Source organism: Homarus americanus, unplaced genomic scaffold (assembly GCF_018991925.1).
Source record: "Homarus americanus isolate GMGI-L3 unplaced genomic scaffold, GMGI_Hamer_2.0 scaffold54679, whole genome shotgun sequence".
Taxonomy (NCBI): Eukaryota; Metazoa; Arthropoda; class Malacostraca; order Decapoda; family Nephropidae; genus Homarus; species Homarus americanus.
In genome coordinates, this window is record NW_024722701.1 from 1,917,014 (window position 1) to 1,989,102 (window position 72,089).

The 72,089-nt window shown below is 46.1% G+C and overlaps 3 protein-coding genes across 3 annotated transcripts in view; 2 read left to right on the plus strand and 1 right to left on the minus strand.

The window, feature by feature from the left end:
* The first annotated feature begins 19,703 nt into the window (after positions 1–19,703).
* Positions 19,704–35,867, plus strand: LOC121863116 (laccase-like). Its single transcript, XM_042361617.1, is given in 14 exon segments — positions 19,704–19,833; positions 19,974–20,188; positions 24,683–24,890; positions 25,006–25,229; positions 25,983–26,184; positions 26,642–26,723; positions 28,162–28,264; positions 28,479–28,659; positions 29,942–30,011; positions 30,013–30,058; positions 30,253–30,344; positions 30,346–30,423; positions 35,193–35,332; positions 35,448–35,867. Coding segments are annotated over 14 exon segments (1,830 nt in total). The 5' UTR covers positions 19,704–19,784; the 3' UTR covers positions 35,588–35,867.
* A 5,251-nt stretch (positions 35,868–41,118) lies between these two features.
* Positions 41,119–46,831, plus strand: LOC121863058 (laccase-like). The gene is given in 14 exon segments (XM_042361534.1): positions 41,119–41,369; positions 41,538–41,752; positions 42,084–42,099; positions 42,263–42,460; positions 42,585–42,660; positions 42,662–42,800; positions 43,251–43,446; positions 43,768–43,849; positions 44,034–44,136; positions 44,430–44,610; positions 45,190–45,308; positions 45,507–45,676; positions 46,003–46,142; positions 46,313–46,831. Coding segments are annotated over 14 exon segments (1,827 nt in total). The 5' UTR covers positions 41,119–41,317; the 3' UTR covers positions 46,453–46,831.
* Positions 46,832–52,467: 5,636 nt separating this feature from the next.
* Positions 52,468–72,089, minus strand: part of LOC121863102 (paired box protein Pax-6-like) — a 47,520-nt gene continuing 27,898 nt past the window's right edge. The window contains 7 exon segments of the mRNA XM_042361601.1: positions 52,468–53,586; positions 53,940–53,972; positions 53,975–54,027; positions 54,029–54,238; positions 54,336–54,514; positions 54,662–54,744; positions 55,355–55,501. Coding sequence (XP_042217535.1) covers positions 53,498–53,586; positions 53,940–53,972; positions 53,975–54,027; positions 54,029–54,238; positions 54,336–54,514; positions 54,662–54,744; positions 55,355–55,501 — 794 coding nt within the window. The 3' untranslated portion in view covers positions 52,468–53,497.

The following is a 72,089-nucleotide window of genomic DNA, read 5'->3' on the forward strand; positions in this document are numbered from 1 at the left end:
TAAATAAAATACTGTACTGAATTGTATACAGTTAGTACATTACCGTACATGAGGCAGGTCTCTCCCAGTCTTGCAAGGGCCTTCCATTCATGGCAAGTTATTACTGTATATCAAGTTTGTTTATTATTATCACAGGCTTATGCTGTCTCTTTGGTAATGGTGGGAGAAGCTTAAGAATTAGCTTGGACGCTATTACATACACACGGATAAAGTGAGAGCACAGTACTTCAACCTAACACCAAGCGAGTGGCAGCCACAGGACAAGGTGGTCTGAGGGGTGGATGACACATAATTAATTTTTTACTGACCTTGATAATAAGAAATAGGTGTAGGAACAGAATTTTCTGGAGAAGCAAATTTTAGTATAGCGACTATTTATATAGCGAGGATAATTTGTAACAGAGTATAATCTAACTGTCCACATTAGAAACTTAGTATTACTCAATGTATCTTAACACAATAAATGATGCAAGTAAGGGGTTGCAATATATTTAAAGGAAAAATTATAATTACAAAATAAATACTTATCTAATAACCTAATATTTAAAAAAATTAATAGAAAAATGGTTGATTTTTCATAGAAATTATATTCACTAAAATTATCTGGTTCTTGTGCACTCTTCAAGTAGCTTCCTGTGTGTGAGGTTCAACTACAGTCTAGACTCACAAGACAAGTAACTCCAGTTTCCACCTCTGTACTAACACTGGGTAATGAAGGTCATAACCAACTAACAGAACAGACAGCCCAATTCCTCAATGGCTAGTAAGCTGTAGGAGGACAATACTACCCCATCCTCCTCATGTTAATTTCAAGTTGGAGACCAGAGAGAATACTGTACTAGAAGGCAATATATCCGGAGGCCTCCAGCAACAAGGGAACAGGAGCCTAAGGGAGGACTCCACCCACCGACTCCATGCTAAATTAAAAATATATATATAATGTTGCTCAGTTATTACACTTGAATGTTTATTGTAACTATTATAATAAACTTAAAATGAAGCCACCAGATGCTTCTGCCTACACTGGATTCATGAGGTTTAGTGTTGTATAATCCAATTCAAATACTGACCAACAGATATACAAAGTGTTTACTATAAAATGAGACAGGAAAAATTACTGAAATGAAAATCTTAAAGAGGTTTGGAATTTGAAGGCAGTTATGATATCCCTGACAAACTCCATCCACTTCATGGTTACCTTCATAATTCTATTCTGTTTCAGCTGCTGTGTCGCCTTTGTGAGTTTTCAGCCTGTTAATGTATATACAGGGGTATAGATCATAAATAAACCTAATAAACTGTTTAAACTAAAGAAACATTGAAATTTGTAAATATATGGCAGCTTATGTTTTTTAAATCACTGTTATGCAGGCAATCGTCATCAATCCCAAATCCCAACTCAGTTATAATACATTCAGTCGAGTATAATCATCAGTAGAGAGCTGTAATGAAGGTTAGGAGCTACAGGTATAAAGTGTAAATGGCAGCTGAAGTTCAGCCATAAATCTATCCTGGACAGAATATTTGGTATCAGGAAAACAGTAATGAAAAAATGTGTGAATCAATTAAATAAAACATATTTTCTAAGTAGAAAATTATACAAGACTTTTGTGAAATATTCAATTAACTGAGAAGCATAATTTCTGATGAGGGAAAATAATTTGTGAAATAATGGGGGAGTTTGACTTTATAAGTGTGTGACATTAATGTAAATAATCACAAGACGAGAATATCCCCCAAAGGAGCACTCTGTTGTTGTAATACGGAGTCCATGCTGAAATAATGCTACAATACATCTCAACACTGAAAAACAACGTTCAGTCCTCATCATTGGGCTTTTTGGTTGTAGTGACCACAAGGGAGACGAGTGAAGCTCCTGACGTAACAACAGCTTATCAACAGACTGAAGCTTGGTATAAGTGCATCAGTTTTATATCAGCCAAGTGTACCTTTAGGCCACCGAGGCTTTCCAAACGTCAACCATGCGAATCTTGTTAACGTCAACCTTTGATGTTACATTTGACCAGAATAATTTAGCCTATTACAGTGCTCTGTCATCCCTCTCAAGGCTATAACAGGTTAAAACAGAGTACAGTACTTAAATCACTAGTATGTAGCGCAACACATACCAGCACACTCCTTCCTTCAATTTATTAAAAGGAGAAGGAAAATACTACATTACAGAGCTGGTAATGCAGCATATCAAACCATACAAGTTTCTACCTACCATTTTTTTTACTAAATTTCTCAAGGTGATTATACAGTACAGTACATACATATCCCGGCTCATCACAGCATAATATTAAAAAGGTGGCATTAGTATTGATGGCGTATGTCAACAAGGTAATATAATCAGTCAGGCCGACACCTAATAAGCCAAAAATGATGGACGATGGCAGGTAAATAAGACATGGAAATAATCATATTAATCTATCACCAAAAAATCAGTACAAATGCTATATATTTTTTTTTTAATGATTTTGTGGATTTTCAAAGTTAAATAGACAAAAAAATACTACTAAGGTGATAGGAAATCAACACAAGGGAATGAAAATCATGTATCGAGGAACCCTACAGTACTTTTAACCTCGCCGGTGGTGGTGGTGGTGCCCGGTATTATGGTGTTATCGTACCGGCTGATTTTGCTGTAACGTAAACACAAAACATATATCAAAAATATTTCAAAAATATATCTACTGTAAAAAACTCACAACAAGTGCTTTCCTCCAGCACGTATGTCTCTTGAGGATAACGTGTAATCTAGTGAGTCAAAACACTATAGGGACTAAAACTGACTAATATAATACTGTAATTCTCGGCATAATTAAAGGGCTTTCACTGTACAAATCACATTAAGGATCTGATTTAAACGGTTTTACTATATATAATTGTGTTAAATAATATGTGCACAAGCTTATGTTTAAAGATAGTGTGAGGAAAAGTCTACTAGAGAAAAAGAATCATATATTAAGCAAAAAAATTATGACTACAAGAGGTAAAAGTTATTAGTTGGGAATTGTATCACTGAAGGACGTATGTAAATAAATTATCTACTAAGCGAATATGTTACTAAATGAGCTCAACCATCAGAGAATGGTTACATCCAAACACCAAATACGCTAAATAATAACGTGTGTGAAAATGACTTCCCGTGCAAGGATAATTTGAAACACCAAAAACACTCAAAAGCGTAATACCCAACATTATCTCTATAATCTATGTAATGACAACGGTAAAATATGTAGCCATTTCTGAAACACTTAGGTCTACAACACTAAAGCAGGGCAACACACCTTTTCAACATGACAGTACCTGCTAAGCACAAGTTGATGGCTCTTGGTGGATGAGTTGTGGGGATCATCTAGAGGAGGAGACTACCAAAAACAAGATTCATCGACAGGTCTGCTAAAAGTTCCCAAGTAGATAAAAAGTCTGATGTATTTATCCTAGTGGCGACGGGTCAAATAGGGCCCCCATAATAGGCTCCGGTCTAATGAACCTCGACGCGATCATTAGCATTGAGGTCTAGTTCTACGGGCCTTGATTCTAATGACCTTGTTAGGTAGCATTGGGTTAACTTGATGATTTCTCTAGGTTAGACCATTTGACCTGTACTATCCCATAACACCAACTTGGGTGACCAAACTCCCAAGGTATTAACTACTAGTGTAACTGTCTCATTCTTTACCTTAACTGACATTATTTTATGGATAACAGAAATGAACACAAGTTTAATTTCTAGTTAAAGTTTCTCTTATGGACATCAACAGTTTATCAGTCAGATACTTTTTATATATATCAAACACTTGGACCGTCTATGATTTAGTTTACAAGTTTTGATTGTTCATCTTTTAAAATGAATGCAAGTTGTGTTGAACTAGAAATGGATTTAAGAGAATCTGTGCCAACTAAACACAGAGGTCTACTACCCAGAGCAGTAGATTCAGTCACTCAACCACATAGTCTATCTTGTTTGGATGCATTATATTACTATCAACTTAAAATGGTAATACACTTGGAAGTAATTAACCATATACTGTATTTACTAAATAACTGTAATATTATAAACTCCAGTATTATAAAAATCATCACAAAGATGTCTTGGTACTGCACAGTATGGGTGACAATTCCCCAAATGCCTACAAAAGTTTCCTTAACCTAAATAACTTGGCAACTAACAGTCTTTTCAATCTTTTGTTTAACATGTTTGTATGTAAATCAGTCATTGGACAAAAATTAATAGCATAAAAGTTTTTCAAACTTCAAATTGACATGTTTTACATCTTACCTTAAAGTAACACTAGTGATCTTACTCAGTCCTATGCAATGGTGAGCAATACTGGGTACACCTGCAGGAGTGTTCTACACCCTGAGACCACAGCAGGTAAACAACAAACTTTTTATAAATCCTCAACACAATGCTTCCCGTCAGATAAATCTTAGTGATACTCACAACACCTCACGTCAAACTTCTAAGAAGGAGCCTCCGTCAACGTGCGGGGCTAAATACACACAATACCTTCCCACTTTAAACTTGCAGTGTAGTAAGTCAAACTTTGACATAAGCAAGATATATACATATAAAAGGCAAGACATACAGTATAGCTATAAATAAGTATTAAAACAAATTATGCTTCACTAGAAGACCTTCAATGCAGTGCTACTTTCTCCTGACCTCCCAGCCTGTACAGTACAGCTCCGAGGACACAAGGGTGAATAGATCACTTGCAGGTTAACAACTGCATATATGATGTGTTCCTTGGAAATTCTAACAGCTGACCATTGACAAAAAGATCATTAATATTTGCTGCAAAAAATTATAACTTATGTCACAGCATAACATATGTGTTTCAAGTGTGGCTCAAATTTAATAAGCTGTAACCGATATCATAATGAATTTCATTAATTTCAAAATTTCAATAACAAATTTCCACCTTTATCACAAGTATTCAGCCTGAAAAGTGTTATTAACTAATATCGAGCTTTATGAAAAGTCACTCATTAAAAATTATTGAGCAATTACTGCTGAACCATATAGTAATAATAAACCCCATCAGACATCTTCATTCATAAAAATTTGTACACCACAGCAAACAATTCCCCAAAATCGGTTCTTAGCAACAAACTTGTAGGACAAAATAAAGCTGTTATCATTATTATTACAATATATCACCACATGTGGTGTGAAGGGCTCTGAGGACTGTGTGTGTGGTGTGAAGGCCTGAGGACTGTGTGTGTGGTGTGAAGGGCCTGGAGGACTGTGTGTGTGTGGTGAAGGGCTCTGGAGGACTGTGTGTGTGTGGTGTGAAGGGCTCTGGAGGACTGTGTGTGTGGGTGTAGGCCCTGGAGGACTGTGTGGTGTGAAGGGCTCTGGAGGACTGTGTGTGTGTGGTGAAGGGCCTGAGGACTGTGTGTGGTGTGAAGGGCTTGGAGGACTGTGTGTGTGGTGGGTGTGTGGGAAGGCCTGGAGGACTGTGTGTGTGGTGTGAAGGGCTCTGGAGGACTGTGTGTGGTGTGAAGGGCTCTGGAGGACTGTGTGGTGAAGGGCTCTGGAGGACTGTGTGTGTGGGTGTGAAGGGCTCTGGAGGACTGTGTGTGTGTGGTGAAGGGCTCTGAGGACTGTGTGTGTGGTGTGGGGCTCTGGAGGACTGTGTGTGGTGTGAAGGCCTGGAGGACTGTGTGTGTGGTGTGAAGGGCTCTGGAGGACTGTGTGTGGTGTGAAGGGCTCTGGAGGACTGTGTGTGTGGTGTGAAGGGCTCTGGAGGACTGTGTGTGTGTGGTGAAGGGCCTTGGAGGACTGTGTGTGTGTGGTGAAGGCCCTGGAGGACTGTGTGTGTGGTGAAGGGCTCTGGAGGACTGTGTGTGGGTGAAGGGCTCTGGAGGACTGTGTGTGTGGTGTGAAGGGCTCTGGAGGACTCTGTGTGGTGTGAAGGGCTCTGGAGGACTGTGTGTGTGGTGTGAAGGGCTCTGGAGGACTGTGTGTGTGGTGTGAAGGGCCCTGGAGGACTGTGTGTGTGTGTGTGAAGGGCTTGGAGGACTGTGTGTGGGTGTGAAGGGCCTGGAGGACTGTGTGTGTGGTGTGAAGGGCTCTGGAGGACTGTGTGTGGTGTGAAGGGCTCTGGAGGACTGTGTGTGTGGCGTGAAGGGCTCTGGAGGACTCTGTGTGGTGTGAAGTCTGGAGGACTGTGTGGTGTGAAGGCTCTGGAGGACTGTGTGGTGTGAAGGGCTCTGAGACTGTAGACAGTTATCTTAGAGTAAATTTATTATACTCTGTTCACGCTAACCTGGTCTGCAGGCCACGCCCTCTGACATACTATTAGCTGCTTGGTTCACAGAAAATTCAAATTAAATTTGTTCACATTTGGAAACAGATCTTTATCTAAAATGATAAATATATGGATTATCAAAATGCAAATCATTTAAAGGCATTCGCTCTTCAGTGAGGATGTTAGAAATTATAAATATTTACTTTAAAAGGTCAATATAAATATGCGCTTGTACTGTATATGATCCGGGAGGTAAAATGCTCAGGGAACCAATTGACTATTTGTACCTATTAGACGAGGGGCGTGGCTTACGGGCCAGCTAGTGTGGAAATACTGTAGAAGTATAGGTAAATAAACCTACTTGTGGGTGGACTTCAACTAACTTAACCTAGATTAAACGTAACTAACCTAGACTGAACCACATCAATAAGTTGATTCATTATACTGTAAATATATTATATAAAAGCTTATTGAAGAACGTCAATTTAATGCATTTCATTAGCCACTTTCGTTAACTGATCCTGAATTCAAGTAAATTTTGAAGTTAGATAAAATTAAGACTTTAGTAAATTATTAACTTGAGTACAGTTGGAGACGGTTTACGTACATGTGGTCTATTGGTAGATGGAAATTATACCTTTAACTTCTCATTCAACATAAATAACTCGAAATATATTGCAGGTGACAGGTGATGTACTTGAAGGCCAACTTAGAGGAAGCAACAGAACCAACCTTGAGCAAGATGTAACACACCACATGTTAATTCAGCCTCCGAGTTAAGTTACCTGTGTCTCTTCGTGTGGTTATCCTAAAACCCACTGGATGTAAAACTGAAGACGAGTGACTTGCTTTGTGAAGGGTTGGGAAGAAGGAACGTTGGGCAGTGGAGGGGGCGCTCGTACGTTGGGCAGTGGAGGCGCTCGTACGTTGGGCAGTGGAGGGCGCTCGTACGTTGGGCAGTGGAGGGCTCGTACATGGGTGGTGGTGGGGGCGCTCGTACGTTGGGCAGTGGTGGGGCGCTCGTACGTTGGGAAGTGGAGGGGCGCTCGTACGTTGGGCAGTGGAGGGGGCGCTCGTACGTTGGGCAGTGGAGGGGGAGCTCGTACGCAGTGGAGGGGGCGCTCGTACGTTGGGCAGTGGAGGGGGCGCTCGTACGTTGGGCAGTGGAGGGCGCTCGGTTGGTGGAGGGGGCGCTCGTGTTGGGCAGTCATACAATGGTTCATGGACTGAATGTTATAAGTATCAGTAAAATAACGTTCTATGAAGGAATGTTGGGGATGATGCCTGTGAGAAGACTGCTGCAGCCATATGAGCAGTAAGGCTGGTGCTCACGTGTAAGGTGCTACAGGAGGGTGCTAGAGAGTGTGGATATATGCGAGGATGCAAGTATGGAATGCAAGAAATTATCGGGGTAAATGTTGTGTATTGGTAGAGATACATTAATGTTAATTGTCTAATCTAAAATTCAAAATCTTACTGCAGGTGGTTGGTGTACAAGAAGTGAAACCAAGACGGCCAGATGACCACAGCGAGTGTTCCCACAACTGTACTGTTCCAGCCCACACCTTCAAGACTACCGCCTTAAGCACAAACTTTTTTCTACAATTAAGAATTGAGAATTTTTAAAGTACATTAAAGTAATATATTTAAGAACGTCTAAGTAAACCTCCAGTCAAGCCACAGATAAAGAAAAGGTTAGATATATTATGTAATGGTTGGCACTTGTATTGAGATTATGATGAGTTGGCTCTCATTATACAACATCTGTACATAATGAAATAAACAATGAATAAATTTGACCTTTTATACTCCAATTTTGGAAAAGTAGAATAATAATAATCTTGTAAACTGAACTTGAAACATGACGGTAACATGGACTGTATATGGATCCTGTGATGTCTTGGGAATTGATATTCAAGTGCCAACCAAAGTAGAACTGTTACAAGCTAATGTCCATGTGATGACCTAGTGGGTATGCATATTCAAAACTAATGTCAATCACAGGACTGTACCTACAGATGGCATTGTAATACCTCAATTCACTGTAGCTATTACAAGATGTACATCAAAAATGCATCTTTATGATAGTGTTAGACAATGACACCTCGGGCGAAGGATTGACAACCTCACCGAGACGACAAATGTCAGTGTTTATTTTGAAATTCATCGGCCATGTCCGTAAAGAAAAGTTTTTGATTGTGTACATACTGTTATTTTGAACGTACTGTAATGTATACATTGTAAAGTACAGTAGGGATTTTACTTACTGAATGATGACAATCTGGACAAAACACCCAATGTTGGAAGTCAGTTTTGCCTGAAAATTTATAAAAAAAATCCTTGTTAATTATAGATCAAATTATAAATTAAATGTACAACAAAATGTAAAGCTTCAGACTTTGAAATCTAACGGTCATGTTTAAAATTGTAAGGTTTTGAAATGAAATAACTTGATATTTGACCTAAAGTATCGTGGGTGTTGGTGGTACAGTGGTAGGTTCTCTCTCAACCCTGTCCTGGGCCCTAACTCCAGCCTGGGACAGATGTGAGAAGGGTGTTGAACGGTGTAAACCTAGCAAATATAACACCCCCACCTACTTGCCCCCATTCATACTCCTGTATCAAATTTTTAGGCTGTTATTGCATACTGTAACGTGTATAATATAAAAAAAGAAAAAATACTTTGAATATACAACTCATTTTATTTTTTTAGATTCCTTGTATACAAATATAAACATGATCACATCAAGTGGTAGTGAGTAAATGAAAATCTCATTTCTTCAAAACTTTCTATAAAGCTAAAATAAAGCATTGATGTTCTTAGAGAAAATACAGTTCAGTAAACATGGTCTTGATAAAATATAAGTTACTGTACCTTGTATAATAAAATGGTCGAAGACTATGAAGTGGCGATCTTGATCACTGCAGTAGCCCTCCTCCTTTATCCGGGCTGGGGACCGGCATGTTCACTTGAACAAGGCGGAGTTACTACTGTGTATCTACTAACTACAATGCAGTAGCCCTCCTCCTTTATCCGGGCTGGGGACCGGCATGTTCACTTGAACAAGGCGGAGTTACTACTGTATCTACTAACTACACTGCAGTAGCCCTCCTCCTTTATCCGGGCTGGGGACCGGCATGTTCACTTGAACAAGGCGGAGTTACTACTGTGTATCTACTAACTACACTGCAGTAGCCCTCCTCCTTTATCCGGGCTGGGGACCGGCATGTTCACTTGAACAAGGCGGAGTTACTACTGTGTATCTACTAACTACACTGCAGTAGCCCTCTACTCCTTTATCAGCGGGCTGGGGACCGGCATGTTCACTGAACAAGGCGGAGTTACTACTGTGTATCTACTAACTACACTGCAGTAGCCCTCCTCCTTTATCGGGCTGAGGGACCGGCATGTTCATGAACAAGGCGGAGTTACCTGTGTATCTGCAACTACACTGCAGTAGCCCTCCTCCTTGTATCGGGCTGGGGACCGGCATGTTCACTTGAACAAGGGCGGAGTTACTACTGTGTATCTACTAACTACACTGCAGTAGCCCTCCTCCTTTATCCGGGCTGCAGGGACCGGCATGTTCACTGAACAAGGCGGAGTTACTACTGTGTATCTACTAACACACACTGCAGTAGCCCTCCTCCTTTATCCGGGCTGGGGACAGGCATGTTCAGTTGAACAAGGCGGAGTTACTACTGTGTATCTACTAACTACACTGCAGTAGCCCTCCTCCTTTATCCGGGCTGGGGACCGGCATGTTCAGTTGAACAAGGCGGAGTTACTACTGTGTATCTACTAACTACACTGCAGTAGCCCTCCTCCTTTATCCGGGCTGGGGACCGGCATGTTCAGTTGAACAAGGCGGAGTTACTACTGTGTATCTACTTACACTGCAGTAGCCTCCTCCTTTATCCGGGCTGGGGACCGGCATGTTCCTTGAACAGGCGGAGTTACTACTGTGTATCTACTAACTACACTGCAGTAGCCCTCCTCCTTTATCCGGGCTGGGGACAGGCATGTTCAGTTGAACAAGGCGGAGTTACTACTGTGTATCTACTAACTACACTGCAGTAGCCCTCCTCCTTTGTCCGGGCTGGGGACCGGCATGTTCAGTTGAACAAGGCGGAGTTACTACTGTGTATCTACTTCTAACTATGGTGCTGTTACTACTACAACTATTACACAAATAAGTCTTACCTGTACTACCTTCAGCACCTTGTTGTGGGTCCACAGTCAGCCACACACCTGGAATACAAAGAGTTTTAGACAATGTTCATAAGTACTCATAAGTACCTTACATAAAGACATTACATATTGTCATAAGTACTTTACCTGTTTGGTGGGGTTCTTGTCCTGCCAGAGGTTCGACTCAACCAGTCAACCATATACTTGAGCCAGCCAGCCGTCCACCTCAGACAGCCACACAATCTGAAAGATTTAAAAAGACCTTCAGGGTGTGTGAATGAGAGGAAGGGTGTGTGGATGGACAGGAGGGTGTGTGGACGGGAGGTAGGGTGTGTGGATGGGAGGTTGGGTGCGTGGATGGGAGGAAGGTGTGTGGATGGAAGGATGGTGTGTGGTTGGGAGGAAGGGTGTATGGATGGAAGGAAGGGAGTATGAATGGGAGGACCTCCCATCCACACACACACTCACTTCCATGCAGACACCTTCCTCCAACCCACCTAACCCTCCATCATACCCACCCAACTCTGTCACCCACTGGCCTCCCTCCCACCACCTCCCTCCCACCCCACCTCCACCCACCCCAGCCCCTCCAACCCACCCCACCCCACCCCTCCCACCCCACCCACCATCCCCCTCCCTCCCACCCACCCACCCTCCTCCCACCCATCCCCCCACCCCTCCCCTCCCCCCCCACCCACCCACCCCTTCCCTCACTCTCACCTCCAGGCAGCACCTCGTGGTGGGTCCACAGTCCGCCACACACCTGTAATACAAAAAGTTTTAGACAATGTTCATAAATACCTTACATATAGACAATACATAGTGTCAAGAACTTTACCTGTTTGGTGGGGTTCTTGTCCTGTCAGAGATTCACCTGAGCCAGCCAGCCGTCCACCTGAGCCAGCCAGCCAGCCGTCCACCTGAGCCAGCCAGCCGTCCACCTGATCCAGCCAGCCGTCCACCTGAGCCTGCAGCCGTCCACCTGAGCCAGCCAGTAGTCCACCTGAGCCAGCCAGCCAGCCGTCCACCTGAGCCAGCCAGCCGTCCACCTGAGCCAGCCAGCCGTCCACCTGAGCCAGCCAGACAGCCGTTCACCTCAGACAGCCACACAATCTGAAAGATTTAAAAAGACCCTCAGGGTGTGTGAATGAGAGGAAGGGTGTGTGAATGGACAGGAGGGTGTGTGAATGGAAGGAAGGGTGTGTGGATGGACAGGAGGGTGTATAGATGGAAGGAAGGTGTGTGGATGGGAGGACTTCCCATCCACACACACTCACTTCCATGCATACACCTTCCCTCCCACCCATACACCCTTCCTTCCACCTAACAGTGCATCCCACCCAGCCCTCCCTCCCACCAACCCACCCAACCCTCCCTCCCACCCACCCATCCACCGGCATAAGGGACCCTCGTTCAGCCTCTTCAGGGATACTACACTCTATACCTGAAATAAAAGGCCTAATGTACTGTACTTAAATATGTTCTTTTGTTTACTTATTTTGTGTTGATGCAAGTATGACCCTTCAGTATGATGCTGGCCACTAGAGTACAGCCCTGGGAGTATAATGATTTAATCCCTGAGTATGATAACTTTACATCTTGAGTATGATGATTTAACCCCTTGAGTATGATGATTTAACCCCTTGAGTATGATGATTTAAACCCTTGAGTATGATTTAAACCCTTGAATATGATGATTTAAACCCTTGAATATGATGATTTAAACCCTTGAATATGATGATTTAAACCCTTGAATATGATGATTTAAACCCTTGAATATGATGATTTAAACCCTTGAGCATGATGATTTAAACCCTTGAGTATGATGATTTAAACCCTTCAGTATGATAATTTAAACCCTTGAATATGATAATTTAAACCCTTCAGTATGCTAACTTATCCTCTTGAATATAATAATTTACTCCCTTCAGTAAATAAATGTCTTAACTCAGGGGCTAAGTCATTTTACTCCTGAGGTTAAGTCATTTTAATTAAAAGCTTAAGTCATTTCAATCAAAGGCTTTAGACTATTTCATCCCCTGAACCTACAGTGATAACACACATCTCTCTCACCCACTGTGTCCTGGGTTTGAGTCCTGACCTCTGACATACAGTACGTGGGAAGAGTGTTATCCAGTGTGACACTACCAAACATGGCAGGTTTTCTCCAGTACTAACACTGGACAATAAACATCATAACAGAGTACAGTACTAAAAAAGAACAGACCAACTGCCCGAATGGCTAGTAAAGTGATATCTCCGTTAGCCAGAACAAATGGTGCAGAGCCCTTCCGGGAATGAGAGATTTCCGGGTAATGAGATGACAATCAACCCCCCCAAAAAAAACTTCCCCATCCCCGGAATTTTCCAGGAACTGGGAAAATTTTCTTGGAATTTTCCAGAAAATGTGTCCTTGGAAAACCATTCCCAAAGTCAGAATTTTCAGATTCCGGGAAAAGGTAAAATATATATCACACAGCAGCACTACTCACCTTAAGACCCTCAGGTATAATGTATATCACACAGCAGAACTAGTAATATAAAAATTAACTTATCCAGTAAATATATGGTTGAGTTCACAGCCAACGGAATTTCATGTCACGTAAGTAAAAAACACGTGATAAATGTATATACTGTATAAATGTAAATATTTCTTTATAAAAGCAATAGTATTATTATGCTGATTATAGTCTTAAGTTCCAAGTAATATGGACGATTTAACAAAGTAAGTGCTTTTGAATGTAGCCTACCACCTGAATGACTAGTAAGAAAAGAAACTTATTTTTTGGCAGGATGTGAGAATTTTATCCCCGAAACTAAGATTTGTTTTGTTACCAAATTTCATAAGAAACTACTACATATTAAAATAAAAAGTTTACCAAATATGAATAATTATAATTTGTTGTTTAGGAGATAAACCATTTTAGGCCCAAGATATTTTGTGCCAATATTAGCCACGTGACAATGCCTAGAACGATGCTAGATTTGCCACATGATGCCTCAGACCAACACGAACTCTTGAAGAGAAGAGACCAACTTCTACACTCAAGGAGGAGAGGCCGACTTTAACATTGATAAGACAGGACATATTAGCGGCTTTCCTACCCATTTGATATTCAAGTACTGTACCTTCTATCAAGCAATGTTGCATCTATATAAGTTTATATCTTTTATATATTTAAAGACATTAGAAGAATGAGCACCAATCATGAAATCAGAAGTTATGATGACCTAATCAACCCCTGCCCAGCGGTCCAGAATGTTCTTTCGTCAGAAGCCAAGATCATAAATATTTTTTATTTTTATTTTCCGAGTAGGATTTTAGATTAACTACACTTGACTGAATATTGTCATCAGAGCTTATATATAGGTACTGCACAATTTGCTCTGTCTATATTTTTGGCCATCACATTTATGGGGTACAGTTATATCTTCGAGATATAACATATATTACTACGGTGGTATTCAACACCATCGGTTGTCCAGTAACAGTTAGTAACATGGTATAAATCTATTATAATCCTTTTATTCGCTTTTACCATGGTATGCCAATTGAATCAATGCATAGATTACTACCTTATAATTATTAGATAGCAATAGGAATTTTCAGAGTTTTGATAGAGTAGCAGTGGTGAGTTTATTACCTGCGTATAGGGCCTCGTCTTTCTACTTCGTGTATTACCACAGGGTTACCAATTCTTTTAACTAATAATTCAGAAGTGTAAACCACTATTCCAAAATTCTGACATGCAATATGAAGCCCCACATAGTTCTCTCCCCATTAAAATCATCAGGATGGTCTTGTCCACCATCTTAGATAATTTACAGGTAATTTACAGTAAGTCACATTCTTGAAAACGCGACGTTATATGAAACAACGTTATGCGAATCAATTTTCCCCATAAGAAATAGATAAAATACGGGAGTTACGTTCCTGAGCCTTTTGCCCCATGAAATACATTACATATACAGAATTATGTTTTATAGAAATGTTAAATATAAAAAATCATTTGTATTGTACTCTCTGATGGGGAGATGGTGGAGTGAGTGTGTGGTGGGTAGTGGGGTGGAGGAGGATGGAGGGAGAGGAGGGTGGGGAGTCACTGAGACTCGGAGGGTGCCGCCACCTCCCTCTCTGACTGGCTTTCCTGCTCCATTTTCGTAGCAAGGCTAATGGTTTTACATTGCTTCTTCACATCATTAGCATCAGTAGCACTTGAGGGGCGCTTGGAAGCCATTTCGAATGGTTAGAGTACAGTACAGTATTTATAGCAAAAACACTTAAGCACGCACGAATGATGTGGAAGCCTAACAGAGACTGGCTTGGCGTCGCTTGGGGACGCTGTGACGCTCCATGAGTTAGAGGTACTGTAGCGAGCCAAAAACGACGTTATATTGAGTCGTCGGGACGTTAAACGAATTTTGGGTATCTAAAGATTAGCGACGTAGTACAGAAACAACGTTAAACGGGCCAACATTATACGAGGACTTACTGTATTAGTGTAACTAAAAAAAATAAACAAAATACTTATAATTAAAATAAAAAGGGTGCGACTATAGCATGCAGTTTACAAGATATTTAGGCCAGGTCAGGTAGGTTTAGAGAAGATCGGTTTGGGTTGGGTTAAGTCGGGTTAGGTTAGATTAGGTTGGGTCGGGTAAGGTTGGGTTAGATTAGGTCAGGTTAGGTTATGTTGGGTTGGGTAGATCAGATTAGGTTAGGTCTGGTTGGGTTAGGTTAGACTAGTTATCTCTGTACACTGCACACTATAGTAGCACCAGAAATGTTCTTGTATGGTTTTATTACTTAACATCATCCAAAGATCTCCTATGGGAAAAAAAAAACGTAACCAAACAACTCCTCCTGGTGTTACCCGTCTGCTGCAGTATTACCAAAACTTTAAACGACAATGCACAGGTTTGAAAGTTAGGTTAGGTCAGGTTCTAAAAGGTTCTGTGCATTCTCACTTCCATTTTCGTGTTCGGTATCCTATAAATAGTATCTCCTGAAATTTTGGTTCTATTCCTTAAGTTATTTCTGGTACTAACTAAACCTAACAGCAGTAAACAGTAATTGGCATAAACTTTCACTCAGCTCACTATTAATGGTAAAAATTCGTTTTATCCCAATTTTCCCAATTGGTATAAGATATTTTTCTAATGCATTTTGGTTAGGGTAGTAGGTACTTAACCCCCCCTCGCGAATAAGGCTCATTTCCACAAGAAACAGCGTCTAGAATCGACAATAAAACACCAAAATTCACCAGAAAAATAATATATCATGCCAAAATAGGCTAACCTCCTATTACCATGTAACTACTACCCTAACCTAACCTAACCTAACAAAAATTATGCATTTTTCCAGGAAATGCCATAGAAGAAAATAAATTCCTAACTAAAAAATAATCCTACTGATAATGGTAAAAATCTGAAATATCTATTAGGACGAAAACGAATATTAACTCTATTAATTTTTGTCAGTTCACCAAATCGTCGACGGCAACGAATTATTTTCTTGCTACAAACTCCCATGGCGGTGGTTGACCAACTCTCTAACATCACATGCAACTTAATTATGATTAAAAATACCAACAATTTACTCACCACAGAGGACAGTAGCGACATAAGCTTGTGTTTAAATAACTTTATATAAAAATACTAACACGTTTATCACCACATAGGAGCCAGTCACAACACGTCCTTCCCTCACGGCGTCACTCATGCAAATGGCTTGCTGGTGACGTCACAATTGTGTGTTATACCAAGGAAGGAATATATACAGAAACTTGTACTACAATCAGTTAACGTTCAGCCCCTGACTGCCGCGCCATCTCCCGAGAAGCTTCTTTCCATAGAAAACGTACATGGTGCTGTATTCAGAGAACGGAATTATTTTTACCATAACTATTTTAACCAAGGAGGTTCAATATTAAACTTACATTAAACCTCCTTGATTTTAACTATTTAAGGTCATCATAGAAAACGTGCTGTTGTCTAGTGAACGAGCTTGTCTTTAGCGTAGACTCCTGTCATAAGACATTTACATTTTTATTCTTAGCAGCCATTGCATAAATATAGCCTACATGCATGTATTTTTGCCCAACTCGTACTGATGATTTACGGATTATGGTTTATATACAGACAAAAATAAGACCATTGTCTGCTTATATATTTATATATTTAATTATTCACCCACAATGATGATCCTTAAATAAAAAGAAGAGGCAATACCATGATGTACAGTAAATGAAATAACATAAATAAGGGACTTAAGTGGTAGAAAAATATAAGTTAAGAAAACATCAAAAGCAAGTGGGCAGGTAGACCTAATCTTCATGATATCCACAAAAAGTAGAAAACAGTATTATAAAGACTAAGTTTCAGCTTTCAGTCTTGAAAATATATATAATTCAGGGTGGATAAGGCCGAAATACATTACATGTTTGAATGTTCTGATAATAATCACACACACACAGCCTGCCCCTGGTTCAGCCACACTCCTACCATCCATCCAGCTTAACGGTACTACCCTCTCTAATATTACCCACTTTTGGTATCTCGGCTCCCACCTGCCCACCACCACGGACATCGATGAAATGACATGCCTGACGTTGTACACTCCTCCATACAAATGTTTGCCGATGACGCCAAGTTATTTCGGGAAATTAAGAACCAAGCGGACTGTGAAGAGCTGCAGAAGGACCTCTGTGGGCTCCAGGAATGGTCGAAGGAATGGCTGCTGAGATTCAATGTCACGAAGTGTAAGAGGATGCACCTGGGGCGTACCAACGGCAAGGAGGCGTATCGTATGTCCCAACGGGATGAAGAAACTGCACTAGTTGAGACTGTATGTGAAAAGGACCTAGGTGTGTATGTTGACAATGAGCTGAAGTTCTCGGGCCATTGCGAGAAGAAGGTAAATCAGGCAAATAAATTATTGGGTCTTATAAGAAGGTCGTTCAGATATCTAGACGGTCCGTCCTTCGTAACGATCTTCAGGAGTGAAGTGCTTCCCCATCTGGAGTACTGTCACCCCGTCTGGTCCCCGAGATATGCTTGGGAGTGTCAGTTGGTTGAAAATGTTCAGAGGGCCACCAGAACTGGTGCCTGCACTTCGGCACCTCAGCTACCCTGAGAGATTGGAGCGCCTGAACTTGCCTAGCTTATACTACAGACGGGCAAGGGAGGACCTAGTTGAGGTGTATAAGCATCTCAGGGGGCACTACTCAGTTGAGTGTCCTTACTTGGAGCTGGCGGACGCTCGCCCCACAAGGGGTCACAGCTCAAGATTGAAGGAGCCGTAAGTCCATAAAACTGCGAGGGCAAACTTTTTCGGAGTGAGGGTTGTAAACTCTTGGAACAATCTACCAGAGAGTGTTGTGACGGCACCGAGTGTGAGCTCTTTCAAGACAAGACTTGACCGGTACATGCCCGGTATTTGCCAACAGTGCGTGACAGAGACGTGACCGATCGCCCGGGCGGCTAGCGAGCCGATCTTTTTGTGAAGAAGATAAATGAAAAGGAAAAGTAATCAGAGACGTGACCGATCGCCCAAGCGAAGAGGATAAAAGTAAAAAGTAAAAAGTAAGATATTCAGCACCGGATCTAAATCCTTTGGCGGACTCCGAAACAGTGTCTTCAGTTGTAGGGAGCTGAAATTATCGACAAAGTTACACGTATATCGAGTAGTGGTCCTCCTCACCCTGCAATATGGCAACGAGACATGGGTCACATACAGGAGACACATCAATGCACTTGAAAACTTTCACCAACGTAGTCTACGTTCCATCCTCCGAGTTCGCTGGGAAGGCAAGAGAACACATGCCAGTATTTTTGCTGACACCAACTGTAGGAGCATTGAGGCAACTATTATCTATGAACAACTACGCTGCAATGGCCATGTTACCCGCATTAACGGCAGTAGACTGCCAAAGCAGCTACTTTACAGTCACCTAACGAATAGTAAACGTAACGCTGGCGGGAAACTGAAAAGGTATAAGGATAGTCTTAAGACAAACCTGAAAAAGTGCCAAATCGACCCCCTCACCGAAACGATTGCTCCACACGGTAACGCTTGAAGGATCACCACACAAGAAGGTGTCAATACTTTCGAGTTAGCCCGACTTCATAACGAGGCAGACGAGCGCCAACGCCGGAAGAATGTTGCCGCCACCCCTCCCTCACTAGATGTAGCCCTCCACATGTGCAACATCTGTGAACGACACTGCCGGTCAGGTGTCGGCCTCTTTAGTCACCTCACAACTCACCAACCTAGGTGAGATCCTTAATAACTCATATCATTGTATCACAGATTGAGAGCAAGGTAGCAGTAGTAGTGTGAGTGTGTGTTATGTGTAGATGTGTGTGTGTGTGTGTGTGTGTGCTGTCCTCCCCCAGCAGGAGACATGGCATTGGGCGTCACAATAGGCGGCCCCTCAGTGTGTCAGCAACAATAGGTGTTTACACTTTACATATATGGCTACCGGAAAACACACCCATTGTTAGATCTTGCGTCATTGTCGGTGTTCGTAAGTACGTCATTATTCGTACGAGTTGTTTGTGTGTGTTATGTTTGGAGAGTTCTCTGTGGCCGCGGTGATAACAGGTAGAACAGGTGAGCTCTACCGTACTGTACTAGATGTTATCACTGATCTAATATTAACCTTAAGCCCTGATCTTACCTCTTGTCAAACACCTCCCACACACCACTATCATGTTCAACACACTAAAGACCTTTTTATTGTACACAATGAGGCAGCTGTAGGTACGACACTCGACCGTCGTAACTTCCCTCAAATGTAAAGTTAGGTACCCATTAACAACTGGGTTAACTTGGGGGGGGGGGGGTGTCCGCCGCGGGAACCATGTAATATAACCATCAAAATTATCATCATAGTAATTGTCTTATGTTAACCAAAGAAGGAAAATAATGACTTTCCTTATTCATTTATGAAGTTGAAGCCTTAAGGTAGACCAGGAAATATACCGTGTTTACATAACGTGTACACAGTGCAAGGGTAAACAATATGGCGGCTCTATCTCGCTGGGAAGACGTCGTGATTTAACCTTCTGGCGCAAAGTAAACATTAAGGTTCCACTCGTATAGATCATTGCAACAGACAGAGGACCCTGGATGTGCGTAGTCATCTCCTCGTGTGATTTTTATAGGTTCAATGTTTGGATAACGCCGACGTCATCAGTACATATACACCTTGATGCTGGTGTTGTCATCAGTGGCCGCTGGCTTCAACATGCAGAAGGGTCTATCGCGCCTCGTCTCTTAAGCCCTCAGCCTGGATATAGTAATTGTAGGATTCTTCTCCATTATGATGTTCCTCGTTGGTATCGTCTGTTTATTGGCTCTTATCACAACAAGTTAGTTTATACTCCACTTTATCTTCTCTAAAGCGGGTGTCTGACGCTCTCTGAAAGTTAACTGAGATATATAGAGCCGTTAACAGGACAGTGGACACAAATATACAAGTTGTTATACGGCTCGTATTGTGTTCTTTCAGGTGTATGTCATGAATGCGAGCGTCCGTGTGCGTTGGGAGACCACCGCACGTGTATGTACAAGTTCCAGGTGCAGGAGTACCACACAGTGAGCCGCGCCTGCTACCAGTGTCCACATCACCCCCAAGACTGTGCCCGGGAGGAGTGTGCGGCCGCAGATGGTGTACGTAGGCCGCTCCTCACTGTGAACCGCCAGCTCCCAGGACCAGCTATTCATGTAAGTACGTCCACCATCTGTATATGAGTCCTATTAAGATGCCCCAGTTATCTAACATACTCTGTCATCGTTTCATTTAACATCTTTCTCCCTCACTCTGGGTCCCTCTACACCACGACTCCCTGTAACCTCACGAACCTGTTGTAACTATCCGAAAGTCTTTACCATTCGTTACTGTGCCTCCCTGTGTCACCATTGATTGACCTTGTGCCGCCCTCGTCCCTGTGCCACCCCCGTTCGTCCCTGTGCCACCCCCGTTCGTCTCTGTGCCACCTCCGTTCGTCCTGTGCCACCCCTTTCGTCCCTGTGCGCCCTTTGTCTCTTGTCTGTCTGTGCCACCTCCGTGTCCCTGTCTGTCCCTGTGCCACCCCGTTCGTCTCTGTGCCACCGTTCGTCCCTGTGCCGCCCCTGTCTGTCCTGTGTCCCACCCCCTTCGTCCTGTGCCGCCCCGTCCCTGTGCCACCCCCGTTCGTCTCTGTGCCACCTCCGTTCGTCCCTGTGCCGCCCCGTTCGTCTCTGTGCCACCCTCTTTCGTCCATGTGCCCGCCCTCGTCCCTGTGCCACCCCGTTCGTCTCTGTGCCACCTCGTTCGTCCCCGCCTCCGTTCGTCCCCGTGCCACCCCGTTCGTCCCTGTGCCGCCCTCGTCCTGTGCCACCTCTTTCGCCCTGTGCCGCCATTGTCCCTGTGCCACCCCGTTCGTCTCTGTGCCACCCCGTTCGTCCCTGTGCCACCCCGTTTCGTCCCGTGCCACCCCGTTCGTCTCTGTACCCTCCGTTCGTCTCTGTTCTACCCTCTTTCGTCCCTGTGCCGCCCTCGTCCCTGTGCCACCCCGTTCGTCTCTGTGCCACCTCCGTTCGTCCCTGTGCCGCCCTCGTCCTGTGCCGCCCTCGTCCTGTACCCCCGTTCGTCTCTGTACCCTCCGTTCGTCCCTGTGCCGCCCCCGTTCGTCTCTGTGCCACCTCCGTTCGTCTCTGTGCCACCGCCGTTCGTCTCTGCACCTCCGTTCGTCCCTGTGCCGCCCTCGTCTCTCTACCACCCCCGTTCGTCTCTGTGCCACCTCCGTTCGTCCCTGTGCCACCCCGTTCGTCTCTGTGCCACCTCCGTTCGTCCCTGTGCCGCCCTTGTCCCTGTGCACCCCGTTCGTCTCTGTGCCACCCTCTTTCGTTCCTGTGCCGCCCTTGTCCCTGCCACCCCGTTCGTCTCTGTGCCACCCTCTTTCATCCCTGTGCCGCCCTTGTCCTTGTGCCACCCCCGTTCGTCTCTGTGCTACCCCGTTCGTCTCTGTGCCACCCTCTTTCATCCCTGTGCCGCCCTTGTCCTGTGCCACCCCGTTCGTGTCTGTGCCACCCTCTTTCGTTCCTGTGCCGCCCTTGTCCCTGTGCCACCTCCGTTCGTCTCTGTGCCACCCTCTTTCGTCCCTGTGCTGCCCTCGTCCCTGTGCCACCCCCGTTCGTCTCTGTGCCACTTCGTTCGTCCCTGTGCCACCCCGTTCGTCTTTGTGCCACCTCCGTTCGTCCCTGTGCCGCCCTTGTCCCTGTGCCACCCCGTTCGTCTCTGTGCTACCCCGTTCGTCTCTGTGCCAACCTCTTTCATCCCTGTGCCGCCCTTGTCCCTGTGCCACCCCCGTTCGTCTCTGTGCCACCCTCTTTCGTTCCTGTGCCGCCCTTGTCCCTGTGCCACCTCCGTTCGTCTCTGTGCCACCCTCTTTCTTCCCTTGCGCCCTCGTCCCTGTGCCACCCCCGTTCGTCTCTGTGCCACTTCCGTTCGTCCTGTACCCCGTTCGTATCTGTGCCACCTCCGTTCGTCCCTGTGCCGCCCTCGTCCCTGTGCCACCCCGTTCGTCTCTGTGCCCTCGTTCGTCCCTGTGCCGCCCTCGTCCTGTACCCCGTTCGTCTCTGTGTCACTTCCGTTCGTCCTGTGCCGCCCTCGTCCCTGTGCTACCTCCGTTCGTCTCTGTACCACCCCCGTTCGTCCTGTGCTACCTCCGTTCGTCTGTGCCACCCGTTCGTCTCTGTGCCACCCCGTTCGTCTCTGTGCCACCTCCGTTCGTCCCTGTGCCGCCCTCGTCCTGTGCTACCTCCGTTCGTCTCTGTGCCTCCGTTCGTCTCGTACCACCCCCGTTCGTCTCTGTGCCACCTCCGTTCGTCCCTGTGCCGCCCTCGTCCTGTGCTACCTCCGTTCGTCTCTGTCGCCACTCCGTTCGTCTCTGTGCCACCTCCGTTCGTCCCTGTGCCACCCCGTTCGTCTCTGTGCCACCTCCGTTCGTCCCTGTACCACCCCCGTTCGTCTCTGTGCCACCTCCGTTCGTCTCTGTGCCACCTCCGTTCGTCCCTGTGCCGCCCTTGTCCCCGTACACTTTGCCATCAGCTGGGCCTCACCTGCACCCCGTGTGGGGACTGTGTCTTCCCTCCACTAAACACCGTCAACGACGTGTGGGTCAGCTCCTACTGTTTACTGTATTGGACAAAAGAGCCGAACCGGCCTGATCAATATTGAACCTTTGTAGATATACGAGAGAGAGAGAGAGGGGGGGGGGGGCAAACAGTTTTATAATGCATTTTACTAACACGTGACTCCCTCTACAGGTGTGTGAGGGGGACAGGGTGGTGGTGTGAGTCTTACTAACACGTGACTCCTCTACAGGTGTGGGAGGGACGGGGTGTGTGTGGAGTCTTACTAACACGTGACTCCCTCTACAGGTGTGTGGGGGGACAGGGTGGTGGTGTGGAGTCTTACTAACACGTGACTCCTCTACAGGTGTGTGGGGACAGGGTGGTGGTGTGAGCCTTACTAACACGTGACTCCTCTACAGGTGTGTGGGGGGGACAGGGTGGTGGTGTGGAGTCTTACTAACACGTGACTCCCTCTACAGGTGTGTGAGGGGACAGGGTGGTGGTGTGGAGTCTTACAACACGTGACTCCTACAGGTGTGTGGGGGGACAGGGTGGTGGTGTGGAGTCTTACTAACACGTGACTCCCTCTACAGGTGTGTGAGGGACAGGGTGGTGGTGTGGAGTCTTACTAACACGTGACTCCCTCTACAGGTGTGTGAGGGGGACAGGGTGGTGGTGTGGAGTCTTACTAACACGTGACTCCCTACAGGTGTGTGAGGGACAGGGTGGTGGTGTGGAGTCTTACTAACGTGACTCCCTCTACAGGTGTGTGAGGGGGCCGGGTGGTGGTGTGTATCTTACTAACACGTGACTCCCTCTACAGGTGTGTGGGGGGGACAGGGTGGTGGTGTGGAGTCTTACTAACACGTGACTCCCTCTACAGGTGTGTGAGGGGACAGGGTGGTGGTGTGGAGTCTTACTAACTCGTGACTCCCTCTACAGGTGTGTGAGGGACAGGGTGGTGGTGTGGAGTCTTACTAACGTGACTCCCTCTACAGGTGTGTAGGGGACAGGGTGGTGGTGTGGAGTCTTACTAACACGTGACTCCCTCTACAGGTGTGTGAGGGGGACAGGGTGGTGGTGTGGAGTCTTACTAACACGTGACTCCTCTACAGGTGTGTGAGGGACAGGGGTGGTGGTGTGGAGTCTTACTAACACGTGACTCCCTCTACAGGTGTGTGAGGGGGACGGGGTGGTGGTGTGGAGTCTTACTAACTCGTGACTCCCTACAGGTGTGTGAGGGGACAGGGTGGTGGTGTGGAGTCTTACTAACACGTGACTCCCTCTACAGGTGTGAGGGGGACAGTGGTGGTGTGGAGTCTTACTAACACGTGACTCCTCTACAGGTGTGTGAGGGACAGGGTGGTGGTGTGGAGTCTTACTAACACGTGACTCCCTCTACAGGTGTGTGAGGGGACAGGGTGGTGGTGTGAGTCTTACAACACGTGACTCCCTCTACAGGTGTGTGGGGACAGGGTGGTGGTGTGAGTCTTACTAACACGTGACTCCTCTACAGGTGTGTGAGGGGGACAGGGTGTGGTGTGGAGTCTTACTAACTCGTGACTCCCTCTACAGGTGTGTGAGGGGACAGGGTGTGGTGTGGAGTCTTACAACACGTGACTCCTCTACAGGTGTGTGGGGGACAGGGTGGTGGTGTGGGAGTCTTACAACACGTGACTCCCTCTACAGGTGTGTGAGGGGACAGGGTGGTGGTGTGGAGTCTTACTAACACGTGACTCCCTCTACAGGTGTGTGAGGGACAGGGTGGTGGTGTGGAGTCTTACTAACACGTGACTCCCTCTACAGGTGTGTGAGGGACAGGGTGGGGGTGTGGAGTCTTACTAACACGTGACTCCTCTACAGGTGTGTGAGGGGGACAGGGTGGTGGTGTGGAGTCTTACTAACTCGTGACTCCCTCTACAGGTGTGTGAGGGGGGACAGGGTGGTGGTGTGGAGTCTTACTAACACGTGACTCCCTCTACAGGTGTGTGAGGGGGACAGGGGTGGTGGTGTGGAGTCTTAACACGTGACTCCCTCTACAGGTGTGTGAGGGGACAGGGTGGTGGTGTGTGGAGTACTAACACGTGACTCCCTCTACAGGTGTGTGAGGGGGACAGGGTGGTGGTAGACGTATACAACTGGCAGCTGTCGGACACTGAGACCATACACTGGCACGGTCAACACATGAGAGGTTACCAGTACTTCGATGGCGTCCCCTTCATCACCCAGTGCCCCATCATGGGTGGCATCTTCCGCTATGACTTCATCGCTGGCACACCTGGCACTCACTGGTGGCACTCTCACTCAGGTAAGTCGACACAGCCAGCGACACACAAAATGATTTCAAGATCTAATTAAAACATGTGATGCTGTATACGATTACATCCCATAACGCACCACATGTAAACAAACACTCCAACCAGGGCTACACCGCGCTGAGGGAGTGTTTGGGGCGTTTGTGGTCCGACAGGCAGAGGATCTACACGCCGGGGCTTATGACATCGACTATCCCGCCCACGTCCTCGTCTTCCAAGATTGGTTACACAAGTCAGCTCTGGAAAAGTTTATGGACCACAACTACAATGGACCGGATGACCTGGCCACCACCATCCTCATCAACGGCAAGGGCAGGAACTCCGCGGCTCAGGTCTGTCATATTTGTTTCTCTTGCTAGACAGAATGGTAAATTTTTCCTTGAAGTCCATAATCTCTTTGGATACCACACGATGAATTTACAGTGGTTTTTTATGTGTTTTAACCGAGTTTGACCTACACTTCTGTCGCAAATGACTCGTTATTGAGATATCACCCTGTGCTCTTGACAATCTAGGGATCCCCAGTAGGAACCGTGAGTTTTAGGATGGAGGAAATCAAAAAATTATGCAAAACACATCAAAACCCATCAGATAAACATAGATTGGATAAAAGAAACCTAACTAGACTTAACCTAACCTAACTAAACAATTAAAATACGAAATTAAATATCTCAGTTATATGTGATTAGCGACGAAAATTTCATAGAAGAAAGATGTCTTAGAATTGTACAGACTATCGTAAAAAAACAAGTTGTTAATTATCAAAGCGATTATGGGGCTTAAGGAAAATAATATTGTGAAAGAAAACGAACATTCATCTTAGAAAACGATACGAATGAAGCGATAACTGCATCATTTTCTTTCAATATCAAGCATAGTGATCGGTTTTCAATTTAAGCTGTCATAAGAGTTACTTAACGTGTGTGTATGCATGCTCGTAACAGAGGCGAAAAGACAACTCATTTTTTGTAAGTTCGTTCCTCACTATTTTAGCTCGTACAACACCACGGCGTCCAGGACTTAAATAATGCCTCCACAGTTGCTGCGGGGGAACTAATGGGATATCATATCCTGGTACTTAACAGGCTGAGAGCGTAGAGGCACAGCCGACGCCCCTGGAGGTGGTGAAGGTAACACCCGGCTTACGTCACCGTCTGCGTCTCATCAACGCCGCGGCTCTCAACTGCCCCATGACTGTCAGTGTCGACGATCATTACCTTACTGTCATCGCTACTGACGGCCAAGAGATCGTTCCCCTCACCGCTAAATCCCTCGTTATCCACTCAGGTAAAGTGCACAACCTATGGCCGGTCACTATACTAAGGATCACCTGACCACCCCGAGCTTATTTCACCTGAAGATTAATTACGTTAACATTAATAGCCTAAAATAATTTAACCTAACCTAACCCCATCCTCCCAAATCTATAGGTGAAATAAGTTGGTGTGGGATGGTCAGGTGATGTAAGACATTTGTTTAGTTATAGGTGAATTGAGTTTAGTTTATGTTGTTTTAGTCTTCAATTTAATGGTCCCATTTTCTTCTCTCTGTGATAACTAGACCACCTGTGTTATCTCTCGGAGGCGAAGCAATGAAGACGAACTATTTTGTTGACTTTGACGAATTGTAAAAGGTGTTAAAGTGAGCATAGACGGAAAACGCTCACGACTTACTCTAGCAATATGCCTAAGGTAACACATCCTTATAATACAAGTGTTGAATGGGATCTCTCTCTCCCGGCCAGGTGAAAGGTTCGACGTGGTGTTGACGGCTGACCAACCCATTGATAACTACTGGATCAGGGTTACTGGCCTTGTGGACTGTGGGTATGTAAAGCTGTGTGAGTTTATAGTACAGTAAGGGAGGGGACTGGAGGGTAGAGAGAGACATTAAGGAGGGACTGGAGGGTAGAGAGGTTGGGGACGAGGTGAGCTGAGGTAGAGGCTGGGAGGGACTGGAGGTAGAGAGGGCATTGGGAGGGACTGGAGGGTAGAGAGGCATTGGGGGGACTGAGGGGAGAGAGGCATTAATGGGGACTGGAGGGTAGAGAGGCATTGGGGGGGACTGGAGGGTGAGAGGCATTGGGGAGGACTGGAGGGAGAGAGGCATTAATGGGGACTGGAGGGTGAGAGGCATGGGGGGGACTGGAGGGTAGAGAGAGACATTAAGGCAGGGGACTGGAGGGTAGAGAGAGGCATTGGGGAGGGACTGGAGGGTAGAGACATTAGGGAGGGGCTGGAGGGTAGAGAGGCATAGGGAGGGACTGGAGGGTAGAGAGGCATAAGGGGGGACTGGAGGGTAGAGAGGAGGCATTAAGGGAGGGGCTGGAGGTAGAGAGGCTCTGGAGGTGGGTAGGGACTGGAGGGTAGAGCATATGGGGATGGGTAGAGAGGGCGTGGGGAGGGACTGGAGGGAGAGAGGCGTAGGGAGGGACTGGAGGGTAGAGAGGCATTGGGAGGGGACTGGAGGGTAGAGACATTAGGCAGGGGACTGGAGGGTAGAGAGGCATTAATGGGGGACTGGAGGGTAGAAGGCATTGGGAGGGACTGGAGGGGAGAGGGGCTTGGGAGGGACTGGAGGGGGAGAGAGGCATGGGAGGGACTGGAGGGGAGAGGCTAGGAGGGTCTGGAGGGTAGAGAGGGCATTGGGAGGGACTGGAGGGTAGAGAGGTGGGAGGGACTGGAGGTAGAGGCATTAGGGAGGGGTCTGGAGGGTAGAGAGAGGCATTAAGGAGGGGTCTGGAGGGTAAAGAGGCATTAAGGAGGGACTGGGTAGAGAGCATTAAGGGAGGGGACTGGAGGGGAGAGAGGCATTTAGGGAGGAGACTGGAGGGTAGAGAGAGGCATTTAGGGAGGGGACTGGAGGGTAGAGGCATTAGGGAGGGACTGGAGGGAGAGAGAGGCATTAAGGGAGGGACTGGAGGGTAGAGGAGGGCTGAGGAGAGAGGCTGGGGGGGACTGGAGGGTAGAGGCATTAGAGAGGGGTCTGGAAGATACATTAATTCCTTTAGTACGATGACTTAACCTTTCAGTACGATGTTATCATAATCGATGGATTAAGTCATCGTATTGAAGGGGTTAAGGGAGTGAGATGAAAGGGAGACAAAAGCACACATTAAGGGCGGGAAGTGAAGGTGAGGGAGACACATTAAAGGGAGGTAACCCCCCCCCCCCTTCAGGTAGGATTAGGGGGTTTAATCAAGTGAAATAAACTAAGAGGCTACAGGTAATCCTTGTATGCAAATCAGTCTTTTATCTCCAATAGACCGAGAGAGTGTGTGCAGGGAGCCGTGATGAGGTACGAGGGAGCCCCAGACCTCCTCCCTGCCTCTCACCTCACGTATACTGCCACCTACCCGCCAGGTGTTGTAAGTACTGTACTGTATTGTGGTCGGTGTTACCTTTAGGCGAGTCATTATATTCCTTAAGGTATCATAGTTGGGGTTTATTGTTAATATGTTAGTGTTTTGGAGACGTGTGTGTGTGTGTGAGGGCAGTGAATGACATACATAAACATCCTATTGAGTGGCTACTGTACCATCTGAGCCAGGCGCTCGATCACCCACCTGTTCTTTCCCCCAGGTGGTGAATCCTTTCAACTCAGGTGGTGCTGCCAAGGAGGAGGTCACTATGGTCGAACTAGACGCCCTCTGTCCCAGCATCTTGAAGGAAGACGTCGACAAGCAATTCACACTCTCCTTCAACTTCAACTTTGTCAACAACACGCACCTCTTCAACCCTGACCTCTATCCCCTCAACACCGGTAAGATGACAAACATTACTGTGTCTATATCGTGTGTGTGTTTGTACTGGAGGAGTCTGGGCGTAATGAAAGTCTGTGTACAACAACCAGGCACAGGTGCTAGTGAATCTATAGAAACAAAGGATATATACCTGATGCATTACCGTTAGTTTGATATGTAAGAAGGCTGAAAGACAAGTGTGGCCTGACAGAGATAGGATTAGTTATAGGTAAAATAATAATCACAGTAACACATGTAAACAAACAAGATGGCGGCTGAGCATCGCTAGGTGGGATCCAGAATACTGATATGTGTAATAAGACAGCGCCTCAGTGGCAATAATCACAATAATTCCTTACTTACTGGACGAGGCGCCTCAACCGAGTGTCTCGGGGGAGTGAGAATGTAGCACACTGTATTTGTCCTCATGAACTCCGGGTCTAACGTAAATCCGAGTGTACGCACCGGGTACCAACCTTACACTGACCTCCGTAGTCCACACTGAGTCTGTGACCATACATTAACCTGCCATCACCTCCAGGCTCCGAGGACAGGTCTCAGATAGTGGATTGCACTAAGACTCTGCTTAGGTGATATTGCAAGAAACTGCACCTCCTCCGCATACGGGGGAGGAGGAGCAACTCACGCCGTCTTCAGGGAAATATATGAACCAAGCCCACTGACAATGATACGGCTCGGACACAAACAGACAGAGGCGGATCCATGATTTTATGAGGGAGGGACGATATTTGGCCTCACAGACAAATACAACTTGACACCGACTGATATAGCTTAATAGTCGTGGTATACTGATGACAGGCGACCGTTTTGCGTGTTCTACCACCAACCAGGAATGTGTAGGAGTTGGTAGGGGACGAGTTGACACCTGACCTGACCATATAATTGCCCAGACTAACTTAAAAGTCTGTGGTGAATCTTTCAAACTGGGCGAGCGGCGCTAATGATATAATTCAAAAACTATAACTCTGCTTCTGCTAAGTGTTTTTGTGTTTTGCCCAGATGTTTGTCACGTTCAGCAGTGCTCAGTAAGGTCAGCCTCTGTCACTTGGGCTCCATCAACATAACGACTCTCCCAGACCAAGGTGTCCAATGCTTTATAAATAACTAAACTATAAGCGATACATTCTGATGATCACCTGAAGAATCATGACCCAAGCCCCTCACACCACACCACAGATGACACACAAATGCTCTACTACTGATAGAACCCCCGCCCTTATACACCCCATCATCACTGAGATGTTCCTTCACGCCAGTACAACACTCTCGGTCTCTCTACAGTGCCTCGGAAGTGGAAGTTAAGCACCCCGCAGTTCAACCACATCACCTTCAAGCTCCCGGCCTCACCTCCTCTCCCAAACTGACGTCCCACACCCCTCCCTCTGTTATTATGGCCAGGTCAGCAGTCTTATCCTTGTTATCATGTGTCCTGTAATACTATATACAATGGAACGTCCTCCTAGAATTATAATAACTTATTTTTATCAATGGTAGTCTTATGGGATTGAAATAAAGCATTCATTATTTCCTTTGTTCGAGAAGTGAAGGATTGAATTTCCTTTTAGTTTTCTTTGTTTTATTATTCTCGTCAGCCAATACACTGTAATGGGGACTTCTGCAGCTGTACCTACGTGTTGGAGGTGGCGCTGGGGGAGACGGTGGAGCTGGTGTTGGTGGATGAGGTAGCTAGGTGACGAAGGCCACCCCTTTCACCTACACGGTTACAACTTTTATGTGGTGGCCATGGGCGCCTCGGCAGGTGAGTCATGCTGGGTGAAACGTCCAGGGTAAGGAGGGGGCATCAGGGTAAGGAGGAGGGGGCATCAGGAGTGGGAGGGGGCATCAGGGTAGGAGGGGCATCAGGGTAAGGAGGGGCATCAGGGTAAGAGGGAGCATCAGGGTAGGAGGGCATCAGGGGTAAGGAGGGGCATCAGGGTAGGGGAGGGGTCAGGGTAGGAAGGAGGCATCAGGGTAAGGAGGGGCATCAGGGGTAAGGAGGGGCATCAGGGTGGGAGGGGGCATCAGGGTAAGGAGGGCATCAGGGGTAGGAGGGGGCATCAGGGTAAGGAGGGGCATCGGGGTGGGAGGGCATCAGGGTAGGGAGGGGGCATCAGGGTAAGGAGGGGCATCAGGGTAGGAGGGGGCATCAGGGTGGGAGGGCATCAGGGTAGGAGAGGGGGCATCAGGGTAGGAGGGGACATCAGGGTAGGAGGCATCAGGGGTAGGGAGGGTATCAGGGTAAGGAGGGCATCAGGGGTAGGAGGGGCATCAGGGTGGGAGGGGGCATCAGGGTAGGAGGGGGCATCAGGGGTAGGAAGGGGCATCAGAAGGGGTAAGGAGGGGCATCAGGGTAGGAGGGGGCATCAGGGTGGGGAGGGGCATCAGAGGGTGGGAGGGGGCATCAGGGTAGGAGGGGCATCAGGGGTGGGAGAGGGGCATCAGGGTAAGGAGGGGCATCAGGGTGGGAGAGCATCAGGGTAAGGGGAGGGGGGCATCAGGGTAAGGAAGGAGGCATCAGGGGTAGGAGGCATCAGGGTAAGGAAGGGAGCATCAGGGTAGGAGGGAGCATCAGGGTAGGAAGGGAGCATCAGGGTAAGGAGGGCATCAGGAGTAGGGAGGGGGCATCAGGGTAGGAGGGGCATCAGGGGTAGGGAGGGGGGCATCAGGGTAGGAGGGGCATCAGGGGTAGGAGGGGGGCATCAGGGGTAGGAGGGGGCATCAGGGTAGGAGAGGGAGCATCAGGGTGGGAGGGGGCATCAGGGTAGGAAGGAGGCATCAGGGTGGGAGGGGGCATCAGGAGGTAGGGAAGGGGGAGCATCAGGGTAGGGAGGGAGCATCAGGGTAGGAAGGGGCATCAGGGTAAGGAGGGGCATCAGGGTAGGGAAGGAGGCATCAGGGGTAGGAAGGGGGCATCAGGGTAAGGAGAGGGAGCATCAGGGTAAGGAGGGGGCATCAGGGTAAGGAGGGAGCATCAGGGGTGGGAGGGAGGCATCAGGGTAGGAAGGAGGCATCAGGGTAGGGAGGAGGCATCAGGATAAGAAGAGAGGCATCAGGAGAAGGGTATGAAAGGGGGCATCAGGGTAAGGAAGGGGGGCACAGGGTAAGGAAGGGGCATCAGGGTGGAGGAAGGGGGCATCAGGGTAGGAAGGAGGCATCAGGGTAAGGAAGGGGCATCAGGGTAAGGAAGGGGCACCAGAGTAAGGAAGAGGGGGCATCAGGGTAAGGAAGGGGGCATCAGGGTAGGAAGGAGGCATCAGGGGTAGGAAGGAGGCATCAGGGTAGAAAGGGGGCATCAGGGGTAGAGGGGGGGCATCAGGGTAAGAAAGGGGGCATCAGGGTAGGGGAAGGGGGCATCAGGATAGGAAAGGGAATCAGGGTAGAAAGGGGGCATCAGGGGTAGGAAGGGGGCACCAGGGTAGGAAGGAGGCATCAGGGTAAGGAAGGGGGCATCAGGGTAAGGAAGGAGGCATCAGGGTAGGGAAGGAGGCATCAGGGTAGAAAGGGGCATCAGGGTAGAAAGGGGGGAATCAGAGGGGTAAGGGAAGGGGCATCAGGATAGGGGAAAGGGGCATCAGAGGGTGAAAGGGGGCATCAGGGTAGAAAGGGGCATCAGGGTAGGAAGGGAGGCATCAGGAGGTAGGGAAGCATCAGGGTAAGGAAGGAGGCATCAGGGTAGAGGGGGCACCAGGAGGGGAGAAAGGGGGCATCAGGAGGTAGGGAAGGGGGCATCAGGATAGGGAAAGGGGCATCAGGGTAGAAAGGGGGCATCAGGGTAGGAAGGGGGCACCAGGGGGTAGGAAGGGAGGCATCAGGGTAGGGGAAGGGAGGCATCAGGGTAGGAAGGGAGGCATCAGAGGTAAGAAAGGGGGGCACCAGGGTAGAAAGGGGGCATCAGGGGTAGGAAGGGGCATCGGAGGATAGGAAGGGGGCATCAGGGTAGAAAGGGGCATCAGGGTAGAGAGGGGCGCACCAGGGGAGGGAGGAGGCATCAGGGTAGGGAAGGAGGCATCAGGGTAGGAAGGAGGCACCAGGGTAGAAAGGGGCATCAGGGTAAGGAAGGGGCATCAGGGGTAAGGAAGGAGGCATCAGGGTAAAGAAAGGGGGGCACAGGGGTAGAAAGGGGGCATCAGGAAGGGTAGAAAGGGGCATCAGGGGTAGGAAGGAGGCATCAGGGTAAGGAAGGAGGCATCAGGGTGGGAAGGAGGCATCAGGGTAGAAGGAGCATCAGGGGTAAGGAAGGGGGCATCAGGGGTAGGAAGGGGCATCAGGATAAGGAAGGGGCATCAGGGTAGAAGAGGGGGCATCAGGGTAGGAAGGGGGCACCAGGGTAGGGAAAAGGAGAGCATCAGGGAGGAAGGGGGGCATCAGGGTAGGAAAGGAGGCATCAGGATAAGGAAGGGGGCATCAGGGTAGGAAGGAGGCATCAGGGTAGGAGGGGGGCATCAGGGTGGAGGGGCATCAGGAGGTAGGAAGGGGCATCAGGGGTAGGGAGGGGCATCAGGGTGGGAGGGGGGCATCAGGGTAGGAAGGAGGCATCAGGGTGGGAGGACATCAGGGGTAAGGAAGGGGCATCAGGGTAAGAAGGGGGCATCAGGGTGAGGAAGGGGGCATCAGGGTAGGAAGGGGGCATCAGGGTAAGAAAGGGAGGCATCAGGGTAGAAAGGGGGCATCAGGGTAGGAAGGGGGCATCAGGGTAGAAAGGGGGCATCAGGGTAGGAAGGGAGCATCAGGGTAGGAAGGAGGCATCAGGGGTGGGAAGGGGGGGCATCAGGGTAGGAAGGAGGCATCAGAGGGTAGGGGAAGAAGGAGGCATCAGGGGTAGGAGGGGCATCAGGAGTAGGAAGGGGCATCAGGGTAGGAAGGGGGCATCAGGGTAAGGAAGGAGCATCAGGGTAGAAGGGGGGCATCAGGGTAGGAGGGGGCATCAGGGTAGGAGGGAGCATCAGGGTGAGAGGGAGGCATCAGGGTAGGAAGGGGCATCAGGGGTAGGAAGGGGGCATCAGGGTAGGAAGAGGGGGCATCAGGGGTAGGGAGGGGCATCAGGGGTAGGAAGGGAGGCATCAGGGTAGGAGGGGGGCATCAGGGTAAGGGAAGGGGGCATCAGGGGTAAGGAAGGGGGCATCAGGGTAGGAAGGGGGCATCAGGGTGGGAAGGGGCATCAGGGTAAGGAAGGAGCATCAGGGTAGGGAAGGGGCATCAGGGTAAGGAGAGGGGGCATCAGGGTAGGAGGGAGCATCAGGGTAGGGAGGGGGCATCAGGGTAGGGAAGGGGCATCAGGGTAAGGAAGGGGCATCAGGGTAAGGAAGGAGGCATCAGGAGTAGAAGGAGGCATCAGGGTAGGAAGGGAGGCATCAGGGTGGGAGAGGGGCATCAGGGTAGGAGGGAGCATCAGGGTAAGGAAGGAGGCATCAGGGGTAGGAAGGGGGGCATCAGGGTAGGAAGGGGCATCAGGAGTAGGGAGGGGCATCAGAGGGTAGAAAGGGGCATCAGGGTAAGGAAGGAGGCATCAGGGTAAGGAGGAGGCATCAGGGTAGGGGAAGGGGGTAGCAGGGTAGGAAGGGGCATCAGGGTAAGGAAGGAGGCATCAGGGTAAGGAAAGGGGGCATCAGGGGTAGAAAGAGGAGGCATCAGGGTAGGAAGGGGGCATCAGGGTAGGAAGGAGGCATCAGGGTAGGAAAGGGGCATCAGGAGGGTAGGAAGGGGGGCATCAGGGTGGAAGGAGGCATCAAGGGTAAGGAAGGGGGCACCAGGGTAAGGAAGGAGGCATCAGGGTAGAAAGGGGGCATCAGGGTAGGAAAGGCATCAGGGGTAGGAAGGGGCATCAGGGTAGGAAGGAGGCATCAGGGTAGGAAGGGGGCATCAGGGGTAGGAAGGGGGCATCAGGGTAAGGAGGGCATCAGGGTAGAAAGGAGGCATCAGGGTAGGAAGGGGCATCAGGGTAGGGAAGGAGGCATCAGGAGTAAGAAAGAGGCATCAGGGTGAGGAAGGGGGCATCAGGGTAGGGAAGGGAGGCATCAGGGTAAGGAAGGGGGCATCAGGGTAAGGAAGGGGGGCATCAGGGTGGAGGAGGCATCAGGAGGGTAAGAAAAGGAGAGGCATCAGAAGAGGGTAAGGAGAGGCATCAGGAGGTAAGGAAGGAGGCATCAGGGTAAGGAAGGGGCATCAGGAGGTAGGGAAAGGAGGCATCAGGGAGGGTAGGAAGGGGGGCATCAGGGTAGAGGAAGGGGGCATCAGGGGTGGGAGGGAGGCATCAGGGTAAGAAAGGAGGCATCAGGGTAAGGAAGGGGCAAGACTCCAAACCATAAACTAACAATAAATCAGTCTAACCCAACTTAATATAATAAATCATTGTAATAAAAATTTACCACAATAAATCAAAGTTAATTACTAAATTTAACATTAAATCAAACACCAAAATAATATTTATTTAAGATTAGTTATCATAGCTAATATAAAATAATCATATACTGAATGACGCTGTTTTATCATCCAAACTATCAACTAATTCCATCCGAATTTCTCCATCACTTAGTATCACTTCAGCGTCTGAGGTAGCGGCCCTAGATGCTGCTGGACGCATTAGACGTAAGTTGAAGGACGCCATCAAAAAGGATTCAGTCACCATCCCTGACGGAGGCTACACCATCGTCAGGTTCACAGCAGACACACCTGGTGAGAACTTGTCAATGACTAGCTTGAGTGAGAGGATTAAAACACACACACACACACACACACACACACACACACACACACACGTCTTAAGATGACCTGCTTGTTTCTCCTTCAGGTTGGTGGCTGATGCACTGCCACTTGTCTTTCCACTCTGAGGTCGGGATGGCTGCTGTCCTACACGTTGGTGAACCTGAGGACCTGCCGCCCGTCCCTCAAGGCTTCCCTACTTGTGGTTCCTTCATGCCTGACCTGTAGGAACCTATAGGACCTCCCTTCCATCACACCTAACCTGTAGGACCTCCTTCCTTCGCGCGTGATCTGTAGGAACCCTCTCTCATCACACCTGACCTGTAGGACCCCCCTTTCCTTTACCCCAATAAAATTTCCTCCATCCCTTCAGTTCGGCTTAGTAGCCTAGTTTAACGTTTTCTATGATTTGCAACTTAGTATAAAAGAAAACGGCACTTTGTTTATTGGGTTTATGTTGTATAATAAAGACTCTAATGATAATGATATGAATAAATGGTTAATATTATATGTTTGTCTTATTTGTATTATATTTAATGCTTAATATATAAAATGTGAAGTGAAAAACAAAAGCATAACGATATAAAACTCATAATCTTGGAAACAGTGACAATTCAACTCTTTATTCAATAACGTCTTAGTAATGCAGATCTGGTTTATTGAATTAATATATTTTCTGTGTTAAAATTCTATGTTGTGTTCTATAATGTTTAATTTAACTATTTTTACACTAAACTTCAAAACATTTACCAACTTAGTGTTTTCTTACGATGTGTCCCAGGATAGTCAGTTGTGTGTCGTTCTTCATTAAAGACGAAAGAGCAAATGGTCGCTAATGTGTGTTTGAAGAAATTACAATTGAACAAAAACAAAGTGAAGTTGTTTTGAAATGTGTATGTAATTTTTCTTACTAAATACACACAGATACAGAGATTCAGACAGAGACACACACGCAACCACACACACAAACAGACAAACATGCACGCAAATACACATGTCGACCATAGTTTTGCGTCTTGTCATCACACTCCCTCTTCGTGCTCTCACCCTCTCACGATCCCCACAGCAACACAACACACCCTGTGAAATCTAGTGGGAACGTCACCCTCTGTTACCTCTCACACACAAAGTTCCCTGATTCTGAAATGTTTTAATTTTGTTGTGGCATAGTGAAGGACAGGAAATACTGATTTGATTTGATTTTGCCACTTACAGCGGCTACTTTATTGTGCACCCCACACTCATCCTGTGAGCGGTAGAGCAAAACGATTACAGAGTAGGGTTTACAAAGGGTCATAATAATTAACCCCCGTTGTCAGGATATTATGGCACTGAAAGTTACACAGTATTTCATTTACATTATTTGTTTAGTTCTATACATAAAGGGTAACTTATTCACAAATGCGTGATACAGGCGTGTGAGGCAGTATGTCTGGCCTCACACTTTGTTATTCACATTTACGTGGGAGGTATTCAAGCATTGCGTATTTGGTTCTGTACATGAGAATTGATATAGTTACTAAGTGCAAAAAAGTGGATACAATCTTAATATGTCGGCTATCTTGCCATGAGATGAAGTGTTGTGCCATTTCACACACAGTGTGTGGCCTGTCCTAAAGGTTCTATCTTCACACAGTCGAGGACGTAGTGTTCAAGTGTGTGGCCATATGTATGGCCACACACTTTTACATTAGTTTTGTTTACATCTGCTTGAGAACATACTGCCAAAGGTACTTATATCCTAACCTTAATCTAGCGGTTACAACATCTTGTAATCTAGTGATCTTGTTACTTGCTCCATATACATGTTTCACTTGATACATCTCATCATGGTAACCTATGGATCGACTAGTGCCTGTTTGCACTTGTCTACTTGCGTCAAACTCATCAATAAGTTCTTTCCTAATTACAGTTTTAAGGGTTCTTTTTGACAGACCCAAATTGTATTCAACGGTGTCTTTGTTAGACGCGAGTTTGGCGAGGCATCAACTCTGTCATGTTTTATGAGGCCTATGAGAGGGATCCACAACAGTTTGACCCTGACACCCCGGTCAACAGGCACGCATATTTGTGTCTGGCTTCAGAGACAAGAGCGTGACAACCTGAGTCGAGGGTACCAAGGGCAAGTAGTGAGGATAGAGAGTCAGTGATGATGAGACTGTCAGTAACAGTGGTTTCAATGAATTTAATCACCGTGAGTATGGCAACTAATTCAGTTTGTAGAGTGGATGCCCAGTTGTTAATTCTAACTCCTTTCTCAATTATATTACCGTCAGGCATGTGTGTGCGCGTGTGTGTGTGTGTGTCATCACAAGGGTAAATATGGTTATTTTGCCTTCGATCTGGTGCTCAGTTTTCAGAAGTTTCCAAACGAGAAACAAAGGAATTACGATGGCGAGCCTCACCCATGTTGACGTCATCCAATTGAACACCCGTACGAAACCCTACTGCCACCCTCCCTCCCCCTACCCGCCGGTGTAGTGAGTATAATTTACGGTTCTTCCTCATGAATATCTAGTCACCATGAGGAAGGCCCATTGGATTTTTGTCTGACAATGATTATGCTGCAGTAAGTTGTAGTTTGCTGTAGTGTGCGTAGTTTGCTGTAGTGTGTCGTAGTTCGCTGTAGTGTGTCGTAGTTCGCTGTTGTGTGTCATAGTTTGTTGTAGTGTGTCGTAGTTCGCTGTAGTGTGTCGTAGTTTGCTGTAGTGTGTCGTAGTTCGCTGTAGTGTGTCGTAGTTCGCTGTAGTGTGTCGTAGTTCGCTGTAGTGTGTCGTAGTTTGCTGTAGTGTGTCGTAGTTCGCTGTAGTGTGTCGTAGTTTGCTGTAGTGTGTGTAGTTCGCTATAGTGTGTCGTAGTTTGCTGTAGTGTGTCGTAGTTCGCTGTAGTGTGTCGTAGTTCGCTGTAGTGTGTCGTAGTTCGCTGTAGTGTGTCGTAGTTTGCTGTAGTGTGTCGTTCGCTGTAGTGTGTCGTAGTTCGCTTTAGTGTGTCGTAGTTCGCTGTAGTGTGTCGTAGTTGCTGTAGTGTGTCGTAGTTCGCTGTAGTGTGTCGTAGTTCGCTGTAGTGTGTCGTAGTTCGCTGTAGTGTGTCGTAGTTTGCTGTAGTGTGTCGTAGTTCGCTGTAGTGTGTCGTAGTTCGCTGTAGTGTGTCGTAGTTCGCTGTAGTGTGTCGTAGTTTGCTGTAGTGTGTCGTAGTTCGCTGTAGTGTGTCGTAGTTCGCTGTAGTGTGTCGTAGTTTCTGTAGTGTGTCGTAGTTCGCTGTAGTGTGTCGTAGTTCGCTGTAGTGTGTCGTAGTTTGCTGTAGTGTCCCCTCTACCTCCTCTACTTCTCTTCACATACAAATCACTATGACTTATAATTATTCCTTTCCAGTAAGTATTTCCATTCTCTTAGCTCTCATTCTACCCCTGAGTACATTCACCCTTTAATTGTCGTTCTCCTTTCATTTGTTTCGTTCTTCCCTTATCGAAATTATTATCTGTGTCATGAAGTGGATTTATGGGGTCGATGTATTGCAAGCAACCCCCCTTTTTTTTTTTTTTTCTCTCTCTCTCTCCATTAGGAATACCCAGGCACCCTTCTCACCACCCCCTCCCCCCTCCCTCCTTTCGTGAGAGTGGGACTGTCCCTCTCTCTCGTGTTTTCCTCCCACTTGCTCTAACACCCTCCTTTCCCTCTTCCATCATATCACTCCCTCTTTTCTTACACGCCCTTCTTCCCTCCATCCTCTTCCCCCCTTCCACCAGATCACATTCTTCCTCCTCCCTCTACCCCATGAACCACACAGGTGTTTACTCTCATCATTGCACTACCCCCAACACCGCCTTGACAGTACATACCTCTGGCAACAAAAGAGAGATAACCCATTTTTCTAAGACTCACAATGACGCCCCAAAACAACCATTGACCTCATTTTATTATTTATACTTTTCTTTATGTTTTTAAGCTTCGTTTTCCTTCACGACAAGCTAGATGCGAAGTTAATAATTGACTCTTAAGGCGAAATATTACGTCTTTTGATAATTGTGTACACTCGTTCCCATCCAGTGTAAGATTTCCTTTTTATTATTATTTATGTCTTCCTTGGAATAAAAAAAAGGAAATAATGGATTCACTCACGATAGATGGTCTATAGTTTATGTAATATGGTGTCTCAGTTTGTCTCTTTAATTACGATGATTTAACCCCTTGAATACGATAACTTAACCCATTGAGAACGATAACATGATTACGATAACTTAACTCTTTGAATACAATCTCCTAAACACATTACGCGAAATGTTCATAAACACACTATAACCATCTGTACACACATATACATAAACACATATCCCACCATCGTATAGTATTAACCTAGGAACTTACCCCATAAACCTAACTTACGTAGATATATGAACAAATCCCTGAATTATATCCTCAATAAGTCATTGGCCATAAATTCAAGAAAGTAACAAATTCTAGATTGCTGGGAAATACGTCACGTCAACTTTCTATCGACTCTGAAAAAGTGAATGTGTTGAATATATTGATAAATAAGGTTAGATGGAGGGAGGGAAAGAGAGAAGGAGGGAAGGTAGGATAGAGGAGGGAAGGAGGGAGCAGGAAGAGGGAAGGTAGGGAAGGAGGGGGTGAGGCGTTAGGTGGTAGAGGAGAAGGGTAATACAGCCTTATCTTCCTTCAGCTGGTCTCTCTCCCCGGTACTTATGTCAGTCTCACGTAATGTACACTGTTTGTATACCTGCACTGTCCATGTACACTGTTTAGCTGCACTGACCATGATGAATCAATAGGAACTGTTATGAGGATTTTTGTGAATAAATAACCAAAATTCACTCAGTATAATTTACCCAAAATGAAGATATTTGGGAAGGTAGCAAGTCAAGATGACGTCAGCAACAATCAGCACGAGCTGTTAACAAGGTCCCCAGACTGGCAGAGGCTCTTTAACATTACTTAATACAAGGACTCTGCACGTAGGTACAACAACCCTTAACACAACTAGTCTGCTACTAACACTGTCGACAAGGAGAAAGATCTTGGTGTTGTGTTATATCATTCACTGAAGGCGGCCCAACAGGTGGGGGCAGCAGTGAGGAAAGCAAACTGAAATTATAATAGTACCCTCAAATACAAATATATGAAAATGCTATTTCATCTGTACAAATCTCAAGTACTTTTCGACCTGGAGTATTGTATACAGACATGGAAACCCTAACCCCAGAAGGACCTAGACCCTAGATAAGGGAACTGCGTCATCTCGATTACCAAAGTAGAGTGAGGGCTTTAGGACGAACAACATTTCAGACAAGGCACAATAGGGCAAATCTTATTGAAACTTTTAAAATCTTGAAAGGGAATGAAAAACGTGAACCCAGGACACCTCTTTGTGATGTCACACACCACCAACACGAGTAGACGTAACTGGGCTTCAAAACAACCCTTGCCAAAATTACCAAGGAAATTGGAGGGATCCTACACAGGGCACTGGCTTCCTTACCTCGGCATGGCCACCTCTAGTGGGTGGCCATTAGATAAATGAGTTAAGGCAAATCTTCTGGGAGTGTGATGTCTTTTGTGACCTGAATACCTGCCTTAAGACATCTGTTATAAGTGCGACATCGTCTGGGAGTGTAACATCTGCTGTCCATATAGAAAATAAAATTCAGAAGAACGTCCTTGATGTCACCCTCGTGTGCATCACACAGTATCTAGCATGATTCATGGGGGTGGAGTGGGTATATATACCAGAGACGGCGGCTGTTTGCGTCAGAACCTGTGCACCAGTGTGTGCAAGATTCACCCAAGACACTTCTCCTCCTACCTTCCCTCTCATTTATCATACTCATTTGACATCTTCATACAAGACATAAAAGAAAATAAATTCATCTCTCATCTACAGTCAAGGAGTAGGAAGGTCTACGAGTCGAAAATAGAGACTGGCACGTCGACCTCAAGCAACATGAAGTCCTTGGCGTGTGGACTCGGTCTTCTCCTTGTGGCAACGCTAACAGGTCGGTTTATACTTAAATAGATAGCAATAATATACTTAAATATAGCTAACACCTCCACACAATATGGTGTTACACGTTCAGGGTAGAGGAGCATCTACATAGGTGGGATTGCACTAACTGCTTACATCATATAAAGACCCTTAAAGACTGTTATTTTTCACCTGACAGGGGCGGCCCATGAGTGTGAGAGGGAGTGTGTGGCCGGGGATACGAGGACCTGCCAGTACAGGTTCAACTTACAGGATTACCACAGTATGAGTCGCGCGTGTTTCGACTGTCCCATCAACATGACCGATTGTTTCCGCCCGGAGTGTGTGTCTGCTGACGGTGTCGCTGTACCCATCCTAACCATCAACCGTCGACTGCCAGGACCAGACTTACAGGCAAGTTAGGATCCAAATAAAAAATTAAAATCCATCTACAGGTGTGTGAGAGGACAGGGTGGTGGTGTGGAGTCTTACTACAAGTGACTCCCTCTACAGGTGTGTGAGGGGGCAGGGTGGTGGTGTGGGTTTACTAACTCGTGACTCCTTGTACAGGTGTGTGAGGTGGACAGGGTGGTGGTGTGGGTCTTACTAACACGTGACTCCCTCTACAGGTGTGTGAGGGGACAGGGTGGTGGTGTGGAGTCTTACTAACTCGTGACTCCTGTACAGGTGTGTGAGGGGGGCAGGGTGGTGGTGTGAGTCTTACTAACAGTGACTCCCTCTACAGGTGTGTGAGGGACAGGGTGGTGGTGTGGAGTCTTACTAACACGTGACTCCTCTACAGGTGTGTGAGGGACAGGGTGGTGGTGTGAGTCTTACTAACACGTGACTCCTCTACAGGTGTGTGAGGGACAGGGTGGTGGTGTGGAGTCTTACTAACACGTGACTCCTCTACAGGTGTGTGAGGGGACAGGGTGGTGGTAGACGTATACAACTGGCAGCTGTCGGACACTGAGACCATACACTGGCACGGTCAACACATGAGAGGTTACCAGTACTTCGATGGCGTCCCCTTCATCACCCAGTGCCCCATCATGGGTGGCATCTTCCGCTATGACTTCATCGCTGGCACACCTGGCACTCACTGGTGGCACTCTCACTCAGGTAAGTCGACGAAGGGACGACACAGCATCTCAAGACTTCATAAGTACCAACATTAACAGCATGAGAAGACCTGTACAAGTATCGTTTGGATTTCAAGTTGTCATTCACTCATTCTCCCTCCCAGGTCTTCATCGTGCTGCTGGGGTGTTCGGGGCCATCGTGGTGCGACAGGCGGACGACCAACAGGCCGAGCTGTACGACGAACTCCCCCGAACACGTGATAATAATGCACGACTGGATCCACACTTCCGTATACGACAAGTACTTCGGCCACTACCACTACACCGTCGATGACTACGTCCATAACATTCTTATCAACGGCAAAGGGAGACTGTGGAAGGTATGAGTTTAATTCTTCTCTGGTGGACGCCATACACACGGTACAATAACACCACAGTACGACAATTTTAAGACATGGTACGATAACTTGAGACATGGCACGATAACGTTGAGACACGGTACGATAACTTTAAGACATGGTACACTAACTTTAGGAAATGGTACGATATCTTTAAGACATGGTACGATAACTTTAAGATATGGAACGATAATTAATCATTGCATCGTAGAATAACTCATAGAACTAATTAACTTATTACTGTAAATACTTGACGGTACGTTTCCTCTATGACTATTTTCCCTACCTTCCTCCCCACTACAACTCCTACCTTTCCTCTCTGATTCTTTCCCTTCTTCTTTTCCTCACTACATCCCCTCTTCTCTCCATTCCCTCCCTCAACATTACCTTCTTCTCTCCCTCACTACGATCCCTCCCTTATCCTCCTGCCAGGGTGAGAACGAGCCAGCTATGCCCCTGGAAGTAGTGAAGGTCGCCCCCAACCAGCGCTATCGCCTACGACTTATCAACACCGAAGGTCTCAATTGCCCGATGGTGGTGAGCGTTGATGACCACAGACTCACCATCATCGCTTCTGACGGTGATCCTATCGTCCCCTACGTCACCGACTCCCTGGTGATGTATTCCGGTGAGTCTGTAACCCCACGTAACACAAAGTATCATCAAGATTTAGGGTTTGATTAAGTAACAGTGGTTATTTACCTTCGTTACGTAACCCTGCAGTGAGTTGTGGCCCACGTATCAAAAAGTAACATCAATGATCCTGTATTTGGGGTTTTGAATCCTCAGCGATAGTATTCAAGCATCCATACATTACGAGCGTCTATAGTTTATATCCCAAGCGTCTATAGTTTATATCCCAAACGTCTATACTTTACGAGCGTCTATACATCCCAAGCGTTTATACTTTATATCAGTCTGAGCATCACACAACTTGATGTTCTTACAGGTGAAAGGTTCGACGTGGTGTTAGAGGCGAATCAGCCCGTTGACAACTACTGGATCAGGTTCAACGGACTCATCATCTGCGAGTAAGATGTCTTCCTACTCTTCCTTGATCCTTTTATCCACTAAATACAATAAACAAAAAACAATATAATATCCACCCTGATATAATATATTAAGAGTGGGTTCTATGGGTACGTGTGTTTGTGTGTGTGTTTACCTGAACCTCTCCCGGATATTTGTGATCCCTGACTCCTCATTTCCTTACAGGCAGCTGGAGTGTGTACAGGGCGCAGTGCTGAGGTATGAAGGGGCCGCTGAGGAGGACCCAACAGCTACCCTCTCCTACGACTCGTCTTACCCTCCCGGCGTGGTGAGTGTTGCCGTGACCACCCACCCCCTCTCAACCTCCCTCCCCACGATATAAAACCCCTCTAGAATGCCTAATTACTACGTCTTTCTGGAATCTAGTAACAAACTCCAGCAAGATATGACTGAAAACAAGACCTAAACAGAGTTCTCGATCCTTGGTCGTTGTTTACATCGTCCAGGTGTTGTAAAAGATGGGTTTTGTAAGGGTGATTCCTTTACATAATGTCTGGTTCACTGCTGTCAGTTCATGTGTGCCAGATGGTGAGTCTCCTTTAACTCTGCTCTGTTCCCCAGGTGGTGAATCCCCTCAACACAGGTGGACACAGTGAGGAGGAGGTCACAATGGCTGAATTGACTGCCCTCAACCCCACCGTCTTGGAGGAGGTGGTCGACAAGAAGTTCTATCTCGGTTTCAACTTCAACCAGATCAACGACCTGATCTTCTATAACCCTGAACTCTATCCTTTTGACGGAGGTAAGAATGAACTGCCTGTCAATCTCTATCATGAAACAATGAACTAATTCCCAAATCCGCTGGTACTTAAGGGCCATTGAGTACTATTTAACTACCCCTATGAAAGCCAGAAACAGTGAAAAATGCTGTTTTGGGTGGAATTTATAATAATTTCCGATTATCGGTAATGGAATTTCTGCCTCGTGTGACAAGTGACTTAACTCAATCCTTCTAGAGTACCTGGTGTGTCGGTGTGGTCTTCTTCAGGTATGATGGCTCGCCTTCGTCCTGATATACGTGGAGACACTTAATACACAGGTCTGGCACCAGAGACCTTTCACAATCACATCTCTATATACCAATAGTCTTGTCGCTCGACTGGCCAGGGGCTGATGGGGGTCTAAAGTGTTGAAACGAATCTAATTTATCTATTTTTAACGAGGTTGTTCGGTATGTGTAAGTTTATGATGAGAACAATTGGACACTCACTCGATCTTTCCAATGTTTTCGTGTTTTGGTTTTTCTCTAGATATTATTCATTTCGTGTATAATGGTGAATAGGTTTGTGAGACTAATCGTGAATAATTCCTCTTCTTGCAGTGGATGAAAAGTGGCAGGTCAACACTCCACAGCTGAATAACATCAGTTTCCTGTTCCCTCTTTCACCTCCGCTCTCTCAGCCTGATTCACCCAACCCTACCATGTGTCTCTATGGTGAGGTAAGTCTCCCCTCCACCGCCAAGTCCTTCGTTCTGATTACTGAGGAATATATCCACGTTTATATCAAAGCTGCAACAAGTTATTCATTAGTTATAATATTTGGTGGTAGTGATGGCGGTAAAGATGTGATAGTGGTGTGGTAACAATATGTATATCTTATGTCATGTGATATTATTTACTTAACTTCCAACCTGCAGGAGCCACCGTGTGAGGAAGGCTACTGCTCCTGCACCTACGTGTTAGAGGTGGCATTGGGAGACACAGTGGAGATCGTGTTGATTGATGAGGGTAAGATAGGAGCAGAGAACCATCCCTACCACCTACACGGCTACAACTTCTATGTGGTGGGCATGGAGCGCCTCGGCAGGTCAGTATCACCAAATAATCTTTGTGTCTCCTTTTTTGGTGTGAATGACTTGACAGTATCAAAATTATCGTATTATTCACTGATCTATAATACAAAAACGTGTATATTTAATTATATATAATAATTTATTTAACGTAAGACCGTATTTAAATACTAACTGACTTGTGTTCTTACTTGATGGCAAAATCGACGCGATAAAATTCTAGACATTTTTTATTTGGTCCCCCAATAAATTGTACCATTTTTTTTAATTAGTAACATAGAAAACAGGTTAATTTGTTTCTCTTCTTACCGTGTCTTGTCTCTCTCCGGTTTAATGACAACAGCGAGACATCTGTGGAGGAGGTAATGGCTCTAGATGCTGCTGGAGGCATCAAACGTAACCTAAAGGACGCCATCAGGAAGGATTCAGTCACCATCCCTGACGGTGGCTACACCGTCGTCAGGTTCACGGCGGACAACCCTGGTGAGGCCCCCTCTGTGAGGTCTGTTTTATATCCCATATTTACGTCTTCAGTTATTTATTATTATTATTATTATTATTTATTATTATTATTATTATTATTATTATTATTATTATTGTTCGCTATACTGTATATACGAGTATATAATAACGTGTGTGTGTGTGTGTTGCAGGCTGGTGGTTGATGCACTGCCATTTGATCTTCCACTCTGAGATCGGTATGGTAGCTGTCCTGCACGTAGGAGATCCCCAGGACCTACCGCCTGTTCCCGAGGGCTTCCCCACCTGTAGCTCCTTCCTTCCAGAAGTATAGAAACCTTTCTTTCCTTCACGGAAGACCTGTAGGACCTTCCCTCCTCCTTAACATTGCGGCACTAAGAACCTCCTGACGATTCATGTTTTCATATACATTGTTAATCGCTCTGTGTTTCCCTCGACCCCCCTCCACCTATCTTATATACTCCCCCTCTACCTGATAAGCGTTCGTCAACTCCCCCAGTTATATCCTCTGTCGTTTTGACTCCCTCTTATTAACTACGGTCTATCGTCTCGCTCCCGTCCATGTTCGACAAACTCTTACTACCCGTTCTCGTAAACAGAACTTGTATTTGTCAATCTTCCTCTACACCTCTCAATACTTTTGTTGTTTATCCTACACTTATAAATTTTGACAATAAACTTGTAAGTAAATCTGAATTTGTTTTATTACTTTATTGGATATGTAAAGAATAAAAAAGATCTTGCTTCTTTACATTATAAATTTGTCTCATTAAATATGATTATTTTATAATTATCGCCACTTATCAGCCGTTTGGGCGGTCTTAGAGTGCTAGTACAGGGAAAACCGGGGACCTGTGATATTTGGTAGTATCTGGGACTCGAACCCACTGACATATTGGTGAGAGTTACGTGTGTTACCGCTATACCACCAACAATGAGACTTCCTTAAAAGTGTTGGATGCTACTGGTGGCATCAAACGTAACCTGAAGAACGCTATCAGGAAGGACTCAGTCTCCATCCCTAACGGAGGCTGCATCATCAGGCCATCTAGGGTTACCACGTACTATATGCTCTGGCGATTCTCCTGTACAGATACTTAAGCAAAAAAATCAGAAATTTTTGTTAGATAATATGACACAACGGACGAAGGATTTTGACAACCCTACCGAGACAACAGGTGTAGTGTTCATTGTGACATCCATCAGACCCCACCTTATAGATATTTTCTGTGGCTAGTGTACACGGCAGCTCGATCTTCTCAAACCTCCTACTCGACTCTCTATTGACAACTGCCAACTTTTACATATAACATTCTTGATCTACATTCATATTTATCAGTGTGGTGAGGGCCGGGGATGTGGTGAAGGGGTTGTGGTGAAGGGCGGGGATGTGGTGAGGGCGAGGATGTGGTGAAGGGCGGGGATGTGGTGAAGGGCGGGAGTTGTGGTGAGGGCGGGGTTGTGGTGAAGGGCGAGGGATGGTCATGGGCGGGGATGTGGTGAAGGGCGGGGATGTGGTGAAGGGCGGGTTGTGGTGAAGGGCAGGATGTGGTGAAGGGCGGGGATGTGGTGAAGGGCGGGGATGTGGTGAAGGGCGGGGTTGTGGTGAAGGGCGGGGTTGTGGTGAAGGGCGGGGATGTGGTGAAGGGCGGGGATGTGGTGAAGGGCGGGATGTGGTGAAGGGCGGGGTTGTGGTGAAGGGCAGGGGTTGTGGTGAAGGGCGAGGGATGTGGTATGGGCGGGGATGTGGTGAAGGGCAGGGATGTGGTGAGGCGGGGTTGTGGTGAAGGGCGGGGATGTGGTGAAGGGCGGGGATGTGGTGAAGGGCGGAATGTGGTGAAGGGCGAGGGATGTGGTGAAGGGCGGGGATGTGGTGAAGGCAGGGTTGTGGTGGAGGCGGGGGTTGTGGTGAAGGGCGGGGGTTGTGGTGAAGGGCAGGGGTTGTGGTGAAGGGCAGGGATATGGTGAAGGGGGCAGGGATATGGTGAAGGGCGGGGTTGTGGTGAAGGGGCGGGATGTGGTGAGGGCAGGGAGGTTGTGGTGAAGGGCGGGGTTGTGGTGAAGGGCGGGGATGTGGTGAAGGGCGGGGATGTGGTGAAGGGCGGGGTTGTGGTGAAGGGGCAGGGGTTGTGGTGAAGGGCAGGGTTGTGGTGAAGGGCGGGGATGTGGTGAAGGGCGGGGATGTGGGTGAGGGTGGGGGTTGTGGTGAAGGGTGGGGTTGTGGTGAAGGGCAGGGTTGTGGTGAAGGGGCAGGGTTGTGGTGAAGGGCAGGGATGTGGTGGGCGGGGATGTGGTGAAGGGCGGGGTTGTGGTGAAGGGCGGGGATGTGTGGTGTGAAGGGCGGGGATGTGGTGGGCGGGGTTGTGGTGAAGGGCAGGGGATGTGGTGAGGCGGGATGTGGTGAAGGGCAGGGATGTGTGAAGGCAGGGGTTGTGGTGAAGGGCGAGGGGATGTGGTGAGGCAGGGTTGTGGTGAAGGGCAGGATGTGTGTGAAGGCAGGGTTGTGGTGAAGGCAGGGTTGTGGTGAAGGGCAGGGGATGTGGTGAAGGGCGGGGATGGTGAAGGGCGGGATGTGGTGAAGGGCAGGGTTGTGGTGAAGGGCAGGGGATGTGGTGAAGGCGGGATGTGGTGAAGGGCGGGGTTGGTGAAGGCGGGGGTTGTGGTGAAGGGCAGGGATGTGGTGAAGGGCGGTGGTTGTGGTGAAGGGCAGGGGTTGTGGTGAAGGGCAGGGGATGTGGTGAAGGGCGGGGTTGTGGTGGGGGCGGGGATGTGGTGAAGGGCAGGGGATGTGGTGAAGGGGGCGTGGTTGTGGTGAAGGGCAGGGGGTTGTGGTGAAGGGCAGGGGTTGTGGTGAAGGGGCGGGGTTGTGGTGAAGGGCAGGGGTTGTGGTGAAGGGCAGGGGAGGAGGGATGTGGTGAAGGGCAGGGGATGTGGTGAAGGGCAGGGGTTGTGGTGAAGGGCGAGGGATGTGGTGAAGGGCGGGGATGTGGTGAAGGGCGGGGGATGTGGTGAAGGGGCAGGGTTGTGGTTAAGGCCTGGGGTGTGGTTAAGGCCTGGGGGTGTGGTTAAGGCCTGGGGTGTGGTTAAGGCCTGGGGTGTGGTGGAGCCTGGGATGTGGTTAAGGCCTGGGTGGTTGAGGCCTGGGGTGTGGTTAGGCCTGGGGGTGTGGTTAAGGCCTGGGGTGTGGTTAAGGCCTGGGGTGTGGTTAGAGCCTGGGGTGTGGTTAGGCCTGGGGTGTGGTTAAGACCTGGGGTGTGGTTAAGGCCTGGGATGTGGTTAAGACCTGGGGTGTGGTTTAGGCCTGGGGTGTGTGGTAAGTTGTGAGGGGTGTGGTTAAGGCCTGGGGTGTGGTAAGTTGTGAGGGGTGTGGTGATGGATGTCTGCTGAGCTGTACAATCTACATAATGACGGGACAGTTTAATGCACCAGTATACCAGAACAGTTTTCCTTACACACTTATCAAATAACAAGTCACTTTAACTCACATGTGTACTACGTGGAGCCTGGAGACTATGTTCCGTGTATAGACTGTCCAGTGAACCTCGATGGGACGAAAACAAAGCCGAATTCGTCCACTCGTCACAGAAGTAAACACCGGCTTCTCCAGCAACACCTGACGTTACCCTATTCGTTCACAGGTAATGACTCTCACTGCCTGTTGTCCGGTAACTATGAGCACCCACCCCCCACCCCTCCCCAACTCCCCTTGATAGTTATATGACGGCTGGATGATAATTTCTTAGTTAATATATAATCATTATTTATAGATTTTCACTCGGTACATGAATTAATAAATGCGGTGAGGTTTTTTCTCATTATTCTTAATACAGTGAGAACAGATTTTTATTTTTATTCTATAGGAAAATTTACTTTATATTTCCCCGTCTCTCTCACTCCCCCACTGATGGACGATCAAGAACGGTTCAAAGTTATCCATGACTAGTATGACAATAGCTTATGTATTATGTTTGTAAAGTAAAATATACAGTATAGTGTTGACGTTATACACCGCTTCAACAACTAAGACCTAAACCTCGTATACAAAATTAATATCACATTTATCATCAACCAATAAGAATCAAGAGAGATTCATAGCCTTTACCACAGTGTCTCCTATTGGCTAACAGGAACTATTATTCCTAAACGGCATCACAATACAGAATTTAACAAAAGCCCACAGATATTGTATGAATGTGGTCGTGGGTATAAAATATTTTAATAATCCATTCTAACAGATTTATTAACACAGTATTTAACCTAGAAATAAAACAATGAAATAAAAGAGTCAATATCTCAAACAAAAGACACAATTCCACCCAACAAAAGCTGTGTAGACGTAAATAAAAGGGTTGATGAAAGAGAGTCGTACTTATGAAACCTTTTATTACAGACGATGGTCCATATACCACAAAGCAACTCTCTCAAAAAACACGTTACTCTGTTGTAGATGTATGGAGAGTCGACACACAACCTCACGTATCATAATAACCAAATTAACGCTATAAATAACATTCTCGTTAAATTAAGCTTGAAATTTAACCTTTTTTTTACAATTTAATAATATATAAATGGGGTTGATATGTCCTTTTAACTGGGAGGTAAACACAGACGGTGGAAATAACATATACAGTTTATAAATACTTAAATGATACCGAGGCTTAACCTTGAATGTTCTCAGGTGATGTTATAACAGGTTAATTTACATACTCAACAGGTTAATCAACATACTCAACAGGTTAATTAGTACTTTACAATGATAAATAATAAGATAATTTATGTACCCAGGTGGATAATAATAACAATAGTGTGATTAATTTCATGAGGGCGGATCAGGAATATCAATAGGGGTCCAAGAAGTTGTGGGTGGGGAAACTGGCGAGCACAGCAAGACCACCCAGCTGGGGGATTTGGGGAAGGGGGGCTGTAGCCCACCCCAGGGGAAATCTGACCAATAACATGGACATTTTGAGGCCAATTTGAAGCCATGTGCACTTGATATTAAGAGATATTCTGAGGTCAATAGTAATTACTTTTGACTATACAGAAATGCCTGAGTACAATACTGCATTAAAGAAAAAGTTGGAATTTTCTGATGAAAAGCGGAAGGTGTCCGAATCCCCAGGACACACCCTGGATCCGCCCCTTTTTAGACAGGTGGAGGTAACAGGTAATTCAAGACAGGTAAGATAAACCAGGTATCACAAGGTAGGTTAATTAAAATAGCTTAATAAGACGAATAATAATAATATACTTGAAGACCTGACAGATGTTGTGACGTTAAGACTGAAGTGAAGACGAGGATATGATGTGATAACTAACTTCAGAAAGGGGAATTTTGTGAGACACACCTGGGAAGTGGGTCACCTGTCACCTCCACCTGCTAATTACCTGCTACTGATGAAGATAAGCGTGTTAAACCCTCCCAGTAGTGACATACAAACATGGTGTGCCGCTTGATTAAGGCAAATGAAATGATCCCCCCCACTACACGTTATAACATGTCTTTTAAATGTCAGTAGACAGAAGCATGTCAGAGAGAGAGAGTGAAGTGATGAATGAACTTGAGTACTAAATCATAACTCCGTATTGATTATAGGTGTTATAACCAGAGTAATATTTCCACCCTATAACATTGTAACCCACTATGAATTAGTCCTCAAACTGCTCATCTCTCCTCCATTCATTATGGAAATGAAAGCGCATTAGTTTTGTGCATTGGAAAAAAAAATATTACAGTATACAATGAGAAAATTATATAAGAAAGATATCCTGTGTTAAATAGCGTCACTGATCACTCACAGCGGGACGAAATATAAATGTTCCCCTCCTTACTCACTTCACTAAGGAGCCTGACTATAAATCCCCCACAAACAATTGATTAAAAGTCCACAACAAAAGATGCCACTTAATCCTAACTCAAATATACACACGGTGAAAAAAAAGTAAATAAACAAGTACCAGATTATTCATTACTTTTTTTTTTCATTTATAAAAGATCAGTAATTATGTACAGTACACCTAAGTCTTATTAGTCATCCATGTACAAAATATCCATTCGATTCCGTTTATACCCTGATATTGTAGTCAAGGTTGGCGGAGTAATACATAACGTTCGTCGATCTTAATCAACATTACGAGACCCAGGGTGATGACACTATACTCTCTGCATTATCGAGGTCATATTGTATAAGGTTATTTTTGTTATTGTCATTCACTGGTTGGTTTATGCTGGTGTGTGAATGTCTACTTTGTAAAATGGCACTTACAGGTTAAGGAAAAGATAGTATGCCGTTATGCGTGATAACTTTGTTGTTAAGTTCACGAGGCTGGGGGTCCAGGACACTGATTTGGTCTTCACAGGAGTAATATATTGTTCTAGTGATTGGTTTTGGTAAATAATTTCTCTTCAAGGGATTGTAACTGATTCACCGTAACAGATTCACTGTAATTTATTCACTATAATTTATTCACTGTAAATGATTCACTGTAATTTATTCACTGTAAATGATTCACTGTAATTTATTCACTGTAACTCCTTTAATTTGAGTAATATGTTTTTGTTATCACTGTTTTGTTTCTCAGTGTCTCAGGTGAGGGACTGGGTGTTGTAGCAGCGGTCATACAGCTCTTCAACCTTCAGTAGTCACACATTCAACAGCAAATTTCGTCTCATAAAATAAATCTAAATTCTAAATGTAAATAATTTGTTTTAGATAAATTTAAAAAATAAACATGACTAAAATGTATCATTATAAGAACCTTGAGACTAGTAAATATTCACCGAAATACAATATATATAATGAAATTTAAAAAATATATATTTTTTTTCTTCAGTCAATTGTATGGGAAGGCTTTGTACTGCAGTCGACCATGACAGTGTATGTTGTGAGGGACTGTGTACCTGTGTATAACCATCCATCATGGCGTCACAACCATAACAATCATGGCGGCCACAGTAAGTTGAAAAAGACTGAATGTATTATGAATATACGTGAAGAAAATCAACCTCAGGCATCACAAGCAGCACTGCGTTGGCGAGACAGTGTTAATATAGAAGCTGCGTCAGTGGCGAGTCTCTTGCTACCAGGAGTAATTACTGCAGATACACCCACTAAGTTCTGTTCACTCCGTGGGCATTTTCCATCACTTGGTGGCACCGGGGAAATCCTGCCAACACTTCCCACACTGGATGTTCATATTAAAATCCTTTCCTTAATTAATGTTTCAGGATCTTGTTGTGATAAAGATTCCACCTAAGTGTTGACTCCAGTGCAGTGTGGAGGAGTGGTCAGCCTCACTACCCTGCCACTTGTGAAGAGTTCTCATCCCTGTGTTGGCTCCCTGGTGGTCACTCCCAGTTACTGAAGACGGGTCCAGTACTGGGTGTTCATGTCGTGGTGTTGGCCCGGTACAGCTACCGGTACAGACACACCGGGAGACAACAGACCTGAAAATGGTACACCTTTTACCACATGAACCAAAAACTTGAATTAAAAACAGAGAATCAAACAAAAATTATCATAATTGAAGAGTTTTAACAATCTATATCTGTATATTTATTCTTGATCTAATTCACAATTTTATTCACTTACAAAAGTTACTGAACATTTTTATTATAACTAACTATAAAGTGACGACAATACTGATAGCTAGATGCTGTATGTTCACCTCATATAAATGTTAACCTAAACTAACCAACCTAACCTAACCTAACCTAACCTAACCTAACCTAACCTAACCTAACGCTAACCTAACGCTAACCTAACCAAACTTAACCTGGAGGACTCAAGAGATACTCACCAGCCTGGGAGTTGGGTGGTGTTGGCGTGTTTGTGGAGACTGGTGGTGGTGAGAGGCTGGGTGATACAACATGGGCGGGCAGGTGGGAGGCTCGGGCGTGGGTGTAGAGGGTATCATAAGTGGGGCGGCTCATGTAAGGATTGTGGGCGTGAGAGTTGTCTCTTGTAAGGGTCATTCCACCGGCGCCTGGACTACCGGAGTGGACGACGGTAGGCGGTTGTTGGGGTGGCAGGCAGTTCGGACTAGACGCTACAGGGCCAACGCTTGACGGCATACCGAAACCAGCCCCAGCCATCGACCTGTGACGTGGTGAACATTAGCATAAGATTAAATTAATATTTGGAAAGTATTTATTGCATTTTGTTTAGTACTATCACAAAGGGAAGCATAAATTACCCATATGTATCAGCAACGGACATGGGCGGAGGCGGTAACGGCGTGTACATGGGTGTGGGCGTGAAGAGGTTGTTGATAATTCTTGTAGGGGAGGATGGCGCTACACCCTCGGCCGCCCTCCGCTGATTTCGTAGTTTCTCCTCACGTCGCCATTTTGCTCGTCGATTACTGAACCAAACCTATCATAGAAAACAGATCACTTAGAGGAAAGATTCACCACTAACTTAAATAAAATGTAAATAGTGTACTTAATTATATATTATACGATTAATAAACAAAATAAATAAAATAAATAAGACATATACTTTATTTCTAAGAGACTGTACCTGTATCCTAGCTTCTGGAAGACCAATTTTGGCTGCCAGTCTCTCCCTCGCGAACACATCTGGATAATGCGTCCGCTCGAACTCTGTAGACGAGGCGAAGTGTTTAAAAATGGCTCATTCCTTAATAACTTTCTATCTATCTCTGTGTTGATGTTATCTTAGCAAGAAGTAATGTTATATGTTTCTTAAATGCCGATATTGAGGTTTATATATATAAGTGTGATATTACTAGAGTGAAAGGAGCCTTGATATAAATGTTTACTTGATGTTTTATCGTTAGGATGTCTATTATTATTATTAACCCTGGGGCGAGGTGGTGATAGGCTAACAATCTCTGGCAGCGTTCTCATAAATTTGGTTAATGTCCTCCTTAGCCGCAGACACTCTACTTCTCCTTGTTTCTCTTTATCCCTCTCTTTTATCTCTCTCTTTCCTCATTTCTTTATCTTCCTCTGTCTCTTTTGATTATTTGTTTTATTTCATTTCTCCTTCCCCTCACCTCAAACACCTTCACTTCTCACCCTCATCCCCCTCACCTACTTCCCTCAATTACGCTTCCTTCACCTCCCTCACCTATACCTCTCTCCCTCACCCACCTCTCCCCTCACCCACCACCCCCCTCACCCACCCCCCCCTCACCCACCACCCCCCCTCACCCACCACCTCCCTCATCCACCTCCCTTCCTCACCCACCTTTCTCCAAGCTGTCAATCTGATCGTTGGTGAATGAGGTCCTGTTCCGCTGTAGTTTCCTCTTCAGATGTAACCTGGCCTGGTCTTCACTGCTACTGTTCTCACTACTGCCGGCGTTGCTATCCTCACTCAGTTCCCCGGCGTCACCTGCAACACAAAGACGTAGTTGGGTTAGCTGTTGTGTGAATCAGACGTGCATGGTCCCGTAGTTCTGGAAGAAGTAAATTAAACTAGTGGAGGGGAATCGCTGTAGTTTGGTGTGAGGGTCGTAGTTAAGGATAGGGCCGTAGTTAAGGATAGGGCCGTAGTTAGGGATAGGGCCGTAGTTAGGGATAGGGCCGTAGTTAGGGATAGGGTCGTAGTTAGGGATAGGGTCGTAGTTAGGGATAGGGCCGTAGTTAAGGATAGGGCCGTAGTTAAGGATAGGGCCGTAGTTAAGGATAGGGTCGTAGTTAGGGTCCCTCCTTCACACACACACACACACTGAAGTGAGCACAGCCAGGCAAGGGGGTAATATACTTAAAGAAACAATGCATAACTTGGCGTGTGTCTCACCCCTGATACACACACACACACACACACACACACACACACACACACACACACACACGTCTAAATCAAGTCATTTTAATCATCATATCAAACATAAAATTTTCTCATAACATAAACACCATATAAATAAACATCTGGCAACCAAGTTAAGGATATAAGTATAATATTACGTTGTTCGTTTAGGTCTGCCAGTTACCATCGAACCTTCGTAGAGGCAGCACGCAGAAGGTCAGCTCCATTACTTAAGATCAGTTGGTTTCAATTGATAATGTGTGGCTTTAATTCATTTGTATGTTTGGTTTATATGATGATGTTGGAAGAAAATATTAATGGGAAATTTTTTATCGTTTATTTAAGTTTTGGGGTTTTATTGCTTTTGTTTATGATGACGTCATTTTCCTCATGATGTTGTTTATGATGACGTCATTTTCCTCACGACGTTGTTTATAATGACGTCATTTTCCTCACATGACGTCACATCAGCGGCTAAGTTTCGATTGTTTTACAGTAAAATTATGATATTTAAAACGCCTAATATTTTCTTATGCTTTTATCAGTATTTGTCAAGCCGTGAGGATATATACTAAGGTACATCAAGTATATAAACTAACTTATAGATATTTCTGACTATATAAATTTACTTGATGTATATTGAACCTTATCTGAAAAATGTTGACCTGATATATATGTTTTAAACTGTCTTAAATATTGCCTTCAAGAGTAAACTTTTCTCTTATAAGACTCTCCTTCACTTAACCTTGTTATATACTCCAAGACTCAACGTTATCTTATATAAAAGGAACTCCAAGACGCGATAAGGGAGGGGAGGGAGGGTGGGAGAGGGAGGGAGGAAGGGTGGAGAGGGAGAGGGAGGATGACAGAGGGTAATATTAGGGGAGTAAACTGGGTCTCCCTTAACCATTTCATTCACAGTTTATTATGACGCGCCGAGGGGCAGGTTGCCAACTAGCACAATACGATTTATGTGTTCCGTTCCTCCCTCCTATACAGGTGACAGTGGCGGCCGCTGGCTCTCCCGCTGTAATCTGTCACATCAACATTATGACGCAATTTTTGTCTAATATGCAAATGAATCGTGAAAGGGAATGGAAATACAAGCATAAGGAAGGAAAATAGCAAGTGGCATCCCTCATATGGAGATAAGACGTACATATTCGAGCGTGGCCAGTGAGGCAGAAGACGCTGATAAGTCTGCACGCTTGTGGCGCCCCGCGGCCCACCCGGCCCCGGGGGGCGTCGTGACCCATCCCACCCGGCCCCGGGGGGCGTCGTGACCCTCCCACCCGGCCCCGGGGGCGTTGTGGTCCTCTCACCCGGCCCCGGGGGTCGTCGTGGCCCTACGACTTTCCCACCCGACCCTGTGGGCTTCGTGGCTAAACGACCCTCTCACCCGGGGGGCGACATGGTTGTACCACCCACCCGGGACCCCGGGGGAGGTTGAAAGAGGAGGAAGACAAATGCGAGAAGTCATGGAAGAGAATGAGAAGTGGAAACAAAATATTGAACAAAAAATTGGTATAGTTATACTTCATTTTATCTTGTATGTAGAAAACAGGATGTTGTGAGATGGACAGGTGAGGTGGACAGGTGAGGGGATAAATTAACCCAACTTATGAATAATTACATGACTTCTCAACCCAACCAAAACAACACGAGGAACCTCACACCCCAGCCACCCCCAATAACCTTATAAGAACCTCCAACCCCATTTCCCCACATACCCAACAGGTCCCCCCACCTTCCCCCAGAGAGAGGACCCCCGAAATCTGTGGCAGGCAGGAGGGGGGTGAGGGGGTTAAAATTACCCTCTCAGCGAGTTTTCTAATCCAGTAATAGAGAAGACCTGAGGCTGACATTAATATTGGTTATTTACCGACGTCTTCCAACCCGTCCTGCCTTCTCCCTTCCCTAGCCCCTTTAACCTGGGTAAGAGAGACTCACCCTTAGCCCTAAAGGGAGTTAAGGGTCGTGATGGCTCGCTTGGGGGAGGGATGTTCAACTCTTTTAGATAATAGGGAAGAGGAAGAATAGGTCTTGTGTTGAAGGGACGTAAGGGAGGTGGGGAGGCTTCTGGGGGTGGTTGGTATTGTAGCGCCGTAACGATGATCCAAATGACCATTAGCAGGAGATTTCCCATCTTTCACACCTATTATAACACACCCTTTATTTAGAGGTGTGTTGTGTGGGTGTGTTGTGTGTGTGTGTGTGTTGTGTGTGTGTGTGTGTGTGTGTGTGTGTTGTGTGTTGTGTGTGTGTGTGTGTTGTGTGTGTGTGTGTTGTGTGTGTGTGTGTGTGTGTGTGTGTGTGTGTGTGTGGGTGTGTTGTGTGTGTGTGTGTTGTGTGTGTGTGTGTGTGTGTGTGTGTGTGTGTGTGTGTGTTGTGTGTGTGTGTGTGTGTGTGTGTGTGTGTGTGTGAGGCGTGAGCGTGGGCGTGCAGTGGGCGTGGGCGGTGTTATCCCTCAGCCTGGCTAGCTGCTGTCTTTGTGTCTTCTTCTTTATCAGACTTTAAGACACCCTACCTCCCTCCCTCCTCCTTCCCTCCCACCCTCCCTCCCTCCCTCCCTCCTTCCCTCCTTGCCTCTCTCCTTCTCCCTCCCTTCCTCCCCCAATCGACCCAATGCTAAACGAGAGAATTTATGAATATGGAGAGAAAATTCGCATTCAGTCGAGGCATTGGGTGTGAAATTAAAAGATAAAACGAGCGATGTCCGCCCGAACTGCACCACGGAGACGAGGAACTCTGGGCCGAGTGTAGCGTACAATGGCCCATCGATCACGGGGTCTCAGGACTTTCTACACACCTTTCACGTCTCTCGGGGTCTACAATAAAGCTCATTTTACTAATACGCCACTCGGGAAATGAGCCATAGATGAATCTCTGTCACAGGACGTCGTCAAGCTAACACACGTGACAGCGGCGGCAAGTATCGAGGAAAAGATGAACCAACTCCCGGGGTCTTTCTGTGATTCTCTCTTTTCTTTTTTTTAACCTTTGGAGATGTTTTCATTTTTTGACAGACTGGGGGACCTCCTCCTACACCTACATCTCCTGCCAGTTATGTCTCTCTCTGGGGGTGTTTTCTGGGGTGTTCAACAAGCAGGGGACCTCCTCCTACACCTACATCTCCTGCCAGTTATGTCTCTCTCTGGGGGTGTTTTCTGGGGGTGTTGCAACAAGCAGGGGACCTCCTCCTACACCTACATCTCCTGCCAGTTATGTCTCTCTCTGGGGGGTGTTTTCTGGGGGTGTTGCAACAAGCAGGGGGCCCTCCTCCTCACCTACATCTCCTGCCAGTTATGTCTCTCTCTGGGGTGTTGCAACAAGCAGGGGGACCTCCTCCTACACCTACATCTCCTGCCAGTTATGTCTCTCTCTGGGGGTGTTTTCTGGGGGTGTTGGCGACAAGCAGGGGCCCTCCTCCTACACCTACATCTCCTGCCAGTTATGTCTCTCTCTGGGGGGTATTTTCTGGGGGTGTTGCGACAAGCAGGGGACCTCCTCCTCTAATTCTTGACAGTTTTTCTCTCTCTGGGGGATGGTGTCAGTAGGTCTTCTAACGGGCTGGGGACTCTCTCTCTCTCTCTCTCTCTCTCTCTCTCTCTCTCTCTCTCTCTCTCTGTCGATGCATGACGAGGAACTATCGTGTTACTTGTTAGTATGTCGAAAACTAACAATAAGAACATCAACAACAACAACAATAACAATAACAGCAACAACAATAAAAACAGTAAATCCAACAACAAAAAACAAGAAAACAGTTTAAACCTAAACAGAAACAACAAGAACAATAATATTAAACTCAACAAATACACCAATAAAACGAATACAATAATCAACAAAAACTACAAAGATAAAAACCTGAACAAAGACAGAAAACCAAATGTGACGAAGAACAAAATAAAAATTAAACAAAATCACCAAAGACGACAACAAAATAACAAGAGTGTAACAAAAACAACAAATAAATCGAACAAAAAACACCAGACAACATAAAAACCCAACAAGGACACTGTAAACAAACACAGCTTAAAGGTTTAGTTGTTCAACACCCCGGGCTGGCTTAGTGTGCTGACGGGAACGACAAAGACATGATATTTGGCCGGGATATATCAGGCAGGATCTAATTGTTGGTCATGGTGAAGCATATGGCTGTATCCTGTCGATAACACCCTATTACTGAGGGAGAGAGGGTGAGGGAGAGGGTGAGGAGGAGGGTGAGGGGAGGGGTGAGGAGAGAGGGTGAGGGAGGGAGGGTGAGGGAGAGAGAGGGTGAGGGAGGGAGGGGGGTGAGGAGGGAGGGTGAGGGAGAGAGGGTGAGGGAGGGAGGGGGTGAGGAGAGGGTGAGGAGAGAGATGAGGGAGGGAGGGTGAGGAGAGAGGGTGAGGAGAAGGAGGGGTGAGGGAGAGAGGGTGAGGGGAGGAGGGTGAGGGAGAGAGGGGTGAGGGAGAGGGTGAGGGAGGGAGGGGTGAGGAGGGGTGAGGGAGAGAGAGGTGAGGGAGGGAGGGGTGAGGGAGAGAGGGTGAGGAGGGAGGGTGAGGGAGAGAGGGTGAGGGAGAGAGGTGAGGGAGGGAGGAGGGTGAGGGAGAGGGTGGGGAGGGAGGGGGTGAGGGAGGGGTAAAGGAGGGAGGGGTAAAGAAGAAGGGAGAGAGAAGGGGTGAGGGTAGTGTGGGTAGGTGGGAGAGTAAGGGGAGGAAGGGGATGTGGAGGTGTGTGGGAAGGGTGGAGGGTGAGAAAGGGAGGGAGGATGTGGGTGAGGGTGTTTGGGGGTGGAGGAAGGATAAAAGAGAATGAAGGAGAGAGGGAGAGGAAGGAAAGGGGGGGAGGATGGAAGGAGGGTGGAAGGATAGGGGAAAGGATGAAAGACAGGGAGAGTGAGGGAGGAAGGGAGAGAGGGAAGGAAGGGAGGAAGGGAGGAGGAGATAAGACACGGGAGGAGGCATAGGGAAGGGAGGGAGAGAGAAGGGAAGACTGAGGGCGATGGCGTGAATAAAAGGGTTATGTGGGGAAGAAGGGAGGGTGGGAGGGAGGGAGGGTGAGAAAATCAAAGGGTGGAAGGGAAAGGGAGAGGTGATGAAATGTGGGAGAGGGTGATGAGAGAGGGTAAGGGGGGAAGGGAGAGTTACTATAGACTGGGTCAGGCTAGTCAGCATTATATAGAATTTCACACGCGGTCTCTCCTCCTCCTTCTCTTCCTCCCTCCTTCTCTTCCTCTCTCTTCCCTCCCTTCTTCTCCTTCCTCCTTCCTTCCTCCCTCCTTCCCTCTCTCTCTCCTCCCTTCTTCCCTCCCTCCTTCTCTTCCTCCCTCCTTCCCTCCCCTTCCTCCCTCCTTCCTCCCCTTCTCTTCCTCCTCCTTCTCTTCCTCCCTCCTTCTCTTCCTCCTCCTTCTCTTCCTCCCTCCTTCTCTTCCTCTCTCTTTCCCTCCCTTCTTTCCACCCTCCTTCCCTCCCCTTTTCCCTTCCTCCTTCCCTCCCCATTCTCTTCCTCCCTCCTTCTCTTCCTCCCTCCTTCTCTTCCTCCCTCTTCTCTTCCTCCCTCCTTCCCTCTCTCTCTCCCTCCCTCCTTCCCTCCCTCCTTCCCTTCCTCCTTCCCTGCATCACACAGAAAGACACAAACACACACAACGCTTCTTATGATATTATTTCGCCGCGGGATTCGAACCTCTGTACTCGGACTTGTGATACGAGGGTTCAGAGACAGTGTTGGTTTAGTGGGTTGATTTGGGTTCACGTGTCAGGGGGATGTGGGTTCGGTTCCCTGCCACCACACACACATGTTAGTGAGTGATAAGGAAGGGTTCACTCATGCGTTACCGTCTGTGTGTGTGTGTGTGTATGTGTGTGCGTGTGTGTGCGTATGTGTGTGTGTCTGTCTGTGTGTGTATGTGTGTGTGTGTATGTGTGTGTGTGTGTGTGTGTGTGAAGCGCCAAACACGTTCACATTGGTTCAGCATATATACATACAGTATACATAGTACAGTACAGGTATACATACAATATACATAGTACAGTACAGGTATACATACAGTATACATAGTACAGTACAGGTATACAGACAGTATACATAGTACAGTACAGGTATACATACAATATACATAGTACAGTACAGGTATACATACAATATACATAGTACAGGAATATAAAGAAAATACCATTGAATTAACGACGTTGATTTTTTTCACAATTGATATATAAACGAGTGATTAATCTCTCTCTCTCTCTCTCTCTCTCTCTCTCTCTCTCTCTCTCTCTCTCTCTCTCTCTCTTCTGCCTGAGCACTATCAGAAGAAAAATACATTTACAGTACACATTACCATAACACAACACGATGTAATGTGTCTCCTCACCCCTCACCGCCCCTCACTCTCCCTCACGCCCCACCACCCCCTCCCCTCACCACCCCTCCCATCCTCCTCTCCCCTCTCCTCCCCTACCCCCCCCCCCTCCTCTCCCCCTCCCTCACCACCCCTCACTCTCCCTCACCCCTCACTCTCCCCTCACCTCCCCTCACTCTCCCCTCACCGCCCTCACCCCCTCCTCTCCCCTCCGCCCTCACCGCCCTCACACGCCCCTAACTTGTCCTCTCTTTAACCCCACTCTTTAGCACCCTCTTCTCTTGTTACCACCCCCTCTCTCTCTCTCTCTCTCTCTCTCTCTCTCTTCTTTTTTGGTATTCCTTACTCTTCCACCTCCTCCTCTTCCATGTCCCCCTCTCTCATCCCTCTCGTTCTTCCTCTCCTATTCTCCCTCACCCTCCACCCTCCTATTCCCTCTCCTCACCCCTCCTATCCTCTCCTCCACCCCACCCTCGAGTGTGTGTCCAGCGCGGCCCCCTGACACCTACTCGACAGGGCATCAAGTGTTAGCAAGTGGTCCTCGACGCCATCTTGAAGCCCTAGGGGGGGAAGGAGGAGGAGGAAAAGGGAAAGGAAGGGAGAGGAAGGAAGGAGGGAGGGAGGGTACAGTTCAAGAGGGAAGGAGGGCCACGTGCGGCGATGTATCCTGTAATTGTGCCATCAATCTCTGGCACTAATCCTGTAATCTGTGAACTCCGGCCTGTAATCTATCCCTAGCGGCCTGTAATCTCCGCTGACGGCCGCTTGGGGTCTCTGTCATCAAGTTATTACTTAATCAGGACCTCGATGTGATGACAAGAATAACGACACCTGTTGTGGTGGTAGTGGATGGTGGTAGTGGTGGTAGTGGTGGTAGTGCGTGTTTGTTTGTGATGGTGGTATAGAATTTTGATGAATGATAGTGGTTTGGTTGTGGTGGTGGTTGGTAGTTGATTGTGGTAGTAATAGTTATTTATTATTTGTGTGTAGTAATAATAGTGGTAATAAAATAGTGGTAGTCGTATAGTTATGGTAGTAATGGTAGTTTAGTTATGACAACAAAAGAGGAAAAGGGGAAGGCGGTGTTACTTTGACCTCTAATAACCAATGACTCAAAGTAGATTATCCCTTGTTGTTAACCACCTCTGACCCCCCCTCCTGCTTATTCCTGCTGGGGTATACAAGGAGGAGGAGGTTCTTTCTGCTTAGGGGTTAATCTCTCTGCTTCTTCTCTCCAGCAGGTGGATGCAGGAGAGAGAGAGGGGGAGGAGGAGGAGAGAGAGAGAAGAGAGAGAGAGAGAGAGAGAGAGAGAGAGAGAGAGAGAGGAGAGAGAGAGAGAGATAATTTGTACTATGTCTTTCACTGTTTCTATATTTCTGTCTCTCTCTCTTTCTCTCTCTCTCTGTTCTTCCTTCTCTCCTTATTTCTCCTCTCTCTCTCTCTCTCTCTCCTCCTTTCTCTCTCTTCTCCTTCTCCTCTCTCTCTCTCTCTGTCACCATCCACTCTCTCTCTCTCTCTCTCTCTCTCTCTTCTCTCTCTCTCTCTCTCTCTCTCTTCTCTCCTTCCTTTCTCTCTTCTCTCCCTTCACTCTCTCTCTCTCTCTCCCTCTCTCTCTCTCTCTCTCTCTCTGTCACCCTCCTCTCTCTCTCTCTCTCTCTCTCTCTCTCTCTCTCTCTCCTTCACTTTCTCTATCTCTCCGTCCTCTCTCTCTCTCTGTCACCTCTCTCTCTCTCTCTCCTCCTCTCTTCTGTTGTCTCTCTTATTCTTCTCTCTCTGTTCTGTCGTCAAGTAATGATGTGGACGTAAATCTTTATTCCCAAGACAATGTGTTCATCCCTTGAGGACGATGATTTAACCCTAGGACGATGATTTAACTTTGAGGACGATGATTTAACCCCTTGAGGACGATGATTTAACCCCTTGAGGACGATGATTTAACCCTTGAGGACGATGATTTAACCCCTTGAGGACGATGATTTAACCCCTTGAGGACGATGATTTAACCCTTGAGGACGATGATTTAACCCCTTGAGGACGATGATTTAACCCTTGAGGACGATGATTTAACCCCTTGAGGACGATGATTTAACCCCTTGAGGACGATGATTTAACCTTGAGGACGATGATTTAACCCCTTGAGGACGATGATTTAACCCCTTGAGGACGATGATTTAACCCTTGAGGACGATGATTTAACCCCTTGAGGACGATGATTTAACCCTCTTGAGGACGATGATTTAACCCTTGAGGACGATGATTTAACCCTTGAGTACGATGATTTAACCCTTGAGGACGATGATTTCTTTGAGTACGATGATTTAACCCCTTGAGGACGATGATTTAACCCCTTGAGGACGATGATTTAACCTTGAGGACGATGATTTACCTTGAGGACGATGATTTAACCCCTTGAGGACGATGATTTAACCCTTGAGGACGATGATTTAACCCTGAGGACGATGATTTAACCCCTTGAGGACGATGATTTAACCCCAGGACGATGATTTAACCCTTGGTGATGATTTAACCCCTTGAGGACGATGATTTAACCCCTTGAGGACGATGATTTAACCCTTGAGGACGATGATTTAACCCCTTGAGGACGATGATTTAACTTGAGGTACATGATTTAACCCCTGAGGACGATGATTTAACCCCTTGAGGACGATGATTTAACCCTTGAGGACGATGATTTAACCCCTTGAGTACGATGATTTAACCCCTTGAGGACGATGATTTAACCCCTTGAGGACGATGATTTAACCCCTTGAGGACGATGATTTAACCCCTTGAGGACGATGATTTAACCTGAGGACGATGATTTAACCCCTTAGGGACGATGATTTAGCCCCTTGAGTACGATGATTTAACCCCTTGAGGACGATGATTTAACCCCTTGAGGACGATGATTTAACCCCTTGAGGACGAAGGTTTTTTAAAAAATAGTTAAAATATGATAAATTTAAAAGACTTCCCGTCCTACATTGTGATTTTTGACTCGTAATTTCTGTATTTTTGGAAAACAAAAAGAAACTTTGTCCCTCTGGTGGCAGAATTGAAAACCTACGATGACGTCATAAGAACCCATAACATACAATGACGTCATAACATACGATGGCGTCATAAGAACCCATAACATACAATGACGTCATAACATACGATGGCGTCATAAGAACCCATAACATACAATGACGTCATAACATACGATGGCGTCATAAGAACCCATAACATACAATGACGTCATAACATACGATGGCGTCATAAGAACCCATAACATACAATGACGTCATAACATACGATGGCGTCATAATATCTGTTACGTATGTGTCATCCGCCATGTTTGTACGATGTTGTCCGGATGTTTGAATGTAATTTCATGATACTAATTAGCATAGGGGATATAAATTCACTCAGACAATGGCTATGAACATCCATTGAAATATATAAACAGTGTGTGTGTATGTGTGTGTGTGTGTATGTGTGTGTGTGTGTTATCATTATCCCCTCCTGATTACCACAGCTATTTCCTCCCTTCTATCCCTATTTGCATGTCTGCCTCCCTTCCTCCCTCCCTGTCTCCCTTCCTCCCTCCAATCCTCCCTGGAGACACACCGTATTAGCAGTGTACACGGAGGGTGGCGGTGACACGGGCACAGCACGGTAATGACGCCCGCCACGCACCACCGTGTCGGATCACCCAACTCACCATGACCTCATAACACAAGACCCAGGTCAGGAGCCGCCCGGGAGGGATGATGAGGGGGAAATGGGGAAGGGACTAAGCAGGGGTGACGAGGGGTGGGGTTGAGGTCGGGCTGGGCGAGGTGGGGCAGGGAGGAGATGAGGCTGGCTGGAAAACTAACAACAGATCCAGATACAACTGAAATTATTCATTATTTACGACATTTTATCAACTCCGTCAGTATCTTACATCTAAGGTAAAATTTCCACAAGATATTTAGAGAAAATATATAAAATAACTCCTAATTTTCACCCTAAAATGATTTAATCCAGAATGAATTTAAAAATAGACCGTAAAATAGCCTCCATGGCGCTTAAGAAGGGTACAGGGGGGGGGGCTCATATGGGTCCTGATCCGTGTGAAAATTCCGTCATCCGGGAAGTGTTGTGTTGATGTCGCCACAGTTGCCACTTCGACATATATCTCTTCCCCAGCAGCAACCATTTTTAATCATTTCTCTATCAAATATCTCTTATTTACTTAATAATCTAACCATAGTGATTAAAGATAAGATATATGGTTCATTTTGGCTTATGTGAGAGAGAAGAGATAGAGAGAAAGGTAAAATATTAAAAGCTAAGATGCCAAGTCGACGTAGCTGCACCGGAGTAGCTGTCAGCTTCACGTGGTCGATCATGATGACTCAATTTAATGGGTCGTCCGGGAGAAACGACTGACATGAAGGGGAGGACATAAGGGTCACGGGGCCAATGGGATCCTCTAGGGACTTCCATCCTTCAAGGTCGACGGGGGATGGCATTGTCTTGTGGCCGAGGGTTCTTTCAGCAAGCGGGCGTGCGGCTGACAGAGAACTCATCGTCAGCTTTATGGCTCTATCATGGCCCTGGGGGTGGGGATGGAGGGAGTGGGAGATGGTGGGGGATGGAGGGTGGGGGATGGAGGTGGAGGGGTGAGAAGGCATAAGGGAAAGATGAAAAAGGAGGAGGAGGTTGAATGGAAGAAGAAGAAGAAGAACAAGAAGAAGAAGAATGTAAAAGAATATTAAATACGTACAAATAAAGACGGAAAATAGATGATAAAGGAGAAAGAATAAGAAGATGGAGGAGAAGGAGGAAAAAAAAGAAAGAGGAATAGGAAGGAAGACAAGAGAGAGAAGAGGAGAAGATAACGTTAAGTGGTCATATAGATAAGTGTGTAAGACAATAAGTGTGTCGTTAAGAGCTAAGATCACCTGAAGATTAGACACCCTAAGGCTAACCTAACCTAACCTAACCTTCCTCAGGATTGATACAATAAATTATCATACAGAGAGAGAGAGAGAGAGAGAGAGAGAGAGAGAGAGAGAGAGAGAGAGAGAGACGGGTCACTGTCGTCCCGAGGGGGTGACCAAAAGGCGACGGTTTTATCACATTAGTGGTCGTGAGGGAGAGAGAGGGGGAGGAGGTGAGGGAGAGAGGGAGGGAGTGAGGGAGAGAGGGAGGGAGGTAGGCAGGAAGGGAGAGGGGCGAAGGAAAGGGAAGGATCAGTCCTAAATTCATGTATAGACGCGATAAACACCATCCTACAAGACGATCTTCATTTGTTTGACTTCTATAAACACAAACACCGCAATAAACACTCAAATCCTTTATAGCAGGGTTCTCAACCAGGGGAATTCAGGTTTTCAGGGGGGAACTGATTCGGGAGGAAGAGATATGTTCGATGAGAAATCAATCACAGAATTTTGGCCCTTGATGTGCGATTCCTACCCAAAAGTGGCAGAAAGAGCTATCCGTGCATTGCTTCCGTTTGTGTCGACATATCTTTGTGAGTCAGGCTTTTAAACTCTGTGCAAATTAAAACAAGCAACTGTAGATTAGAGGTAGAAAATGACCTGCGTTGTGCCCTTTCAAGCACTCCTCCCGTATCCCAGAATTGGCGAAGAAAAAACAATCACAGGTTTCTCATGACTGTAATCTTCATCTGAATAAAATTAATTATAAATTTACAATATCCTGGTATTCTATTGAACTTTTTGTTTATTGCATTATGCTTCAGTTTGGTCTGTTAAGTAATTCATTATAAATAAAAAACTATTTTACTTTATTCAAGTTTTATAAATCCATCAACATTTTCAATTGGTATTTAATTTGTAAAACTCCACTATAAAAATAATCCATGTAAAACTGTAAATGTATATGTACTAATATGGAAAAAATAAAGGATTTTCAGTATTTTATGCATATTATTTGGAATGCACTTTTTGAGGCAGACAATCTTGGAAAGGAGGAGGGAATGACATTCTGACATATGGTGAAAGGGGTGCATGGGGCAAACAAGGTTGAGAACCACTGATGTATAGAATTAAGGAAACAGAACTAAGTGGGTTTCGATTCCATGTAAACACGACTTGAACGCCTTTAAATGATCCTCAGCCACTGGAGTCGAGTATAGACGTAAAAATTATCAATGCCCTCGTAAATATAAAGTATTTTGGTGCATTTTAGAACAGGTAAGTGCTAGTATATGTAACAACGCCTCTATCACTGCGCCACAAAAATCCATAAATAGTTCCATAATAGCGCCTATAAATTTTTCCCAATATTTTCCCATTAAAAAAGTTCCCCAAATGAGCCATAATCAAATTTTCCCCCAAAACGCCATTATAATTTTCCCCCAAAACGCCATTATAAATTTTTCCCCAAAACGCCATTATAATTTTTCCCCAAAACGCCATTATAATTTTTTCCCCAAAACGCCATTATAATTTTTTTCCCAAAACACCATTATAATTTTTTTCCCAAAACACCATTATAAAGATTCTCAAAGAGTTCCAGGCGTGAGGAAGACGATATACAGGATGGAGTCACTATCACCACCATTGTCATCATCACCACCACCACCACTGAGACTTAACACAAACACCAACTCTTCCTACTACTACTACCACCATCACCACAACCACCATCACCACAACTACCACCATCACCACAACTACCACCATCACCACAACTACCACCATCACCACAACTACCACCATCTTGCATTACCCTCAGGAAGATGTTACTGGAGTCCTTCTTGCTTCGCCCTTACCCCTTGTCCCGACTCATGCACCCTGACTTACCTCCGTCATAATATCTCCTCAAACTTGTTAATTCCTTAATAAACATATTTACTAATACACAAAATAGGAGGTTAAAAGCCTAAAAAAAACATTTATGGGTTGAAATATTGTCACGTTCGAATGTATATAATGAAAATAGATAGGTGTCATCAAGTCGTGTGGCCGCAAACGAACGCGGCGGAAAAGCTGGCGTCTGAGCGGAAAACGGAACAATGGAGCTGCCATATTGGGGGGAGTCGGCCATCCCTCTTAATATTATTCTAATGGCGCCCCTCTTGACTGCGCCACGCTCCAGGCTCGTCATATGTTTAATATTTCCCACATTACCCGCTCATGGGACGGCATTGATGGCTTCATTAGAATACAAAGCTCTCTGGATCGCGCAAACGAAAAGTTGATCGCTAGCAATCTATGACGTTATGGCGAAGAGTATATCGACGTCATCTGCACCAACGTCCACACAGAAATAATATATATAACTATATTTACGTTTATAAAATGGAAATATAACATATATCACCATTCATAAATAAATCTTTTTCTGTTCTTTGATGTAGAATTTAAATAATGTGAGTCGTATCTAATATCCTTTTTATATTAGGGTTGTGTTGTCATGGAAACGTAAACACAAAACACAAATTGTCAACTAAAATAAAAGAAATATTTAATCTTACCTTAAAAAACCTATTGGCTATGATAAATAAAACCTAACAAACTAAAACCCACTATAAACTCTTTATCCTGCAGTATATGTGGGTTTAAACCTCCTAAAACCTTAAAACAAGAATATCACAACACTTACGAATTTATAAAACCAAAACTGAAGAGAAATTGAGTTTTTATCTGTGTCGTGATTAAAAGTATGATTGTATTGTGTGTGTGTGTGTGTGTGTGTGTGTGTGTGTGTGTGTGTGTGTAATACCCGGATACAAACCCATAAACAGACATATAAAACAAACCTCATGCTGGACTGTATGTAAACAAACACCTCTACTTGTTTACCTGACCTATACTTCCAACACAAACAAATTGACAACTCCACAAACTAAACAAACATATTACTAAATCCAGGTTGTGTAATGGCAATAATGTCCAGTTTACATACCAGTGGAATTTAGATTACCATAATAATAATAATAATAATAATAATAATAATAATAATAACAACAACAAATCCTCAATATAAAAACCCTTCACAAACAATAACAAGAAAACAAACGCAACACAAAAAAACACACCTAACTTAACCTAACCCTAACTATAAAATTTTCCTTCAAAATATTTTCGTTCTTGGGTTTTGACGTCAAGTGAGGAAAAGGTCAAAGAGTGAGTAACTATGGAGGAAAATCGAGTGTGAGTGTGTGTGTGTGTGTGTGTGTGTGTGTGGAGGGAAGGTGGAGGGGGAAAGGGGAGGAGGAGGTGGAGGGAAGGCTAAGGGGAAGGGAGGGTGGAAGACGAGCTGGAATGGAGAGGGGAAGGGGGAAAGTGACCGTGTGTGTGTCAAAGAAATGTTTACGTGTTAGCTTGATATTAAATTTAAAAAAAATCTTTGATCATTTCGTCCGATACTGACTACATACAGGGGGAGAAGTGTGTGTGTGTGTGTGTGTGTGTGTGTGTGTGTGTGTGTGTGTGTGTGTGTGTGTGTGTGTGTGTGTGTGTGTGTGTGTGTGTGTGTGTGTGTGTGTGTGTGTGTTGTGTGTGTGTGTGTGTGTGTGTGTGTGTGTGTGTGTGTGTGTGTGTGTGTGTGTGTGTGTGTGTGTGTGTGTGTGTGTGTGTGTGTGTGTGTGTTGTGTGTGTGTGTGTGTGTGTGTGTGTGTGTGTTGTGTGTGTGTGTGTTGTGTGTGTTGGGGTGACACTTGGAACCTGAGGGATACTAATCACCTAGCCTAACCTAGCCTACCACCTAATTACCTCCTAACCTACCTAACCTAATCTAGCTTATAGCCTGGCCTTCCTACCTGGCTCTGCCTATCCTAGCCTGGCCATCACCTAGTTCTAACCCTAATCTAACCTGCACACTGAACTGTTTCTCTTGTCTTGGCAAATCTCTCTCTCTCTCTCTCTCTCTCTCTCTCTCTCTCTCTCTCTCTCTCTCTCTCTCTGTGTCCAAACGTGTTAAACCTATACTATGGCAGGAAGCGTTCTCCCATATACGTGTCCAAGGGCAAGACATCAGGGAGGGACACGGTATATAAGGACACGTGACCGTCGGATTATATCTCCACGGGCATGTCTGGACACAGGGTGTACATAAGGCGTGTCCTGGAGGGTGTAGGGGGGTTAGGAAGGGGGGTAGAAGGAAGGGGGTAGGGGGAGTAGGAGGGGGGGTAGGAGGGGGTAGGAGGGCAGGAGGGTAGGAGGGGCAGGAGGGGAGTAGTGTAGCTTAAAAAGTAATATCTTAGACTTTACATTCGTTCACTATCGGTGTTTTGGTGTGTGTGTGTGGGTTCATGTACGTATCTTACAAACATATTTATGAGTGTATATGTATGAACCCCCACAATAATAATATATACCTATAATATGTATCAAATAACATCTATGATATTTTTCACGATATAAAATTTTAACAGGAATTCAGAGGATGAAATTTTTCAATGTATTTTCATCACAATACAAAAACGATATTATTGTATATTTTTTGTTTTTGTTTGTGATATAAAATTGTTACAACACCAATACACATTTAATATTACCGTGGTAGGTCACTGTATGTACATTTATAATTTATATTAGTAATCACACACACACACACACACACACACACACACATATAAATAAATAAATAAATAAATACCGAAGCCAGAGACGCACGGATCCGGACACAAGGCAATAAAAAATCTTCAATGTTCAAAAAGCTATCCAGCACAGATCAAAGCCGGGCCGGGAGATTGCCGCGACTTTGATACAGATAACTTTTATTAAAAACGGCGACTGGTGGAGCCTACACAAGCTTTTGGACAATTTTTAATTTGCCTCCTAAGGTCACGTGTGTGTGCGCGCGTGTGTGTGTGTGTGTAT